Source organism: Glycine max, chromosome 12 (assembly GCF_000004515.6).
Source record: "Glycine max cultivar Williams 82 chromosome 12, Glycine_max_v4.0, whole genome shotgun sequence".
In the NCBI taxonomy this organism is placed as follows: domain Eukaryota; kingdom Viridiplantae; phylum Streptophyta; class Magnoliopsida; order Fabales; family Fabaceae; genus Glycine; species Glycine max.
This window is the reverse complement of record NC_038248.2, coordinates 7,211,114-7,283,202: the sequence shown is the minus strand read 5'-3', so window position 1 is coordinate 7,283,202 and position 72,089 is coordinate 7,211,114. Positions and strand designations below refer to the sequence as shown.

The window sequence follows — 72,089 nt, the reverse complement described above, 5'->3', positions numbered from 1 at the left end:
GAAAGGAATTGGAGTACATATTCATTCATCCATTCTTTAAAGAGAAACAAGATGGCACCACATAGAGCTGAAGATTTAGTATTTGTTCATAGCAACCTACGCTTCTCTCAAGGAATACTCCACAATATCATCAAGAGGAAACTAAAATGTGGGATGTAGCCGGAGATGATTTTGGATCACTTGATGATTGTGGTATTCTTGAAATTGCTAGTTTATCTTTAGATGAACCAGAGTTAGAAAGTGTCTTTTTCAATGATGATTGCTAGTTTGTGAAATTCTTGAAGACTTGAAGTTGCTAATTCATCATCTTGCTTTATAATATTTTTTTTGTAAAGAAACAAAGCGTACAAATTGTATAATGAGGTCTCTTAGTATTTTTTTGTGACTCATTATCATAGGAAAAGTTCTTTTTAGATGATGATGAATATATAAATCTTGATTTTTAATTTAGATCTTTTATGCATATCACTCATATTTAATTTTATGTAATTTTATTTTATATATATATATATATATATATATATATATATATATATAGTCGTGTTCGTGTCCTACATTTTGGACATTACAGGTGCCCACGTGTCCGTGTCGTGTCCGGTGTCGGTGCTTCATAGACAGTAACAAAACCAAACACAAAATGCCTTCATGTAGTCACAAATCCAAAAAAAAAGAGTATTATCTAGATCTCAAAAATCACCAACCTAAATTTTAAATTTTTTACACTAATTCATAAAACCAAATGCATAAGGATGCCTTCATCATTGTCGTTAGCGGCCCCAATGACGTTGGCAAGGACACCCTCATCGTGAGCCTCCGCGATAGCTGCCACAGACTCCATTTGCATCCTCCTTAGTCGCGCGCCTCATCGTGGCTAGACTAGCGAGGTAGAGGATGGTGGCTTGCCTTCCTGGGTTGACGAAAATATTTTGTACTTTCATCGAAGAGGTCAAGGTGGCGCTATCCTCGTTGTCGTTGTGTTCATCCTTGCCTCCTCCCCAACTATCTTTCTCCATCTAGCATTTAGGATTAGGTTGGTGTTGTAGAAAGAGGGGTATACATGGAAAGATGGGAGAGAAAGACAAAATAAAAATAAATAAATAAATTATGATGCTTGATTTAAAATGGAAAAGACTAGGGTAAAAAAAAATTAAATTTGACAAAATAGTCCATTCAAATTTTCATGACAAATTAATTTTGCCAAATCATCATTTTATTTCACAATCTTTTCTGGTGACATTTTAATCTTCACATGTCACGTCAATGAAAATGTTAAATTTGATGGACAAAAGTATTGACTTTACTAAAATGTGGGCATTTTTACACATTGGGACAAAATAATTTTTTATTATTTAAAGATTCATTTGTCAATGAATTAAACTTTTAAGGATTAAGTTAAGTATTTTCTATATTTATTTTGAAATTTCAGCTCATTGATGGAAAAGATGTGGTAAGGAATATAAAAAACTTCAAAAGATAGTAACGAGATTTTTGACTTTTGAGTCTCACTTAAGTGTTTGATTGAGGTGAAAAATGTAAGAAATGAAAAATAAGATTATTCATTAGAGATGAAAAGAGAAGAAATATTTGAATTAAAGTGATTTAGTAGATAATAAAAAATTAAAATTAAATATTTTTACAAATCCTATTCTACCCATGTTATTTCGTATGATATTAATTATTGTTTCCTGTTGGAACAATAGTTTATGGCAAACCAAAAAAATTACTGGCTGAGTCACGGACAATGTCGCTTTCTTTAAGACGTTTCGTGGCACTGCCAAACAAACATTGTGCAAGCAGACTATCAACCACGACGTCCCCAGGATAAAACAGCCCAGATCACTGTATAAGATTCGCACTGCACTGAGGGAACCTTTTCTAGAATTACACCCTCTTGTATGACTTGAAAAGTCACTCTAAAGCCACTCGAAAATATGACTTGAAAAGTCACTCTAATAGCCAACCGAAAATATGACTTGAAAAGTCACTCTAATAGCCAACCGAAAAATATGACTTGAAAAGTCACTATTATAGCCAACCGAAAATATGACTAGAAAAGTCACTCTAATAGCCAATAAAAAAATATGACTTGAAAAGTCACTCTTATAGCCAACCGAAAATATGACTTAAAAAGTCACTATTATAGCCAACCGTAATTTTAGAGCGACAGAAAGAAAGAGGGAGAAGTTTGCCAGAAATGCATCGGCTGAAATATGGGAGGGAGAAAGAAAAGTTGAGGAAATGTTTTTCAACTGGGACAAGAAAAAATGAAGAAATGAATTCTCTATATATAGGGAGTGAAACACTATTCAAATGTTTATCCTGAGCGATGCGAGACTTGAAGCCTTTTTTTCTTCTTTTTTTCAAACTTTCATCCACATTCTCCTTTGTTCTAACAATCCCCCACTTGAAATTTGAAAAGAACATTTTCGAGGATTTCATAAAATTGTGCATAAACAAAGGTGTCATACAACTTGAACCTTTGCATAGTGAGTAAGATTCAGATTTTACTAGAGTGACTTGAAGTCTTGAACTCTATCTCCGACATCAAACCACACACAACCTTTTCATAGGTGTATTCTATAAAGCCTGTGCGTTAAAGGCCATGCACGTCTATCCCAGTATAGTGAATGCACTAGAAATTTTTGCCCAAAATTTCATATGAAGCGGCCCCCACTTCAACATTCACATAGGTGAGTCTATCAAGAGTACTCCTGTAGCCTAGGTACTCCACTCAACATAGAGTATAGATCTCATTAAGAATTACGATTTTTTTTTTCATAACTCATCCTCTTGTTACTTCAGGAATCATGCTGCTTTCACTTATAACAGCATGTTCATCTCATATCACTTCATAACTTGTTATTACCCATTGAACCTAGTTCTTGGGATCTCCAGTCATTTAGGTCGGGTTACCATCATGAATGATCATCGCAGTAAGGGCAATAGTCCCATTTTTTTATAAGTGTTATGGACTTTCTCTCTAGCTAATCCTTTCGTCAAAGGATCTGCTAAATTATCATCAGTGCGTACGTGATCCACTCTAACAGTTCCTGTTGAGAGTAATTCTCTAACAGTGCTGTGCTTACGACGTATCTGTTGTTTCTTACCATTGTAATAACGGTTCTCAATTTTTTTTAATAGCCACAGTACTATCACAATGGATCAACACAGCTGATATCGATCTTTCCCATAACGGAATCTCTGCAAGTAAGCTTCTCAGCCAACTTGTTTCCTCACTAGCAGTTGCTAGTGCTATCATCTCAAATTTCATAGTGGACTGAGCTAAGATAGTCTGTTTCTTTGACTTCCAAGAAACAGCCCCACCAGTTATGCTAAATATATAGCTGTTGGTTGCTTTGGAATCATATGAAAGAGTGTTCCAATTTGCATCGTTGTATCCTTCAAGTACAGCGGGAAACCTTTTATAATGTAATCCAAGGTTTATGGTTCTTTTAAGGTACCTTATTACCCTTTCAATAGCGTGCTAGTGCTCCATACTAGGTCTATTGGTAAACCTGCATAATAATCCCACAACATAGGCTATGTCGGGTCTAGTACAATCAGTGGCATACCTAAGGCTGCCAATGATACTTGCGTACTCAGTTTGTCGTATACCTTCACCAGTGTTCTTAAACAGTTTTACACTTGGATCATATGGTGTACTAGCGGGTTTACAGTCAAAGTAGTCATATTTCTTTAAGATCTTCTCAATGTAGTGAGATTGATCCAGAGAAATTCCCTCTTTTGACCTAGTAATCTTAATACTAAGGATTACATTTGCTTCTCCGAGGTCTTCTCATATCAAAGTTGTTACACAACAATGATTTCACATCTAATTGGTTTGCAGCCAGGAGGCAAGTCTACTAAATGTCATGTTTTGTTAGATTCTAAAGAATCCATCTTATTATTAATGGCTTCTTGCCACAAGTCAGCATCCAAAGAAGACAAAGCTTCTTGGAGGTTTGATGGATCCTCCTCTAATGTATAAGCCATATAATCGGGCCCATAATCTTTAGCAATTCTTGCTCTCTTACCTCTTCGAGGCTCTATATCTGATTCTGGTTGTGCAAGATTTTCACTACTAATAGCAGGAAGATGACTAGATGAAGTACCCCCACTATTCCTTAATTTAAAAGAAAACCAGAAACCAGATTCTTTCTCATCTCTGGAGTATGCATCACATCTTTGAGAATCAAAGTCTTTCCAGAGGTAAACTTCAGTTCAACATCTCCAGTTCCAGCAACAGTAGTGGTGTGAGAATCTCCCAGCAACACTTTCTTATTTTCAACATTCGTGTATGTTTTAATCATAGCACGATCATAATAGACATGGCGAGAGGCGCATTGTCTACCCACCATCCATTTGATCCTCCAATCATATTAATCTTAGTTATCACAGCTATGTATGACTCTTGAGCAATTTTCTATATCTCATGGGATTGAGACTCTACTGATTTATCATTAGTCATTTGATACTTGAGGTAGCGGCTAACAACATACTTTTTAGTCCCAGCTTCCTCAGTATCATACTTCTCTTCCAAAGCCAGCCAAACTAATTTGGCAGACTTATATAGGCTATAATAATCATAGAGATCATCAGCTAACCCATTCAGAATGAAATTATTGCATAGGTAATCATTTTCATTCCAAAGAGCTAATTCTATAGTCATTTTATCCTTCACTTCCTTCTCAGCATCTTTAGACATCACTGGAATATCAATGTTCAAAACATAGGCAACTTTTTTCATAGAAAACATCATCTTTTGTTTCCAACGTTTGAAATGATACCCTTCAAACCTAAAAGGTTTGTTGAGGTCATTGATGTTCGAGCCAGTAATATCTACGGTAGCCATAGCAGAACCAAAACGTCTTAAAATTGTTGGAACAATAGTTTATGGCAAACCGAAAAAATTACTGGCTGAGTCACGGACAATGTCGCTTTCTTTAAGACGTTTCGTGGCACTGCCAAACATTGTGCAAGCAGACTATCAACCACGACGTCCCCAGGATAAAACAGCTCAGATCACTGTATAAGATTCCCACTGAGGGAACCTTTTCTAGAATTACACCCTCTTGTATGACTTGAAAAGTCACTACTGTAGCCAACCGAAAATATGACTAGAAAAGTCACTCTAATAGCCATGACTTGAAAAGTCACTCTTATAACCAACCAAAAATATGACTTAAAAAGTCACTATTATAGCCAACCGTAATTTTAGAGCGACAGAAAGAAAGAGGGAGAAGTTTGCCGAAAATGCATCGGCTGAAATATGGGAGGGAGAAAGAAAAGTTGAGGAAATGCTTCTCAACTAGGGCAAGAAAAAATGAAGAAATGAGCTCTCTATATATAGGGAGTAAAACACTATTTAAGTGTTTATCCTGAGCGATGTGAGACTTGAAGCCTTTTTTTCTTCTTTTTTTTCCTTTCTTTTTTTCAAACTTTCATCCACATTCTCGTTTGTTGTAACATTTCCTTTAAAAAAAATATAATATTAAATGACATTTTATTTTGTTATATATATAAAATGTATTTTCCTATGCTTAAATCCAATCCTGTTGGTATTGAAATATTCGATTCTCAGTTCCATATTCAAATATGGCTGCATCTTTTTCGAATTTGATAGAAACAATGTATTCTTTCCTCGTATTTCTTCTCATTCTCAGGTTTGAGAAGAAATCTGCAAGCATGGACCCCACTTATTTCGTACGGACTTTAGCGCTACTTTCATCTCAACTGAACGCACGAAATGCTTTCTTTCTTTCCTTTTCATCCATGTTTACACACTTTCAACGCTTTTCTTTAGTTAGAAACGAACATAGCTGTAGTGTTACGGGATACAAAAGAAATTGGAGCATCAAGTCCATACTAAGCGAAGAAACTAAGTATAAAACTTAGAATACTACCTTCATATGTTTTCATCCACGTGTGGTCACATATCATATTTCATATAGGATTCAATTTCATCATTATTATTTTGCATTTAGAAAATATTATCAAAATCTTTATATATTTATACATAAGAAAAAAACATTAAGAATGCGAGATATCAACCTAATAATATTAAAAAAAACATTGAATCACGTCAATGGAATGAATGGTCCTAAATTACCCAATCAAATCTTTAGCAGAAAAAGTTCATCCTCTTGAATCCTAAATTTTCTTGTTTTTTTAAAAAAAAATATTTATCTCAGTGTGTTATATTTTACGTGTCTAATTTGATAAGTTAAGTCTAAACTTTTCTCTATACTTTCATGAAAAATAATCATCCCATTTGTTACATTTTTTCATACTTTCTATATTTGTAAATTAAAACATTAATAATTTATTTAAGTCAAGAAAGAGACAACCATAAATAAAAAAACTTTTAAATTAAAATTATTATGATAAAAAAATATAATTTCCCCATGATTTGACCTATTTTCTGAAAACTCAGTTCTTATAAGGAATCATACTAAAAAAATGAGAAAATATTAAACCTTATTACAATGAACTCTTTTTTTTGGACAGATCATTACAATTGACAAACTTCAGTAGAAAAGTAACACCCAAAAAAGAAAAGTTACTCAAACAACCTGTGGACTTGGGACTTGGGACCTGTTTGAGTTACATTAGAAATCAATTATTCACATTATACACACATTTTAATGTAAAATTGGTGGCTGGAATTATTTTTGGCACATTTTAATTATATTTAAGGATTTAAAATCAACTCTAATAAACTTCAAAACAAAAATAGACACTTAATCCTTCTTAGAAATGTCATTCCACTCATCTCTTTTCCCAGGGTAAAACGTGCCACCACAGGAAGCCTCTTCCAAAATGTGCAGTCATGGAGTTGAGAAAAGTAAAATAAAGGATACATTGTCTGCACAAATGTCCTTTAACTAAAAAAATTCAAGGGATACCGTTACATCATACTGTGTACACTAGACTTTCCAAAGGGTAGTCCATAACTCAAGGAAGGGATACCCTTGCATTATAACCAATATTGCTTTTGCTTCTGAGATAGGTAACTCACTCTCTTTTAACATCGTGGTATATATGGCGAACAAATAGCAATGAAACTCGGAAACTAATGGCACCAAATATTAGGAAGAAAGCATAGCATAGGCATGCATTATAGCCAATAAAGAAGGATAGCTGCAAGAATCCACTCATATTTGATCTCACATAGAAGTAGACGCAATACCCAAACATGAAAATGGCTGTTGAGCCACCACACAGCACTGATCTGCACCCACAAAAAATAAATACATTAGTGATAAAGCCTCGTACTAAAGGGTGCCTAATGTTTATAGATTTTTTTTCCCTCCCAAATTTCTTATGGAAACATCATATAACATGTGAACATTATAAAATATTTGTACTCTTTCACAATTTTAATATGAATCAAACCATTTGAAAAAAAAATTCAATAAAAGAATATGCGTTATTAAAAAGGAGAGAAAAAAGTACAGTGGGGGTGAGGGTAAGGTACCCTTAAGACTTGAAAGGAAGAACTAAATCAAAACAACAATAGATAAGGAAAGTTGGAATGTAACAAGGCAGCCAGCCTTATTCCTTTTTTCTTTATAAACCTTTGAAACAATTAAATGTATTTGAATTGATCATAACATAAACATTTTCTGATGGTGTTTTCCACAGTAGTAATGGCTGTCTAATATGACCATTTCCTCTAATCCTCTCATCTCCTATGTACAAGCTTTGATATTAAAAAAAAAAATACCTTATATCTTTATCTTTCATTTTGTAAGAGGGATAAGAGTTGTGATATCAGAGTGAATCTTAAACAATGCGAGGATCAATTATAGATTTCAGTTATCAGTTAGGATGTCAGGGTTATCAAGGATCAAATATTACCCCAGGCACACAAACAAGCGAGGGAGGAGAATAGGGGAGAAGAAAAACATTAAACGGAAGCAAGCTGCAAGCATCAGCAACAAAACATACCTCCACCACCATTCATGGTCTTCCGCAGATAGTTGAATGTATGTCAAGCCAATACTGACAAGTGCAATGATCAAAATGACAGGAATGAATGTGGCAAATAAAATGCTAGGAAGAGTGTATATTTTGTAGCCCCACATACTAGCATATGCCTGGTGTAGTTGCAGGACTATTGCACTAAAAGGCACAAGACCCCCAATAAACATTAGAAATGGTGTTCTCCTGTACCAAGCAAGCTGTTGAATATCTCTCGGATGTCTCTTTGTGGCAGAGGAGCTTTGAAATTTAGATCTAAAACGGTATCCAATCACTCCACCAAATGCAAGCAATGGGATGGCGAGAAATGTTAATAAAACAAGAATCACAATAATAGAGCCGAATGGGAGTCCAATTGTAGCCCTGTAAGATATTGCGACAATGTTGAGGATAGAGGCTACAACAAACACTGGTCCAGTGTAAAGAATTGCTGCTAGACTAGCACTCCTTTCCTGGAATTATAGCCAAATCACATATATTTATAGGTAGTTAAAAATAACATTAAAAGTGTAACATTTTTGTCTTTCTTGTGGAATTATGTAAAGAATTACCCATCCATTCTCAGCAAACAGGCCATGGAAGGATGCTGCAGTGTACCCAGCAAAAACAGATGAAAGAGCATACAGCAAGACAAGCCAATTTAACAGTCCTCCACGATTGTAGGGATAGAGGGTGCCAATAAGTGCTAGAAACAGCAAGACACAAAGCCTGAAAGAAAAAGGGCATGTCATTTTATTTCAAAGGAGGAACAAAGTTATAAGCCAACTAGTTGTAATTATTTTTTTCCAACATTACACGAATGAACAGTGATAAATGATTAATGAGTTGGCTGTATGATAAGCTAGACATCTAAACCACACTGACTGCTATTTCAGGAAGTCAGGAACTAATTTTAACATGCATTCTATATGGGCAGAGATCTCAAGTGGGAATAGAATAGATACTGCCTACTCACAATAGAAAAATGACTTTGAATTTTGGTTGAATCCTGATGTACAATTATTAAAAACAAACTATGTCCATTGTTAAGATGTATTTAGTTAGAAGATAGGTGGCAAGAGGTAGAAAAAGAAAACTATATATGAAAGGTTGCATAAGTAAAGCTGGCTGATAACCTCCACAGGAGAATTATAAACAAAGTCTGCCCCAGTTTAGTTTAAAGATTATTAGGCAAAGAATCAGAAGGAAGAGCGATCCACATCATAAACATAACCATACATGTGAGGTCAAACCGAGAAAAACATAAATCAACTGTAAAGAGAATGCTTTTGGCCTTTGCTATCACTTGATAGTCTAGATTCAGATTGCTAAAGGATTTGAATAAAACCTAGGTGGGTTGGTGCATAGATGAAGCTATACATCACACGCATTGATATATTATAGTCATGACATTGCCATGTAAAGACTGGAGGTTTGGTACATGGCTTTTGGGGAGAGGATCGGGGAATATGTATTTTTACCACAAAAGTAGCTTACAAGATTAGCAATTGGGTACCAGTTCCCACAACAGCAAAAAGTAAGGATGAGTTTGGAGGAGGTCTGAATACATCGCCATGTTGGAGGGACTTCCAACCAACCTCATTATCTTCTTCATTTGCATTAGAATACCTAAATTGTAAATGAAAAACTGTTAGGCTAACAAATAAAGACAGCCTGATTATATTCAGCTCTTATAGAATTATGAATAAAGAAGAAAGTTACTTTTTCAAATCACTCCTCAGATGCCGCATATAAAGCAGGGCAAGCAAACCAATCAAAAGCAAAATGATGACAATTGAGTTAACAAACGAGAACCAATGAACTTGCTGGTGGACAGGCATCAACGAAGCTCTCAAGTATCTGTCCATCCTGTTCTCAAAACGTACTTTAGTGGCATTCCAGATAACAGAATAAGTGAACTTAACATCAACACCAACATCTTTAGTAATATCTGCAGCGCGATTTGGATCACCAAATGCATTGACTTGTATGATCCGGTTCCCATTGTAAAGAACATCAAATTGAACATGTGTAAAAAGGTAATAGTTAGGTCCTCCTCCACCAGGTGTCCACCCATCCTCTTCAAGTTTACCAATGAACCCCCATAGTGGAAGATCGTCCAGATAAAACTGGAAGTAAAAGTCGCGGTTTATAGCTCGTTTAAAGGTTGCAATTTGATCAATTGTAAGATTCTTTTGGCACAAGGTCTCATCAATCTTGTCCACCCGGAACTTAAACTCATACAAAGCATTGCTCAAACGGTCACCATTGAGAACTTCCCCAAGGGACTCTTTCTTTCTGACAATTGGGTCTGTGAAAAACACAACCTTTTTCACAATCCAAGTGGTTCCAAATTCCAATTCAATTTGATCTCATTTTTCAACACCACGAGATTAAGCCTTAAACCTAAGACCAAGAGTGACTACTAACCTGGGGTGCAGAAAGGCAAATCATAGTACTCATATGTCTCACTGCAACAGAGAAATTGTGTAAATAGAAATTCAATGAACATAAACATGAGGAAAAGCAATGAGAAAATTATGGAACCTGGGGTTGTTGAAGGGTCCCACTTTGTTGACAAACAATGGGACAAGTTCTCCAACATTGTAGAGGTGATCGGAGGGTGAAGATGAAGAAAACTCAAGAGTGGCGCAGAGAAGAAGAAGAAGGAGAAAGAGATGGTGGGGTTTAGCCATAGATGCAGGTAGTGAAGCCAGATGCAGCGATCTCGCAGAGTCAAATGCTTACATTACAGCCACCCTAGTCATGACAATTTTTTTTTCTTGTCAAAGAAAATATCTGAACTTATAAAAATTCATATTTTTTTTTTTCGATCAATTCTATAAAAAAAATTGTACGATCAAAGGAATAGCTATTGCCCTCTAGAATTTTTTTAAGAAAAATTATATATAATCCCTTTTAAGAAGGGTGTTCAGTACAAACAATTATCTGTTCAAATTTAAAAAAAAAATAATTTTATGCTATGATTGGTTTAAAATTTATTATTTTTAAATTTTAACGATTGAGAAAAAATGTTAAAACATGTTTTTGATACTTTCGTTTAAAAAAATGACATAATTACTAGTATAATCTTTAAATATATGTTTTAATTTGATATTTGAAAATTTAAATAATTTGTTTATAACATGATTTATTTGAATTTCATTTATATTTAAAATATTTTTAATTTTTTACTCAATATTCTTATTTATTTTTAATCTTTAATCCTATTTTTTCTTAAATGAGAATCGTATAAATTGATGATTAGAGATTTATAAATTTATGATATCTATAAAAATAAAAAATATATATTAATCATCTATATAAAAAACATCATTTTTAAAAATGTTAGTTTTTTAATTAATTTTAAAGTCTCATAATTTTTTATTCTAAATTATTTCCATTTCATTTTTTAGTTTCAATTGTTACATTTTTTATATTAAATATTGTACTATTAATTTTATACTATTTTAAAAAATATTTTAATCAAGTTTAAAGTAAAATTAAAAAATACAATTAAATAGACATTATACTTTTATTATTTTAATGAACATAATAGTTAAAATAAACCATCTAATATAAAATGATTCAAGAACTATATTTTATTTAAAAAATAATAAAGTTAATAAATATCTTAAGGATAAAAAGATAATAAAATATAAAAAGAACTATAAGTTAATGCTTTAATAGTGAAGGTATTTCAAAAGGCCCACACACATCAGAATGTACTAAATGAAGTAATCCTAATGCCCTTCCTGGCAAATGTGCATTAAAAATATGCCTAGGTTGTTTACTAGCAAAGCATCTTTCATAAATTTTTTCAGACACACATATTTTTGGTAATCCTATCACCATCTCATTAGAATGTAACTGGCTTAAGCTTCTAAAGTTTAAATGTCCAAACCTTAGATGCCATAACCAGTTCTCTTGATCAGTTACTGTGGTTGAGAGGCACTATACTTAAGTGGTTTTGATATTGCCTTGAAATGTTCTATTCTTTGAAATAGGTGATCTCAACACCAATCTCTGCCTTGGATCAAACAGCTCCAGTTTTTCATTCTTCATAACTATTAAGAAACCCATTTTCAATCAGTTGCCTAACACTCATCCGATTAAACTTCATTCCTGACACAAATAATACATTTTCTATAATAGCTATTTTGCCATCATTACTTTTCACCACAATATTCCTTACACCTTCAGCAACCAAAGTTCTGCTGTCAGCCAGCTTGATCTTGGTCTTTCTGCTAGTGTCAAGATCAACTAGGAAATCTTTGCGACATGTCATGTGATTTGAACACCCAGTGTCCAAATACATGGCCTCTACAGGTGAGTTTCCTTCAACAGTAGTTACCATCAGTAAAACAGGATTTGAATCTAAATCATCATCATGTGCCACATGTGCCTCTTGATCATCATTTTTATGTTTTCCTTTGCCTTTTCCTTTACCATGCTAGCATTCAACTTCATAGTGGCCCCATTTTGCACAGATGAAGTGTTGTATTTTCCTTCTATCTTTTTTCTTTTTGTATCCTTGATTTGAGGGACCAACTTCTCCCTTATGAGAGGATTCTGGTTTTTCTTCAACCTTTGGCTTGCCTTGGTTGTGATTCCAACCCCTTTTGACAAACTTCCCTTTGTCTTTCTTTCCTTTCCACCTCTTTGATCCTCTATTCACTTGGGCTTGCTAAGCTTGATCAACCGCTTTTGCTTGATTCCTTTGAATCAATTTCAATTCATGTGCCTCCAAAAAACCTTGAAGCTCCTCAATCTTCATATTTTATACTTCTTTGGATTCTTCAATGGCTACAACGATGTGATCAAAGCTTTGATTCACCGTGCACATGATTTTTTTCATGATCATCACGTCTGTGATTTGTTCATTGCATCCTCTCATCTGATTGACAAGATTTAACACCCTGCTCAAATAATCTACTACTCGATGTCTTTCTTCCATCTGAAGCAGCTCGTATTGCTTCCGCAACAATTGAAGCCGCACCTTTCGAATCTTGTCTCCACCAATGAAACATCTTTCCAATATAACACATGCTTCCTTGGTTGTAGATGCCTTCAATATCTTATAAAAAATACTCGCATCCACGCTCTGATGAATCAAGAACTAGGCTTAGCTATCGTATTTTACTACATCTTTGTACGTGACTTTTTGTGCGTCTGTAGGATTGTCTCCTAATTCTGGGTAGCCCACTTGAACAATCTTAAGAACATCTTGAAATCGAAACAAAACCTTCATTTGAACATTCCATCATCCAAATTCTTGCCATCAAGTATTGGTAAATTGCTTAGAAAACCCAAATTCCCAACCATGGTTGCAGCAACGATGATCAACAACAACAACAAACATTTCTCTCAGTTTCAGCGGAAGCTCCCTTGATTGCACAAGGCTTTGATACCAAATCTGTTGGAGCAAAGGTGATTCACACGCACAATTTCTGTTTAGAGAGGAATTAAGAGAGTGAGAAAGTAAATGAAATTGGGAATGCAACTTGCATTATTGATCTCTACAAAATGATTTACAATGAATAGTTTTTATACATGGAAGGAGTTTACATCATGAGACTCAATTAGTTGTAACTACCTAACTATCTAAGTGCCTTTCCCTCCTATGCTAACTACCATAAACTAACTCATGCAAGCTTTTGAATTAGTCTATTTCATCATATTGGACCCATTTGAATCCTATTGTATTTTTTCCCTAACATAATTGCTCTCTTACACATCTGTATTTTGTTTATACTTGGAGCTCGATGTTACATATTTAATTTTGTCTTTTTTATATTTAGAATGCTTAATTAAGTCTTTTTATTTTTGAAATTTTCACTTAGTTCCTTTGTTTTTTTAAATGCTCTAAGATAGTCCTTTATTTTCTTAAAAATATCTTAATGTGATCTTTTTTCATCCAATTGAGGCGGGTGATGTTAAGTTATAAATTATAGCAAAAAGGATCAAATTGAGACATTTATAAACTAATAAAATAAAAGATTACATTGAGACATTAAAGGACCATGAAGCATTTTAAAAAACAAAGAACTTGATAACATAAAAAAAATAAAAAATAAAAACTTGATTGAAACTTTCAAAAATAGAAGAATCTAATTAAATATTTTAAATAAATAAAAAGATTAAATTAATAATTAAGCCAGTAAAGCAATGACAAAAAATATTATAATTTTTATGAATACTTGAAAGGTAAAGTTATAAAATAGTTCAGGTATTGGTCCCACTTAAAATCAACATCTAACATTGACCGGTCATATACTTAAATGCGCATGATTAATTCTGTTTTTCACGTGATTAACTATTATTAAACATTTAAATAAATTAATGGTTAATCACTCATGAGATAAAATTATCCACTAATAAACATTTCAATAATATTGTGATACTACTAGCCCCACAACGATAATCAATACAACCAAATTTATTTATTTATAATCACGTATGAGATAAAATTAACCTATATATATATTTATTATTTAATTTCATAACACTATTAAACATTTTGGATATAAACTTAATCATATTTACACATGAATCATAATTTTATGATACCATTAATCATATATATTAATAATTATATGTAATTATATTAATTTATTTTAATTTTAAATGAAATAAAATTAATCATGCTTATATACATAACTAATTTTTTTATTCATACGATTATCAAATATTTACATTTAGATAGTAGATATATGTGTATAACTATCGTAGAAGAAATTGGAGAATCTTTTTCCCCAATACAAATCTAGTAAGCTGACATGATTGAATAATCCAATATGCAAGCCTCATCCATTGGATATCACAATTTTCACTACTAAGAACAGTACCACTGATTTTTAAAAATGCATCAAAATTCAAAAGTAAATAAGACAAAAAACAAAAAACATAGCTGCTTGGAAGTGGGAACCATTGAACCTAGGCTAGCATATGATGTCGTATTGAACACTGACGGAGCCGGTATCTTGCATTGGATTTATCTTGAATTCAAATAATACCAAAAAAAGAAAGAAAGAAAGAGAGGTTCCTTTCAAAATATATTTACACTTTTTTTTAAATAAAACATAAAGTAAAAATTATCAATTAAAAGATAATAAAATAAATTCAAATAGTTTAAAAAACGTTTCCAATACATTTTTTTATTACTCTTATTCCTATTATAAATTGTTGTCTTCAGTTACTTTAGACAGACCAATAAAACTTAACAAATAGATAGAAAAATAATTTTATAAAATTAATCTTTTAATTATTAATTTATTTTTAGTTTTTTTATTTATATCATTAATATTATAAGAAAAATAAGTAAAAAAATATAATTAATATTATATTAAAAAATTAAAATAATAATTCTTACACGACGATTATTAGAAATGGAGTATGAGTTAAATTACACCTAATTTATTCAACAATAAACAACATTAAATGTAATATTTCAGTCAAAAAAAGCATTAAATATAATATTAAAAACTGTATTAGTAGCATTTAATTTTTCAACTTTATGATTAATATAATAATAAATTAATAGTATTTTAATTGATAAGTATAATTAATATTTTATCCATCCAAAGAATTAAAAGGATACAATTGCCAGAACTCTAGCCAGAGACAGAGTGTATCTGTAACTGAAACGCGCTGGAATCAAATCTTAGCAAATCCTAAATCAAACTCAAAGGATCGAACTTTGGTTTGAGATTTCATCACTGATTGTGATTCTCTTCTCCTACAAAACTTGGCACCCGATCTCTCTCTATAATCAAATATCATTCAACAATAATCCTCATTTGTTATTCCCTATTTTCTAGGTAAATATACAAACCACTTTCTCTATCTCATACTACCATTTTCTATTGTTTTCTAATCATTTGTTATTGTTATTGTTGTTGTTAATTTCAATTTTGATCCTAAATAAAGTCTAATTCCCCAAATCCCTCTTCTACCTGCTTGATTAAATCTTAAATCTTGATTACTTACTTTCCTAATTTTCGTGATTCCTGTTGCAAATTGATCCAGTGAGAAGAGATATTCATGAGAGATGTTGAGCATTTGCATCTGGTGAAATCCATTTGAAGATTCTGGCGTGATTTTTTAGGGTACTTCCGAAATCGCTCTTCGAATTGAATCGGAGGATTTAAAAGAAGTGTTTTTTTTTTGTTTGCTTTTATTTTCTTCCTTTTGTTGTTGTTTGTTTGTTGTCAACACAACATACAAGAGAAAGTTGTTGATAGATATAGCTTTGTGAGGGGTTTGCAAGTTGGAAATTGCAGCATCATGGACCAGCTTCCTGTTGAAGTGATTGGGAACATTCTGTCACACTTGAGGGCTGCAAGAGATGTGGTGATAGCTTCCGCATCATGCAGGAAATGGCGACTAGCGTGCTGCAAGCACCTTCATACACTCTCCTTCAACTCCAAAGATTGGCCCATTTACCGGGATTTGACAACTACCCGCCTTGAGATTTTGATCACACAAACCATTTTCCAGACCTCAGGGTTGCAGTCCCTCTCCATTTTGATGGAAGATGTGGATGAATTCTCGGCTTCCACTGTTACTGCTTGGCTCTTGTACACCAGGGAAACTCTCAGGCAATTGCATTATAATGTCAAGACTACGCCTAATGTTAACATTCTTGAAATATGTGGCAGGCATAAGCTGGAAATACTGGATCTGGCTCATAATTCCATTGTGGGGGTTGAGCCTAATTATCAGCGGTTCCCTTGTTTGAAATCTCTTTCCTTGAGTTATGTTAGTATATCTGCATTGGATCTAAATCTTTTGGTGTCTGCATGTCCGAAGATTGAAACTTTTGAACTTGTCAATCCAGAGATTGCAATGTCTGATGCACAGGTGACCGTTGAATTGAGTAGCTCAACGCTGAAGAGTGTGTATGTAGAAGCAATTAGTTTGGACAAGTTTTTATTGGAGGCTGATGGGCTTGAGTGCTTGCACTTGAAAGATTGTGCACTCGAGTTTTTTGAACTCATTGGCAAGGGGACCTTGAAGCATTTTAAGATTGATGATGTTAGTGTTATACATCTTGATATTGGTGAGACAGTTGAGAATCTTGAGACTGTGGATATCAGCAACTTCCCAATTATATGGCCAAAGTTTTACCAGATGATTTCAAGATCGTCGAATTTGAAGAGGCTTCGGCTTTGGGATGTAATGTTTGATGATGAGGATGAGGTTGTGGATTTGGAAACAATCGCGACTTGCTTTCCCTACCTGAGCCATTTATCTCTGAGTTATGATGTGAGGGATGGAGTGCTTTACTATGGTTTACAAGGCTCTTCCTATCTGGAGAGTGTTGTTGTCTTGGAGCTTGGCTGGACTGTGATCAATGATCTTTTCTCCCACTGGGTTGAGGGTCTGCTCAAGCGTTGCCCCAATCTGAAGAAGTTGGTCATTCATGGGATTGTTTCTGAGGCTAAGTCTCATGAAGAATGCCAGATGTTAGCCAATTTCACTACATCCATGGTTGAGCTGATGAGGAGATACACACATGTAGATCCATATTTTAAGTATGAATAAGATTTTGTTAAATACCTTGTTATAGCTCGTGCTTTCTTTTTAAGTCTAATTGTGTAGGCATATTGGCGGGTAACTTATTGAATTCAAGAGTTATGCATAACTTTTAACTTATTGTTTGGAATCTTCATCTAGAATCTGTGACTGACCAACGATGATAGCTCATGGCAGACATTTAGAACTTTGATCCCTTCTCAGTAAACAGAATAGTCATGAGTTCTGGTAATTTTAATATTATAATTAAGGCCATAAATGTAAAATATGAAGCCACTGCAATGGATTCAATTTTGAGGGAAGAGAGTTATGATGAGTGGCGGCATTCCAGTGGCCTTCCAAGGTATACCATTAAAAATATTTTGCTCAGGAGTTTCATATTTATTTGTTTCCCTTCTATTTAAATCTATTTTAAGATGTGAATTGATCAAACTATGCATATTTGGATAACCCATCATGGCACAAACTTACTTTTGGCTTCTCAAAATATATAGCGGCATTGGCTGACTATTGAAAGTATCCACTCATGCTCAAGCCTTGACCTGTGTTTTGACACATAGATGACCATTTTTACTTCACATTTTATTGTTCTTTATCTCTCTCCCTCTCTGAGCAGGGGAGGTAATGGATTTAGGCTCTTCACTCTTGAGGAGTGCAAGTTTACCCCTTTATTTGCTGGACATGTTATGGCTATCTTTCCTTCTCTTGTGTGCCTTGTGCTTTTCTCTGCAGCCTCTTGTGTGGCCATTATTTTAGCTTGAGTATGTGGAGGAGGCCATGGTAGCAAAGCCCTTGACATGGTGATAAATTTGTGATGCAGTTGAAGTGTTGAACTTTAGATTTCTGTCATTTTTTTTTTCGAAGAATGGACTATTGATTGCGAAGCTGATACTTTAACTGGTTTTTCAGTAGTGTTATCTATGTCGCATATGGAAAGCAATTTTTCTTTCTCAGATGTATATGCTGCAATTGGGAACAAGTTTATTACTGTGACGTATTCTTTGTGTCTATGCTATTGTTCTTCCATTTTGGTTTGTTTATGCACGCTTGTGTCTGCACTTTCTGAGATAGCGACTATAATCATTCATACGTTGCAAAACTTGCTAGTCTTTGTTTGGCATGATTTACAATGATTGGAGAGATGGATAACTCTTTACTGAGATGAATATTGTTGGCTAATGTAAGATGATGAAGTGGCGTCAAATAGAGCTCAAGTGATGATAACATGAAACTATAAAATCTTCTTTCAGTACGCTATCTGCTACTATGAAGAGGAACATAAAAACATGTTTTTGTGCAGATTTTCAGAGTAACAAGTGTTGCTCCTTTTCAAATACTCCCTGGATTAAAATATCAGAAAGCTTACAGTTTAACAAAAGCGTCAACTTAAATCCGAAGGTCATATAGCATCAGAAGAATCGCATTTGGAGGTGCTATATTTTTTGCACTAGGGTGTTTTCAAAATAGATTTTTCGTTAACTTTTGATCCATCCTTCAGTGATCTTAAGGACATATTCATATCAGTTTGGTGCATGTAAATAAATTAAGCCAGCTCTAAGTTTGAACCTGAAGTAGTTAAGTAAAAGCAGAAAATACTCTTTTTCAATCCATTGTATTGAAGAATTGTTCAATTACATAATATCAATAAGAAGAATGTTATCAACATAAAACACTCCCTTTTAAACATTCTATTTGAGGCTCTTTAATAATGGTCTCACTTTTTAGAAATTCTATTTTTTTTTAAATTATTGATGTGGGGCGTAATTTAGTAAAAAAATAAAATTAAGAAAATGTTTAAAATTGTGCGAGTAATATTTTTCATATCATTGTATGCATCACAAAAATCATTTTTAATCGTTATTTTTTGTGGGTTTGATATATTGGTGTGATTGTAATGGGTAGGGGATGTTTTTATGGGTTTTGATTCCCATAGGTAAGCACTTTCTTTGTTTTCTCCCTATATCACTCTAAACATATATTATGTTTAGTTTGATTTTTAATGAAATTCAGTTTGACTTAAATAAAATATGTAAGTTTTTTGACGGTTAGATTATATTTGGTTGAATGGAGAAAAGAAAAAATGAAGGGATTTTAATGGAGAGGGAAAGGAAGGAATTTTAACGGAGGAGAGAGGAAATGGAGATACTTTTTTTTTTTTTTTTTTTATGGAACAAATGGAGATACTTAAAATTTAGTTTTATTCTTATTACATCATTTGAATCCTTATTACATAGCAATGGTTGACACCATGTAGCAAATAATTCAATACAACTTTAAAATAGATGCGCAACAATGGCAAACATCATGTAACAAAGTATAGAAATTTACCTGAATGCAAAAACAAATGGATGGAGAATAACTGGAGATAGATGGCGGGTGGAGATAGAGGATGACTTCAGCAACAATAGGGACGTTTGGAAGCTTTGACAAGTTGGGAACGACATGGAAGGATCATGCAAATGGAAAAATGGTAGCAAAAGAATAAATTAATCATATACCTAAAATGCAATGAGGGAAATTTTGTATTTCAAAATAACAGTAAGGATGTTTTAGTTACTTAATTTTTTTTAGATTCACATTTCCTTTGCTCCAAATCCTTCCAATATTGGAGGCTAAAATTGGAAGAGAATAGATTTTGCTTCCCTCCATTCTCCTTCAACCTTTTCTAAAGATTGAACTAAACAAGAAAAGTTTTAATAAAATCTCGCTTTCATTTTCTCAACCGAACATTATCTTAGACTTTGCAAGTGATTGCAAATAGTGTATTTCTTTTTATATCCCCCATTTTCTCTTTGCACCACTTACATGTTTTTATGTTTTTTTTTATACAAGTACCCTTTTGGGAAACTAATTTTTAGAAGGTAATTTCGAGGAAATTTTAGATTTCCTAGAAATTAATTTCCTGAATGTATCAAATACTTTTTGAAAATTTATTTCCTGAAGGTATTAAATACCTTCTTGGTGATTCAACTGGAACTAGTTTCTGTTGTTTATGAATACACGACGCCAACTAGTTTCCATTTTGTACAAAAAAAGTAATATAATGAAAAATTGTTTTTGTGGTATTTTTTTAAAAATTAACAAAACAAAAACTTGTTTTTTTTTGCATTAAGTATTTTTTTAAAAAATTAACAAAAGAAAAACTTGTTTTTTTTTAAAGGTATTTTTATTAAAAAAGGTGTGATGTGGGAATAGGAAAAGGGGGAGTTAGAATAACATGTGCCAATATAGATGTAGTGAACTTGGGTAAGTAGCCTCTTTGCTGGCCCATGTATTCGCCTATTTGCAAAGCAAAATGAAATTCCATGACACGGACTCTTCTTCATAAATATTTGTTCTTGGAACTTTCCTCTCGTGCATAAATGGATGATTAAAATATTGATAACCTAAGAACAAAAATAATAATAACAGGGTCCCCCCTCTCCTATGTACAATAACTCCATTTATATGCGTTACTTTCTATGCTTTTTATTATTGGATATAAGCTATCTAGGTTCATCTTGAATTTGATCGGGTCAAACTATTTGGGAAGATAACAAACCAAAACAAAATAAAAAGGAATGGGTAAAAAAAAATTGAAATTTAGAACAACTAACAAGCTTTTATGGATTGCATGAATATTTTTATTTAATTAAAATTTATCAATAAAAGTAAATCAAAAATAGGAAAATGTTTTCGGTATTAATAATGAATATTTCGCTATATAAAATAAAAATAAACTAAAGTGATAAGAATTTTAAAATCAAATAAGAAATTATAAAAATAAATTATTCAAATCAAAACATATAATCTTTATTGATATGGTGCATCAAAATTCAAAATTAAATTACCTTACTGAAAAGGAATAAAAATATAAAAAAAATTAAATTAAATATTTGATGTAAGAAAAATCATGTAAAAGGAGTCTAACTCAATTAGTTGAGTTTGAATATGTAAACTGTTGTAAACTCTCTGATTTTGTCTTCAATCCTTACTAATAAAAAATGTCATTACTAAATGAAAAAAAATCTAAAAAATATTATTATTTGACAAGTAAGACTTAAATTTGTAATATAAGGATAAAATGATAATTTAATTTAAATTAAAACATATCATAAACTTAATTTATTTTTGTGGGTCACTGTGATATTTAACAAAGAAGACTTAAAATTATAATAATATAAGAACAAGAGGGTACACTAATTTAAATTAAAACCTACCACAAACTTAATTTATTTTAAATCAACCACAAATATACTTTTTTTTTTCCTTTACATATTTCTGAATTTAAAGGAGACATGTAGTATTGGTGTTGGGGTCAGTTCAAGATTCTCATTTCCGGAGGGGTCCATTTTATGACTGCTAATTCCCACACACGGCATCTCTGCTTGATCCAGCAAACGGTCACACAAACCTGCTCAATGTCAGTGTCAATGCAATTGGTCTAGCAAAGGGGCCATAAGAAAAAGAAGAATAAGAGAAAAGTTATAAAGAAAACAATGTTCTTTTAGTTACTTGCTTAGACGACAAGTAAATGACATAACATAATATAATGGTTTGAACATAATCAACCAATGAATAATTAATTAATTCTAGAATTAAGAACAATTACCTCTCTCTGGAGACAGGAAACTGTGGATCTCAAAGAATTACGGCTCAAGGTAATGCCATATTCGTGGAATAATCTGCGGTCAAGAACCTTCACACAAAAACACTTCCATGTGAAGAACACAGCTTGTAAGGTATATTGGGAACAAAGGTACATACATACTTAAAATACATATTGACCTAATCCTTTAGGAGTTTAGAGAATTTATATTTTTGAGCCAAACCACCTTTTTAATGACCAATCATTGACACCATAAAGGAATAATTGGTAGGAAGCTATAGAAAGGTATTAGATGAGCATAAGATTTAATATTTGATTTTACCTCTTTATAGGGTAGATCGGGTATATTGCCTAAATGTCTCCCTCGTCCCTCTTTTTCTCTGTCTGTTCCTACTATATTTTCATAATATATTAAAGTTAAAGTTTTATGTAGTATCAGTTTATAAAATTTTATATTATCAATCGAATAATCAAGATTTAAACTTGATTTTTTAGATTATTATAAAAATTAATAAATTTATCGGAGATGTTAGTTATAGTTAAATAATTGTGTATTATATATTTATTTCTTAAAAATGTTTATCTTTTTTTTCCATATAAATGTTAATTTTTTAGTTTTTGTTAAAAATATGAATATAAGAAATTTGAATTTGCGACTTCTTCTTCCGTTTCTTCCTTCACCCTTAAGTTTCCCTTTTCCAATCATAAAAAAAAATGTTGATCTTAATTGGAATTATATTTACAAAATTGAAATTGATGAAATAGAATTAAGACACTGTTTGAGAACTAGAAGACAAAACATAAACTATATATAATGATGGATTTATGATACTAAAAAAAATGAAAATAAGTTGCAAGTAGTTTGATGATTGTCCTGTGTACCATATTGCTCTGCAGACATATATATGTCTGAGTGGAAAAGAATCTTAAGATGGCATGGTTTTAGGTGATGACAGGGAATGGATGTTGACTTATCAACGAAGGGGAAAATACCAAACAAATCCATCTCATAGCAGGGATTAAATACACAAAGTGGGTGTGCTTGTGGAATATTATTCTAATGTTTTGGTTGAAATGGCATGAGCACAAGTTTAGGGTATGATGTGTAAAATAACTCACTTTGTTATGGCTCTTAGTTGTAAAAAATAAAAAAAAGAGTGAAATCCATCACCCCCTAGGTATAAAAGGATAAAAAAAAATCACCTTTAAGAGCTTTCTCTTTTCGTCCTCTTTTGCCATCTTTAACGAGAAAGGAAAAGGAAAAAAAAAAGCAAGAAAAACAAACTTGTCTCATCTTGATCTTGTAGTACTGAATATACTGTGTTCCTACATAAATGAATACATGACTTTTTCTTATTAAGTACATGCAGCCTGTTGAAGCCCCCACGAGAGAACCAATAAGAAAACACAGGCGGTTAGAGGAGAGAGAGAGAGGAGTAGGAGGAGGAGTAGTGATTGCAGTGGTTTTTTGCAGAGGACCCCACCCCTTTTAGTTAATTTGATTTGTTTTTGTTCAATATGAATGAGTATTTTACTACACAATTTATGTGGAGTTGTTTTTTTAGTGTTTTTGGTGTACATTATAAAAGGATGAATGAAGTGGTATAGACTAAGAAGAGGTGTGTTCGAAAATCAGTTAGGATGACATTAAATATGGAAGAATTGTACTTTTCAATTCATTGGCAAAGAAGAAATGTGAGTGCTGAATTGAGATGAAAATGGCTTCTGTTGGATGAAACTGAAATTCAAACACACGAATTCTTTCCATTTAACATGTAGTCTTAAATTTAAATCTTTTGGTAACATTAAATTAAACGCATGTTTGAAACAGTAGTGCGTTCAAACAGAAATTGTGTTCATTCATGCGTTAAAAGCAAAGCAATACATAATTGATGAAAAGGTAGTTGTTGGAAGCTAAAAAATTAGTAGGTAAATAAAAGTTGAAAAATTATCTTATTTAATTATAAATGTTTAGTAAAATTATGTTGAAAATTATAAAATTATATAAATATAAAAATAATAAAATTTTACATTAAGTAGAAAATATTAAAAAAATTAATAAATATTTAACGACAAAAAGAAAATAAAAAGTTAATTTTTTAAAAAATACTACTTTAAATAATATTTTAAAAAATATTAGAAACTACCAAGTAAAACTCATTTCTCAAATAGTCAAACAAAATTTTCAATAATTAGGAAAAAAAAGATAGAAACTAGCTAAATGCTTAAAAAAACACTTTTTTTTATGGTGATACATGATTTTAGCAAAAGGAATTAATATGAATGTTTTTTTAATAAAAACTTTATCGTTTATAATAAGTATTTTTTGTGTTAATTTACAACCCAAATTAAAATTTCACTTTCCTAATATATACTAATTTTTAATACAATTTTTTCTTACATGAATTATGGAGGTGAAACACCAATTTAATTAAAGAGCAATACTAATTTCTATACTTTATTTTATGACATTTTCAAACCCCACAAGCTTAGAGAGACTGACACAAGGTTGCTAAAATGCTAGGAAAAGATTTGGGGGTACCACACTTGACACTACCACATAATGAGTTACTAAATCTGAAGTATTCACAACTAGGGGCAGTGATAAATTAAAGCAAGCCAAACACACTTATCAATCAGGTTTCTTCCTAGAGAAGGAGAAAAGAAAGATAGGGACACCCCATGAAAGATAAAATGTTGCAAAGAGATACATGAGAAAAAGACCGGACCCTCTTCTTGTGGCAACTTATATATTACTTTGACAAGAAAGCTTTGATCTTTCGCTACTGTGTGAACTTGTCCATATAGTATTCTTTTTGTCCATAGAATCCCAATTAGAAAACAGAGGTAATTAAAAGTCATATATGACTTCCTGGTTTTCATACTCAGAATTTCTCTCTATTTATATGGACACATGCACACACTTCAATTTTTATATTCTTCTACTTTGGTAATCAAGTTTTGTTCTTGTGATGAAATTGAGTTTCTTCAACTTAGTTAGAACCTTTTAGTTTCAGCTTCAGAGAAGGTGAGAATGGTCTAAGAAGCCTTGCATGGCGAGCCAAAGAATTGGAGAAACGGGTTTGTCTGAGTCGGGACCTTCAAGTCACCATGTTCCTTATGGAGTTCTTCATGGGATTAGTACTTCATCAGGCCTAATGTATTCTTCAATGTTTTCTCTATCTCAGGGCTATCAACACTTAGAAAAACTGAGTTCCTTACAAGGAATTTTTATTGTATAGTGTTTCTTCATTTTTATGAATTAGCCTTGTTTTAATTTTCATTTTTTTTACGCTTTGTTTCTTAGCAATCAAGGGTCTGCTTTTGATTTTGGGGAGTTGGAAGAGGCAATTGTTCTGCAAGGAATTAAGATAAGAAATGATGAAGCCAAAGCATGTATGTTTCATTGTTTCCCTTTCCATGGTTCTCCTTTTGATGACGTTAGAAAAGCATAATAGGCAACTCTTTCTCCAAAAGCATAGAGAAGAAAGAAGTGGGAAGAAGGAGGTTTGAACATGCCTAAAGTGCTGAGTGTGGGGGGAGTTACCATTTCCCATACTATAATGATAATAAACTTGGAGGATGGCATAGTCATAGAAACTTGCATGATTTTCTGACTCCATGAGTCATGAGTATTGAAAAGGAGGATAAGGTTCCTCCACCTTTTCATATGATTGATGTTCATAAAGCCTTTATTTTTGGTGATCCTCTGAGATTTTCCTTTTGTGATTGTAGCAGCTTTATTCACAGGCAGGCCTTCGGCCACACTGGAAATGTTCCCCTCATGGCCAATGAGATTCCAGCAAACCTCAAGAGTACTACTCTGTCTCTCTCTCTCTCACTTCTCCATCTTTGACCAATCCATATCCATAGATGCTTAAAACTAGCGCAACTTCAATAATATCCCAATCTTTTCAATTTTTTTTTTTAATTTGATAAGTATATGGTTAAATTCAAATCTTCATTTTCAAAAGTCTAATATTCTTTCACAATTGGCTTTATTAAGTACTAACAAAGAAATGAAATATTTTTGGTCGATTCACAAACATAGGGAGGTTCAAAGTCAGGAGGGGAAAGCACTGATTCAGGATCAGGAGTGAACACTCTTTCAACCAAAAATGAGCTAAGATTTGAAACAGAATCTCCAATAAGCATAAAAGCATCTCCTTCAGATCATCATCAGGCTTTTGATCAGCACCTTCAACAGCAGCAGCAACAACAACAACAACAACAGGAGACAGCAACAGCAGGCACATCATCACAGAATCAATCAGCAGCCAAATCACCTCAAGAAAAGGTTCTTAATTAATAACAACTATTGTTTCCACTGTTAATCTTATAGTTTTCTCTCTTTCCATGTCCCCAAAACACTGGGAAAGTTGACCTCTTTTATGCAATTATTATTACTGTGTTGTGTTGGTTGGTTGGTCTTTCTCTCTCTCTCTCCCTCTTTGTGCAAATCTTCACAACACAGATCCCAACAGCCCTCAGAAAATCAAAGGGACACAGAGTTTCTCTGATTCCTGAACGATTTTCTGATGAATGTCCGACATGAAAATGAGAGAGAGAGGGGGGGAGAGAGAGAGAGAGGGGGAGGGAGTGTTAAACGTGACAAACAAAAAAACAAAGTGAGAATCTTTTCAGTACTTATCAATCAATGTTTCTCTTTTTAATAGTGACCCACTCCCACTTCACTTGTCCTCCTCCTTAGACAAAACTTGTGTGCTTTCTCCAAGTTAATTGTGGAGGAGTTACAAATCTATTTCTAAACCACAGTGTATACACCAAAACAATGGCAGATAAAGATGCTTTTTGCTACCCTTATCATGTTGATGATTGCACATCACCACAAGAGAATTTGCCTAATAAAGGGCCTTCTCATTCAGAAATGCTTCCCAAAAATTCTGTGAGCAAATCACATTCTTTTATGTTATCTTTCACTTTTCGTTTCAAAGCATGGTATCTCTATGAATTTTGCTTTAACCAACCTCGAAGCTAGGATGGATTTTAGTAATGTTGAGCAACTTTCTTCTTTTCCGTCACTGGTTTTTATTTAGTAGCTAGAAATCTACAAATTTTCTGATTTTTAAGTTCCTCAAATTTGAGTGCTTTAATTTAACATTTGAGTTTACCTTTCTATATTTTTCCTGACCCTTTCCAAGTCTCTTTTAATTCTTTATTTTTTGGGGTTCTTTTTATTCAGAGGAAAGGAGCTGGTTCCACATCAGAGAAGCCACTTGATGCAAAGGTGTTGAATGACACACACAAACACATTTATGTATAAATTCATAATATTAATATTATATTCCAAGGTATGTTTTTGTTTTTGAATTTTTTTTACGTGGGAGGTAAGTCAAGATATTCTTGTTTGGTTTGGATTCAGACACTGAGACGTTTAGCTCAAAACAGAGAAGCTGCAAGGAAAAGCCGTCTCAGGAAAAAGGTGTGTCCCATCATTTGATTAGAATAGAAAAATATCATATATTATAATGACAAATGTAACATTGTGGAAATGTGTTGTTCCATTGCAATAGGCTTATGTGCAGCAACTAGAGTCAAGTAGATTAAAGCTCACCCACCTTGAACAAGACCTTCAAAGAGCTCGCTCTCAGGTTCTTTTCTCTCTCATTACACACACAAAATACTGCTAATATTTTTTAAAAATTATTTATTTGACTTGTTCTTATGATTTGTGTTGTTTAATTTATTAGGGTGTGTTTATGGGATGTGGTGGTGCTGGTGGCAGTTTAAGTTCTGGTGAGTTTAATTAACTGTTTCTCTTGTTGGTTTTTCAAATTCAATTTCATTTTCTAATACTGCCTCAAATTGGAACAAAGATAGAAGAGGGTGATTATGTCATATTTTTCTGGCACATGATATGATTACGGAGCATGGAGAAACTTGGTACAGTGAGTACATGAGAGATTTTGTTGGCGTGATCTTTTGACTCCTTTACTTTGGAACATGAGACATGGAATTTAAGAGACTCCGTAGGGAGCGAGCAGCAATTATTGTTATATACACGTAACTTCTTTTTATGTCCTTTGAATCTTTTATAGAGCCAAAAATAAAATAAAAAGAAGTTAAATTTAAGATTTTGAAATGGACTTTCAAAATCTAGAATCAGGTGGAGAAAATCTTGGAATTTGACCAAAATCTGTCGCCTAATTCATGTTTGAATTCACATTATTAAATAGGAAAAAAGTAAATAAATAATTAAACCAACAAACAGTGGACCATTATTCTAAAAAGATCTTGATATAACTTACTAAAAAGTGATGAAGATAGAAAAATTGTGCGACCCTTTCTAAACACGTATATAAAGGCTAGTTTAACTTTTCAGCGAATTATTGATCCATGATAACTGGTTTTTCCCTTTTTAGTAAAAGAACATGATGTACGTTAAGATTGAAAGAAAAGGTTTTGAGCATAGAATAATAATATCCCCCTAGATAATGCACTTAAGGATGATAATCCGTTGATTTTTTTTATTTATTGATAAGATGAATTAAATAAAAATGTGGTAGGTCTGTTTCATTACACGACCATATTTGCACAGGTCATCAAACAACCTACATTTTTAATTTTAATACAAAAATTATCACGTCACACATTATATATATTCACCCAACACATGGCACCAATAATTAAAAAAAAAAACTTTATACTATACCAAAATGTCACATAGTAGCAAATGCAATGTTATTATTATGGTAACTAGTGGAGCATTAATTTGTGGTACGGTGTTGTAGGAGCTGCAATGTTTGACATGGAGTATGCAAGATGGTTGGAGGATGATCAGCGGCACATGATGGAGCTCCGTTCGGGGCTGCAGGTGCCGCTGCCGGACGGCGAACTAAGAGTGATTGTGGATGGATATCTGTCTCATTATGATGAGGTTTTCAGGCTGAAAGGGGTGGCTGTTAAAACAGATGTGTTTCATCTTATTAATGGCATGTGGACTTCACCAGCTGAGAGATGCTTCCTCTGGATAGGTGGTTTTAAACCATCAGAGCTCATCACAGTATGTTTTATCTATATATGCATTTTTTTTGTCCCTTAAGATCACACTTCATCTTGCTCAATCAAATGTTATAATAAATATATATAATAGACTAATAAGGATGCATGCGTCAATACTTATATAATTTAATTTAATAAATATATATAATAGTCTTAACATAGAGTGAACTCGTTTTAGAGAATTTATTAAATAATAATGATGATGTTGTACTTAAATATCCATTAATTATTTAACAAGAACGAAAAAATTAGTTGTGTTAAGAAAAATATTAAAAACATATTTGAGGAGAGAAGAAATGTTTCTTATTAGACAAAGCTTGTTTTTCTCTTTTTCTCTTTTCTCTAATGCCTTCACGAAATAAATGCCTCTAAAGAGTATCAGAAAAAAAAAACTCCTCTAAAGAGTAATGTGTTGCATAATTAATATGACAAACGAATTAACACCTGAAAATATAAATAAACATATAGCAAATAAACCTTAAAATAAAAATAGGAGTCATTTTAGAGGTGAGACATCCAATTTTCTTAGTAAGAGATTTTTAACTTTGACTACTTATGTATATAATTTATTATTTGTTAGTGACTTTTTTTTTGGTACGTAAAAAAGTAAAATCAAACACAAGTTATTGAAGTGTGTTTATGATTGTGTCCGCGGATAACGGTTTTACAGAAAACCCAGGCAGTAATTAACAGTAAGATTAGTAATTTCAACTACTTAGATTAAAAAATAAAAACAAGAAAATTTTAATTAATTTTTTATTATTATATATTAAGTCATTAATAGCATTAAAAAACATTTAATATATCCACTTAACATATTATTTACATAGTGCATGTTATAAAAAATAGATATTCATGAATTTATGCATGTATTTATTATTTTGGTCAGATGTTGATACCACAGTTGGAGCCCCTAGTGGAGCAGCAAATTATGGGCATACATGGACTCCGGCATTCGTTAGTACAAGCAGAAGAAGCTCTCACTCAAGGTCTTGAACAGCTTCAGCAGTCTCTTGTTGACACCATCGCCGGCAGTCCCGTCGCCGACGGTGTTCAACAGATGGTGGCAGCCATGGGTAAGCTTGGCAACCTTGAAGGATTTGTTAGTCAGGTAAATTAATTAAACTAGTTATAAAATTCTCTGTACAAATATATAATTATGTGCCATAAATATAATGTAGCATATTTTAATTAATTAGATATAGAAACAAACACAAAAGGGGGAGGGGGTCATAACTTTTTAAGCCAAAATGTCATACTATTGAATTGATTGATCGATCACATTATCTTATAGCTAGGGCTACATATATTTTTCTTATGTCTTAGTGTTAAAGTAATATACTTTAATTTTTGTTCACTCAATTTGGTGAGGAGGTTGACGTAAAGCCTCAGGTGACATCTGCGTCAAAATTATTTGTATAGCACAATTTCTATTTGACTGACGATAGGAGAGAGAGAGTCTTTATACATTCATGTCAAAGTTAAATTTGAATTTATACATGACTTATCCATCCCTGGATTTCTAGCTTTCAAAGTACAGCAATTGGTTTAAGAATTAAACTTGTCGTGTTTGAAATTTGGATCGGAAGAGAAGCCATTCAATTCTCGCTGGTTTAGAATTCTATGGTTTTATTGTTTTTGACTTGAAACATTTTTAAGGATCACCCCATTAATTAATGACACGTACTAATTTCAAAATCTAAATAGGGATAATGATGTATACGAAGTGCTACTAGTAATAGCTGATGAAATGTTACTTTCTAGTCTATTCTGTTTCTTTTGTTCATTCATCCGCTCTTTGCATGTTTTGCGCCGCAATTCTGCCTTGTCTTATACAAGAAAATTGAGTATATATGATCCTTAGTTTACATCTCCTTATCACTTAATTCAGCTTGATTAATTGTAACATGTCCATAATTTACTCTTTTTTTCGTATAGGGCTAAAATATACAAAAAGCCAAAGCTTGAAATATACTCTTTTTTATGATTAATCCTTACACACTTGTCATCTGATAGACATTACTTTAATTCTTAGATAAGCATCATGGCCTGGTAGAGTCTAATATTGTCTCAAGCTACAACCCTACTTCAACTTCTTTCAATATGATTAAATAACTTAATAATTTCACGTAAATAATTGGGTTGACTTAGATCACCTACTACATGTTGGACACGTATTTATCAGTATATATCATTATATTTTTTCTGGGTACTTTAAATTAATTACTTGGCGAGCTTTCTACTAATATTTAAGCTACATGCATGTTCATCTAAATGTTTGATGTAGTTTTTTCATCTCAAAATGTTCCAATCAGAAGTTGGTCGAAGACAGTGACGGGGGGATGTTTATGCATAAACCCTAGGTAGACTTACAATCATCAATATTTTAAAAACCAAATTGACAAGTGATTCCTAATTGATTAAATTCCAGTGTCATTAAATAAAAAGAAAATATAGTACTTTATACGTGTATTAGAATCAGTCTAATTAGTTTATAGATAAGACAAGTTCATATATCAGTATTATCAACCCTTCGAAAGCATAGTGCTCTTGTCCATATTTGCCACTGGATTAGCTGTAGGGACCCATCTCATGCGGTAGTTGAGGTTTGATTAGTACTAGTACTTGATAAATTATTATATCTATAATTAATGAATGAACTAAATACCGTAGTTTCTTCTGACTTAATTGTTTCAGTTCTCACCCAATTAATTAATCAATTTGTGTTTCTGAATTGAAGGCTGATAATTTGAGGCAAATAACCCTTCACCAATTATGTCGATTGCTGACAGTCCGTCAAGCAGCACGGTGTTTTCTTGTGATTGGAGAGTATTATGGCCGTCTTAGAGCCCTTAGTTCTCTTTGGGCATCAAGACCACGAGAGTAAGATTCACACACCATATCTTAATCACTTTTAACTTTATATATATATATATATATATATATATATATATTAGTTTTTCCTCTTTTTTTAATAATTTAGACTTTCAAAATAGTTCTTTTTTAATTGAATTCTTTTAAAAAGTATTGTTCTTATTTTCTTAAATCTAAAATACTCATTTTCTATTTATTTAAATTTGTTATGTATATTTTCTTATAATTTAATTTTTTATTTGTATTTTTAAAATTTACTTAACTTCAAATTTTCTTATTATATGAAAGATAATTGATAATTCTATATATTTTATAAGAAATAAATTAGACTTAATTATACTTTTGATTCATCTATAATTTTTCAATTTTACAAATTTTATCCCTCAATCTTTTTTGTAAATTGATTATCCACTATTTTAATTATACAATTTCAATTTACCTATTAACTAAATGAACATCCAATATTTAATGAAAATATTGATGCGACTTTCTTTTTTATGCATAAATGTGACATTCTAGTGCATTGTTATGTTAGCATATATGATACTTTATTGTACTCCCACATAAACATTTCTATTAAATATTAATTTGATAAATAAATTAAAATTACACAATTAAAATAGTAGAAAATTAAATTCATGAAGAAAAAAAATGAAAGGATGAAATTTGTAAAATTAAAAAAAAATAGGAGGATAAAAATGTAATCTAGCAAATAAATCATTTTTAATTTTAATATCTTTTAAAATGTATAACGCTTGGATTAGTCAAAAGAAACTTGCATGGATGGTGTTGATTTCATTTCCTTTCAAGTTTCAACACTTACATATATTTGCAACTAATTCCAAACATGTTAGCTCCATTTAAATTATTGATTAAAAGATCACAAAAAAAAAAAAAAAACCATACTGACACCCTTTTCCTTTGGTTCAACAGGACATTGATAAGTGATGATAACTCATGCCAAACAACCACGGAATTGCAAATGGTTCAATCTTCTCAAAATCATTTCTCAAGTTTCTGAAATACATATATATATATTGTGTAGTAATTGAAACCCGGTGCAAGTGGATTTCTTTGGGCTGCTTTAGAAGGAATGGAAAGAGTGTCAGCGTCATCAAAGAATTAATATCTTTTTTTTTTTCCTTTCAATCTTCTGCTCTTGTGTCTCTTATGTTTTGTTATAATTAAATGGAATCCGAGTTTTATGTGAATGACGAGGAAGCTTCTACTTTAGCTAAAAGGAGTAGAGAAATTTAATGTTAAAGGAACAAATATGACATGCGAGATGTAGATATATATGTAAACATAAAATTGATGCTAGTCTTCTATATAGTATATTACATATAGCTAGCTAGTTGCTTCTTTTAATTGTCTTTTACACACACCATATATATTTTAAATTAATTAATTGTATATGATGGCTTTAGAAGTATGAGGTGGCACAAATTGGGAAGAGAGTTGCATTTATAGTAGTGGTTTTGGTTGAAAGTGGAGTATTCTATATATATAATGAAGAGGACGATGAATGGAAATTAACAAAAAGGATTTATATTTATATATAAATTAAGAACGTTGTCTGGTTTTGGTGGTTATAGCACAATTTGCGTAGAACTGTAGCTGAAAAGAAGAGATTGTGTCTCTTCGTTTATTTGAAGTGGTTTGGTTACATATATATACAACGATAAGATTGATTAATTTATTCGAAAAAGAAAAAAAGAAGCGAACGAGGGAATTGCGCGTTTGTGTCTTTGCAGGCACATGTGCCTCCATTTGTGTGCGTTGAAAATGAGAGTGTGGTCCATTTTTGTTTGCATGTAAAATCGACAAGTGTATATATATATATGTATGTTTCAGTCTCATAATTCATTGCATGCGATTGACACACCATCAATGAGTTCCACCTAAAATATTTTCTTTACAAAACAGAGGAATCAATCAGTATAAAATTATTTTAATTTAATTTATAATATCAAATAAGAGTAGTAGTAAGTGTATAGTTGTGTTCAATATTTAGAAAGAATTTTGATATTCTTAATTATTCTATTTAATCCAATAAAAAATTGTTGGTGGTAGAAGACATTTGTGGTCTCGTATAAATTGTTCTTAATTAAACACATAAAATAGTTAATTAAAAAATAAAAGAAAAATAAATCACATGAATTGTTATTATTATTATTAACTTTTTCATACATAATAAATCCTTCCTTATATAATTACATTTAATTATTATTAATTGTTAGTTTTTTTTAGAATGTCACGGGAGAAATTTGGATTTACAAACTCTTTTTCTCATCTTTTCAATCATATTTTTTCGACTATCAAATTAATCTTGTAATTCTATATGAATATGCTGTTGAGTATTTATGAATCAAGCTATAAGACCTATTTTAGTGAATCTAATGCATGGGATGAGGATAACGTGAGATGGGACACTTTATTTATGAGAGGGAAGATAGACTAGTAAGAGTTAAGAGTTAGATAAAAAGAAAGGTGTAGTGTTAAATTATATATCTTGTAGTGCTGACAGATATGGCACCTTCGTACATATATACATGCATACGTACCATGCATTGTAGGCATAGCCTGTTAATTAGCCTGTCACTTTTTGTTCCCATTCTTTGAGTCTGAAAATTAATAATTAGCAGCTGGAAGTAAATGCTTTCGCTATTCTTCGTTCATGTTTCCACATGCATGCATTTTACACCTTTTAATTAATCCTCAAAGGTTGAGTGTGCGATGAATGGTGATGTACGTACGTGTGAGTGGAAAGGGACTATACATAATAACACAATTATTACATGCATGCTGAGTACTTGAATCACTACTGTGTGCGCACATGCATGTGAGAACACATTTAGTTCCAAGTGAAATTCATGTGTATGTGTTGACCAGAACTCGTGAATTATTTAAACAACAAACAATTGCAATGTTACTGTGACATTTTTATAATCTTCTCTCTCTCTCTTTTTTAATCATCTAAAAAAATGCATTCATTAGAAATATAGCTACCTGTGATACCAATATAAGATACAAGCAAGTCTGTTTCAAACATATCTGTTACAAAACAATCAACTTAATTAAACCTTAATGCACTAAATGCTTAGGGGACATTAAATATAAAGGTATTAAATATTCTAATTCCTTTAGGGGGAAAAAAGTAAGTCTTCAATAAATAATTTTTTTCTTGACAACAAGGTATTTCCACATCAAAAGTTATATAAAATTAATCTCTCGAAAGAGTAGAGTATTAGTTAAGAAAAAAATTATCTCTCCACATATACTACTCTATTCACACATGCAGGAATTAAACTCATGCATATGCTTAAAGAATCTAAACTATATGTTACTTGTGTCCTTGTGGGTAAATGATTTTCAATATGTAGTAAATGTTTTTTAATATTCCCTTAGCACCTGAAAAATAGTAAGAAAACTTAAATATATTCTCTGATTAATTGCTTCAAATTAAAATAATTTAGAAAGCATATATTAAATGGTTTTTATATTTGTAATATAATAAATATTTTTTGTGTTTCACAAGTCTAAAGAGGAGCAATCACGTACTCCTGACCTTTGGGAAATATGTTGATCCTTCAACACTCAATACTCTACAATGGTGACCTGCAAAACCAACACTCAAGTTAGAATGCATACCTTGAGGTGGCTTGATTTAGGGTTTTTATAATTTCTGTCTTTAGTCACCGGTGTAGACAATTCATTAGGCCATTATTGGGCTGAACCGTAATCTTTAGTGTAGAACACTCTTAGGGTTTTCATATCCAGTGTGATAAAGACGTTGCTTATTTTCTTTTTAGCTCTGATTTCCTTCTATTACGGTATTAATTAGCAGTTTATTCATATAACACTTTATTATATTTTATTTTTTATAAGCCATATCGTATTGAATTAGCATTTAGCAGCCTCTCATATTCGATCGTTAAGAATTTCAAGCAACCTCCAATTGGATGTAGGAATAGAAATTAGTTGACATGCTCTAGAATAATATTGGTTGAACTAATATTTTACTCGGAATGCTGGATCCTTCATGATAATTTTTTATTTTATTTTTATAGTTCTATTAGTTTACCCTGGGGATTTGTCTACTACTTTTGAATCAATTATGAGCTATTTGGATTAAATTATTAGGAAGGATAGCAATATGGGTCATTATCAGCGTGCATATATATTAACCGTCCAATCTTGATGAGATTTTAGAGGACAACTTTATTTTGTATCTGTTTGTTTAATGCATACGTCTCTTTAGATTAGGTACCATATTATAATTATAATTTATAACAAAGTAATGTTGCTTTTGTCATTACTTGTAATGCATGAGATTGAGAGAGTGGGACCTGTATTAAAGTATTGAAATGAAATTAAATAGTTAACTATATGAATGAAAGAAAATATTTGTGTTTTAAGTCCTAAAATGGCCATACTTTATGTTACCAAGGTTATCTGATGCTTGTTGCCGTGAAAACTACCACTGAAGATTAAATTATTAGTGAATCATCTTGTTTCTGCCCACAATGATACGATATACTCATATAATGAACTTCTCGTAGGTTTATATTGTATTGCAAACTGGGGAATCAATTTGGTTAACTGTAAGTTTTGTTGAATGCTAGATATAACTTATAAGTAGGTAATTGAAGACATGAGCCGCAAACTATTGTTTTCGGCTTGTAGATACATATGTAGGTATAAATGAATGAGATAGTAAAAAAGGAAATACTCACTTTAATATAATGCACTTTGATTTTATTATATATATATATATATATATATATATATATATATATATATATTTGAATTATGCCTACTCTTATCCCCTTCTCGTAGGCAACACGAGAAAAAACAGAAGAAAAAACAAATCATTTACGTGCATATATGTTATATCTTTTTTTTTTATCCATTAGAATCAAAATCAAGTATCAAATGATTTATAACAACTCACACATATTTGTTACATATGATAACAATTATAATGAACTAGAGTAAAAATTATTACATACACCGATACCCTCGTTAAATATTATGAATATAACAACAAATAATTCATAAGTAATAAAGTGATAATGCATATACTTCCAACAAGAAACATATCTGTTATGACTAGTATTCTGAAGGAGATTGGGCAAGAATCGCTTTCAAAGAGAGCCCAATCTACGGTAGTAAAATTCTTGAGTGGTAACTGATTTATTCAATATTTGTTTAACAATATTGTAATTTGTACTAAGTGATACAGTCAATCCATAGTTAATAAGTCGGTAACAAAAAAGTCAGAATTTGGCTAGTATCATGGCATTTTGTAATGAGAAGCTTTCGGAAGTGTATTATAAATATGTAAAAGACCAACCCTTTTTAAATTAAATTTTCAATATCATTTGTATGAATTAGCATATATATATTAACGTAAATAACATAAAAAGTAATTTCATGTTTGCCTTTCATGATTGAGCTCGTTCTATTACTATATCGTAACAAAACAATCTGATAAAACAAAGAAAATAGGAAGTTGAAAATAAATCCAATCAAAAAATGAAAAACTAATCTTCAAAAATAAAATCAGGATGGCCACACAGTACAAATGACTATAAAATTGAGTAAAGGTGACTTATTCTCGCAAGCATTATTTGTTTGCGTTTTACAAAGTTTACATGATTGAATGCAAGCCAAATTAAGAGAGAAGCAACAGAAAATAGGGAGACCCAAAAACTACAGTCAAGACAAATCATTTTTCTGTTCAGTTATATAACGTAAGCGAGTAAGTTGTCAATGGCGAGTCTTAGGTTTCTATAGAAGGGATTAATTACTAATTTTAATCCTAGAAAAACTTAATTAAAAACTCATTCTCCATTATTCAGGAGAAAACAATCAACATTGTGCGAGTTTCGGTCTACAAGAACAATAAACATTTTACATAGTATGGTAGCTGAAGTCACAGCTTCAGAAATGAAACCACTCTCAGGCTATAGCACTTTAATTAATCTAATCTCCTATAGAAAAGCCATTTCTGAGATCATGACTTTAACACAGCAAAACTAGTTTGATTCATGGGAGAAGGGAGATATCTGACAGCAATTTCATGAAATCCATGATTGTAGCTTCCTCTATACAACGTCCACAAAAATATCAAATTGCAATTTTAAGTCACTCCCCATCTCCCGTTCACCCTATAAATGTGTCAAAATTCATAATTCCAATCACAAAAATTTCCCCTCCAGAGAAACCCAAGTATACCATCAAGATCTTGACGCCCCACAAGGTTCACTGAGTACATACAAACTCTCCTTCAGATATAACACGTGTACATCCCTTCACATAAGCATATTTAAATCCGATAGGTCATCCATTGGAATATCAAGGCCAATAGAATCATGGTCTGGCAAACCATCTTCTTCAAAGTTCAACCATGAACTAAGATCTTGCGCACCACCAAATTCTTCTATTGAACTTAAGTCAGGTAGCGGCAAATTCCCAAAGTCATTGGATTCCTTTATTTGAGAAGTGTCCTGGTTACCAGATAACGTAGCCCCATCTTTGCTATCATTATTGATTGTATCATGAATTGGTAAACGAGCAGATTCCTTTGCTTCCATAAACCTATCATGTCCACTAGCAGTACTCTTTTGCTTCTTAGCTTTTGGTTTGTTCTCATTTTGGCTACTGTCCAGTGACATGCGTCCAGCTCTGCCAATAGAATTTTGTCTGCTCTGATCCCGGCTTTGATTCCTCTCCCTCTCGCTTCTCTTTCCCTTCACTCCACCATGAACAGCACCATCAAGATTTGATGCTCTTGAGGAAGAACCACTGACACCACCATTGACCAACATTTCCCTCTTCTTTTCCTTGATAAACATGGACCCATTCTTGGATGATGCTTGCTCTGATGACTGAATTGAACCTTGAAAAGAATCAACCATTCCCCTGTCTGCATAGTCTCTATGGCAATCATATTTCTCAGAAGCACTAGAAACTGCACCTGTAGCAGTAGATACAAAAACAATAAATTAAGGGGGCGATAATCCAGATAACCAACCAACACAGACAAATCTCTTACATGTTAGCAAAGATACAGTCAATGAAACAGTACTTGCAAACAGGGTGATTACTTATTAATGATTTCTAAGACCTAATATGTTATAAGAGTAACAACACACAACTGACATCAAATACAAAAGTAAACAACAGCAGAACTCTGAAATACCTGATTTTCTGGCTTCAATTTGAACTGAAGCTTTGTTACATGTATTGCTGGCTGTCCCAGAGACCATGCAATCTGCAGGTTGTGCATCCTTCTCACATGAAGGTGGGGTAAACATGATATTTTGTAGGGTAGGTTCACTGAAGCAGTTAACGCCAGCTTCTTCATATCTTTTACATCTTCCAAGAGTACGTTTGAGAAAAGCCGAAGCAACTTGTTTAGACACCTTGTGAACTGCACCTTTTGAATTTTTGCTTCCACGGCATGCCTGCAAATATTATAAATTGATAAAGAACTCACTATTACAGCTGATGAGATGAGTTGACTCATTCATTAAAATAATATTACCAATTGCCAGTGACCTTAGGTTTGTAACCTACATTACCCACAATTCATCTAAACTGATTATCCAGAAAAGGCTACATTAAATGTGGATAAATTGTCTATCTGTGAGCACTAGGTTGTCACACAGAAGACAGCAGGTCATCACCAATATCATTGAAACTAGCAAGAATTTGTGGGGAAACTAGGCAGAAATGGAACAGGAAAGGGAGGATTGGGTGGAATGCTATGCATTTCAAATCAAACATGAAAATAAGATAAAGAAAATAATTCAAATAACTACAGAAGTTACTTACAAACTTGTGGACCACTTGCATGTATGACTAAGAAAAGATAACCAACAACACAAATTAAAGGACAGAAACCCAATTTCTCAACAGAACAAGCAAGAAAATTATATGGTTTAGTAACATCACTAACATGTAATTATACACAATTGAATTACTAAAAGAAAGGATAGGACTAAGACTAAACAACATAAAACTTCAAATAATCTTCAACGCTATTTCCAGCTATCATAGTGGTGACTAGGTTAATTCCAAAGTACACAGTATTCAGCCCATTGATGATTGATCAATAAATAGCCAACACATATTATACTACTGAATAATGTCAACCAAAAAAAAAAAAACAAAGAGGCCCCGAAAGCCAACACCATCTGAAATGCAATCTTTCGAAATCTACAGTTCGTTCTAAATCTACAGTATCTACAGAATACAAAGCAACCAAATATTTGTACAGAAGGTCTAAAAAGTGTAATCAAGTATTAAAAAGCACGACATTTGATAACTAGAGGAATGTTTATTATTACCAATCTTGTAAATCTTAATAAAATCAAGTATCAAAATGGTAAGGAAATTTGTAAATCTTAGTAAAATAAATAAAAGGTTGATAGAGGAATGTTTATTACCAATCTCTTTCTGTAAGCCATTTCAATAAGATGGTCAAATGCAGCTTGCTCAATCTTCCTGCACAATAACAACAGCAATCATAATAAGCATCAATAATATCTTAAGCACAAATTCAAGAAATGGAAAGTGACAAACTACAACAAAAATGAAAATGAAGATACAAAGAGGGATCAGAGGCAAAACATGCAAAGTATGATTAGCACTTACTGCCTTTCCACATCCCTCCCTTCTTGAACAGCTCTATCAATCTTGTCCAAGTTATTCTTCTTACTCCCATTCTATTAGTCAATCAAAATAAGGGATAATGATATAAGAATGGACCAAATTTGAGGTCAATTAGATAGACATGGTCAAAACTATCAGGGAAAATTCTTTCAATACGCACCTGTTCGTACAGTGCTTTCTCAAGTTTCACAATATCTTGATTTATAGCTTCATCTTCCTCGGCTAAATCAGGCTGCACCAAGCAAAGTAAATTTAAGGAGTATGGCCATGAATCTAGTAAGCTCCAAATAACTGTGATAATTGCAATTTCATATATGAAATAAAAGCCTACCAATATTTCAGGATATAAGCCAATGCTCTGCAACTCAAGCAGCAGTCTGTCATCCAGTGGCATCAGCTGATACTGGCCATCAGAAGAAGGAAAGCTAGGAACAGTTAATTCAGCAGGCTGCAGTTGATCAAGATCATTTGAACATATTTCACTGGTGAGTGTGATATCTGAAAGAGAAAATTCTTCATCTCCCTGCCAAACTCCAGTGCTTTGTAAAGAACTGGATGTGTTTGGGTATCTAAATGTGTTGGACGTGGTGCTCTTATCACAAGATAGTCTATCCAACATGCAGTTCTTCTGAACTTGAAGATCCACCTCTGATTCAACTTCAGAATCCATTCTATCCCGATCTTTGGGTTCAAAATCAATTTGATTACAAGAACCACAGTGAGAATCATCACTAGCACATTGTCGAGATATATTCTTTGCATCACTTTGGTGATATGATTCTTCACTTTCATCTTCTTCGATTAGAGCACAAAGAAGTCTTTGGAATACTGGGGTAACCTTGTCCAGTCTTTCCATGTCCTTCTTTACACCTAAAGCATCAAACTTAGTTGATTCTTCATCACAGTGACTTCTCTTTCTTTCCTCTGAACCTTGAGTGGGCTTGTTATTTATAACAACACTCTGAGGAAACACAAATTTACAGGTTACCACATTCCTCCAGATGAAAATTGTGGTGTAATTGTGAAGATCTTAAATTTACTGATGGAGATCTACACAGTAGTTCTTTATTATTGATAAGGGGAAAGATATAGGATAGTTTATGTATAATGCCAAACACTTACCAACAAATCATGATCAATGCCAAACATATTAGATAAACTTTTATCAAATTCCTCAGAAATATTGAGCTGATTCAGCAACCAAAAAACAAAAAAAAAAAAATCAGTAAGTTAGAATATATTCAACATATTGAGAGTCAAATGGTAACTTCACATTTCCAAAAAGACATGACATGTTCAAGACCCAGTTGCTACCTGTTGCTTCAAGTAAGATGCATCATCCAAGCTGATAGAAGCAAAAATAGACTCCATTTTCTTCCAAAATGGACCCGAACAAGCAAGGTCTACATAAAATAAGCCACCAAACTAGTGAAATCTAAAACTGAATATAAAAAAGAAAAACATTTTGGAGAAGGTAAAATGGTTCAAGAGGCATACTGCTAGCATTATGAGCAGCATTTGCAGCTTTATATAATTCTTCGTGATCATCATCAGGTTCACCTGGACAGTCACATTTCAATATAGTGTGAGAAAACATAATCAAAAGCAAATATAGATAAAAATATTTAACAGACTACATGTTAACCTCGAAATAAAATTATACCACAAATAAAGAAAAATAAACTTAATGATAGAACAAGTAATATGTAGAATAATGAAAATATAACTACTGAAAATTATTTGATATGCTAGCCTCTACATGACTGAACAGTTCAAAGTGCTACAACACAATAACTTGCGAAAATATTCCAGTTGGGTAAAACCTAACACACTAATATCACTACCATATGTAAGCGAATTTAGCCACCACTACCCTAAAACTAAAGTTCCCTAATAAACAAAGCTTAGCTTATAAATATCAACAGTACCTCCAAAATCAGGAGAACTAATGTTCAGTTGCTTCCCTACACGAGTCAAAATTTTGCGCTCTTTCTGCTTTTTTGAAGGAGGGCGCCCATATTTGCTGCATTGAACAAAAGGGTATGAGGACAGTTTTGGAAAATAGAAGTAGAAAGGATGAACTAGATCTAAAAATAAAATCAACTTACGTTCTACTCTTATCATTAGGCTTCATGTCCTGTACTGGCTTCATTGTTGGTACATTCTCTGACTTCTCCCTCCCACAAGGGAGGCCAGGCCTTACTAATGATAAATTCCTTCCACTTCTTCCTTGTCTCTGCACACTATCTCCAGATTCATCTGTTGATATCTTATTCTTCTTCATTTGAAACACAGAAGCCCCAGCCTTATCTGCGGCCATAGCAAAGTCACTTCCATTCACAGCTTTCTCTTTTATTTTGTTTTCCCCCGCTCCAGATTCTTCACTTTCAGATAATCCAAAGGGAGATGAAATATCATCAGGCGGTCTTTTATATTTTGGAGTACTGTTGTCTACACTGCTAGCAAGTTGAAATCCATTGTTGCCATCAGAAGAAGCTTTTACATTGAAGTCAGAAGTTAGACAGCCTTCGGATGAGACCTGAACTTCAAGATTGCGTGAGGCAGGAGAAACTACTTTCACTCTTCGTGAGCGTGAATTTTTAGGTGGCCTCTGACCAACCCACTGGGTCATTGGATGAATAGAAGAACCTATGGATGTAAAAGCTCTTAATTATTTGCCATACTAACCACTGACACTTTATATTAAAATTTGAAGGCAGTTACCAACCTGGAAATGTTGTAGATGAAGGTTGAATGTTAGATGATTCTAGTGCACTAACTGAACCTGTTCTTGGTGCCCGAGATACCTTGTTTTTTATTAGCGTGTTAGGGCTGCTTGCTGGGTCCTCCTGAGTGTTTCCCCTATTTATAGAAACATAAAAATTAATGAATTTGTAAATAGTTATCAACACATATAAATGTAGACAAGGACCAGTCTAAAACTTTGTTGTGTTAAATCTTAGCATAGAATCTCACGAAATTGACTGATAAAACAACTAGTCTGTAAAAATATATTAAGACCATGGTGATGTCAAGATATGTTCAAACCTATTGCTTCCTTTTGCAAGAACTCTCTGCTCAGCTATGTGTTCCCTGTGAAGAGAAATGCCTTGCTCACTTGTAAGCATCACGCGAACACTTGTATTAGTAAGCTCTGAAGAGCCCTCAGACTTCATTCCACCAGGTCCAGACTTCAATCTGCACCACAAAAACCTTATTAATACAAAAAAATTATGTTTTGCTTTTCTGTTCTCCAATAGCAAAAGTTGCATCAAACCATTTGACAATGATGTGACTACCTAAGATTTGAAGAGTCACCCAAGTAAAGTAAACAACATTCCAAAGAGGAAAATTGCTGGAGGAACAGATTAGCAGGAGAAAAAGCCCAAGCAATTAATGTAGATGAACATATATCTAATGCTGGTTGCGATAGGTTAGTCAATTGCAGAATATAAACAAATAATAAACATGAAATTCATACCTAAAAGAATGGAATTTTCCAAATGAGTCTAGCATATAGTAGTGAAGCTAATTCAACATAATTAACCTTGATGCATTCATCATTTATGAACGTAATATACAGAGAGGCAAATAATTCATTTATCTATGGCTAACAAGCTCACGCTTGGATGTATTCCTGCAATCCATCATAACATAATTTCACTACAAATCACACCAAGCAAGACATTTAGTCTTCCAGGTATTCCAAGGATTAAAAAAAGACTTTTATACAAGTAATTATTCAGAGAATGGCAAAGTTTAGTATAAGTACTTTTTTAACCAAATCTCTCTTTGAATAGAAATGGTGATTATCAGACACGTCTGCATTAAATATCAATTACTTTTTCAACTACAAAATAATTACAACGTGGAAAAAACAGCATGTCCAAGGGATCATTCAAATCATAAATATTACATGTGACTCTGAACAATCACCCAACAGGAAAAAAAAAAGTGTACAGAAACAACGGTTGTGCATCAGAGCTTTATCTTCCAGACCCCCAAAATGATAGTTCTACTTTTACCAAACAAAACAAAAAATGCTGCAGAGGCCTACACTCCACTTCTGTTTAATGGCCAATGAAGAGAATGCAAGTTGGAAAGTGTTTTCCCCCTTCTAAACAAGTAAACAAAAGGAATGCTTTGAAAAAGGAGCAAGAGCAACAGATTACTGAGCGAACCAGATAAGTAAACTGATCACTGATGATATTAACAGTACAACTATTGTTATTCTGAGACATAATGGGTTCCTTTGGAATGCTGCACTTCACACTTAACCGAGATAAAGTGAAATAATCTTCATATATGATATACAGAAACACCTTAAAAGCCTCCAACACACTCTCCAACTACAATTAACATTACATTTGAAAAATATATATTGCAATTTAAAAGAAAGAGAAAAATAAAAATTAAATAACTACCTGAAACCCTGAGCATCATAAAGTCGCATTTTCAAATCAGCATTTGCCTTTGGAAGAACAGTTCGTTTTACATCCCTTTCACCAGTTATAACTCTGTTTCCTACAGTTCCAACAGACCTCCTCTTCTTTATTTTTTGATCCAACCCTTCACCTCCAGCAAGTAATCTGCGAGTTTTCTCTTCATTTCGAACAGAGCTCCCACAAAGTGTCTGAACCGGATTTCCATCCTTCTCTGTGACAATCCGTGGCCTTCCGATAGCAGCAGACCTACTTTCCTCCTGGGAGAATTGCAGAGTGAGCAAAGTCATGAAGAAAGATGAAAGTAAACACAAACAGATTATTATCATAAATTAATAAATCTAAAACAACAAAACAGCATAAAATTTGTCCATTTTTAAAATCTGACATTAGTATTATTGTTTATCAATGCTTTACTTGGAGATTGACATGATAGATGATTCAAATTATTCCATCCTAAAATGTTTAAACTAGGCTTGAAGCAACTTGAATCCTTTCTTTTGGGATTAAAAAGGAGCTTGAAAATTTAAATGAGCAAATCAATGTGTATATAATGCATTCCTATTTGGCCCTCAAAAATATTAAAAGTCCATATAGTTAAAAAGGATTTAACAACATATATGACAGGTCTGCAATAAAGTATTTTAATAAAGGCAAATTATACAGATAAAGAATTAAAACACAGAAGAAACAATAGTGCAACACATACGCACCCGCACATCTGCCACTGATGTACGAATTCGCTTGTTCAGCATTGAATTTGAGGCCCTTGCTTCTGATCTCTGAGTTAGATTATCATTAGGGGTTTTGTGAATCTGGTTACCCATCTTTGTCAAGTTTACTCCACCTCCCCTATCACTTGATAAATCAGTCCTTTGTCGCTTCTTTATGTTCAATGCCTCGTACTTTTCCAATTTAGACAAAGATTCCCCAAACATTTTTGATCTATCCCTGGTCAACATTATACACTTATCTTAGGACATCAATATGAATATACTGTGTCATAAAGTAATAGGTAAACACACATAAAAAAAATAATAGGTAAACAATTTACATTTGAAACTAACACTTCTACAGTAGAGAAAACATAATCGCAAGTATTTTACAGATCTTAAGGTTGTATACAATAAAAAAGGGCCAAGCATATTGATATTGTCACCAATTACACCCTCATAAAAATTATACCAACTGTAAGAGAATGAGAGCATTCATTTCACAGCTGACCAAACCATACTAAATGTGTTTATCACTCAGCCTTACAAATAGAACTTTTCAGCTCTGAAGAGTAATGTTACAGGAAATTGGGTAGAATAACAAGTATATACCTTGCCTTTCTGGAGGCATCTTGTACACTTTCTTTGAAGTGCTTTAATTCCCCTGAGGCTCCAGGAGCCATGGGTTTAGGATGTGGACCTCCAAAAGAATGGTCTTCAGATGTGTTTCCAGCAGAAACACCAAGAACCCTCCTTAGCTCTCCTGTATATTTTCTATTGCCTACTGTAATTGAATCTAGTGGCAAACACTGGGGCAAGGGTGGCATATCTGAAGAAGTTATCCCACTGTTGCTGCTGCTACTGTTCAAGTTATTCCCAGAACTCAACATTAAGGCGTCAACCTTACTAAAGCTTAGAAGGCAGGTCAAAAGAAAGCCCCAAGATCAAACTGAATCTCTGAATTCCCTCCAGAAACCTAATAATGCAGAACAGAAGTATTCATTAATAACAGCAACAATAGCTAGATAAAGGTCCTGTTTGAATAAACTTCTCCATAAGCACTTGTAGGATATGAAAATAAGATGTTAAAACGAATTGAGCTTCTCTCATAAGTTAAAATCAGCTTGCACTTAACTTTTATAAAAGTTCTCTCATCTTCTCTAAAACAGAGATGCATAAGTTGATTTTAACTTGCCAGAGAAACTCAATTCATTCTACCTTCTTATTTAATTCTTCTGTAAGCACTTAAAAAAAAGTTTTTCCAAACAGTGCTTAAGGACATAATATTACAGAGAAATTAATAACCAGTCCATGTAAATCTCTGCATAGATTACTCGGTATACCACAAGATCACAACAGTTGAAACTAACTGCCTAATAAAACACCTTCACTGGATGATGCTCAATAGAGAAATGCACAAGTTTCCAGTAACATTGATGAAAGTTGACGCTCCCTAACGTACATTACCAATTCCACTAAATCCAAAATACCGAATTCCACAAAACGAATAAAACTAAATGCAGAACATCGCATAATAGCTCAGACAAGACAAGTAGAACCGCAAAACGAATTTCCCCTACTCGATCAAAAAAATAAAATAAAACGAAATTGAAGCCAAATTTTGCAGTAAAACCGAAACGGCAACGAATAAAGAGAAAACTAACTCGATACTAGCAACCGTAGGGTGTAGGAAGTTGTCCGGAAGATCGGAATTAGGGAAACGAGAGAGAATCAATTGGTTCGAAAAAAAAACCTAGGTTCAATTGGGGGAATTGGGGCTTGGAGGTGAATTGATGAAAACGGGAAACAATGATTGAGAAGAAGGGTACCTCCTGGAAGTGGAATTGAACAAAAAGGGCAGATCAAAGTCGCAGAGTGAGTCACAAAAAGGTAAAGATATATACATATTATAATATATAGTATTTTTATATTATATAGACAAAAAAATGAAGTAGTACAGTAATAAGAACCAAAATAAAATAAAGTACATGAAAGAACCAAAATAACGCGGGAGGGTTCTGACTTGGAATGTACATTCTACTCCGCCTATACGGTACGGTATCCGTATGTGTTGGTGTATCTTTGTGAATTCAATGTAAATAGTAATACAACTAATTCCATTAAATATTACATCCTCCATTCCTATTTATAAAACACAAATTTATAATACTCTTGTTAGATTGTCCTTCCTCTCTTAATGAGTTCATACCGATAAGCTTATGTGATGTGACTTTGAACATTATTTCTAAAGTGTTGGTTAATAGTATCCAATTCTCTTAGATAATCCGATAGGCCCTTTACAAAACAATTTTATTCCAAATAGAGGGACTTCTGATAATGTAATTATAGCTCAAGAGATTACTCATCATATGCACAAGACGAAAGAAAAGTCTAATTTTTTTTATACTAAGTATTGATTTCGAAAAAGCTTATGATGGAGTGGATTGGGATTTCTTGAATTTAACTCTCAATGAGTTTGGATTCCCTCAGGCTGTCATTAACTTGATCATGAATTGTACTATGGGTATTTCTTTATCTCTTAAGTGAAATAATGAGATTTCTGAAAGTTTTAGACCAACTTGAGGGTTGAGAATAGGAGATCATTTATCTCCCTATCTTTTCCTATTGTGTATGGAGAAACTTGTTCTGTTGATTCAAGAAAAAGTTCAGAATAATAGTTGGAAGCTGACAACCAATACCAGGAATGACCCTAAGGTATCCCACCTTTCTTTGTTGATGATTTCCTTTTATTTGTGAAGGCAACATCATTTCAAGCTAGACTTCTGAAGAAGATTTTAGATGGATTTTGTCTTACCGCTGGTTTCAAGGTGAATATCCAAAAATCTAGATTTTTGCCATAAAAAAAATTGTCAAGGACAAAGGTCAAGATAAATATGCATAATCAATGTAAAAAAGTATTGCCAAAGGTTCAAATTTACCTCTGAGATCAAAAGTAACACATTTTAATTTTGTGAGAATAAAAATCATATTTTAGTCTACTTAGACTTAAATAAATTTTAACTACATGTAAAATAGATCATTTTGATTTTACTACTTAAACTATGATTTTTTAGTAGCCACATTTTTTATGTTTGATAGTATCCATCTTCATTGAGAATTCATTATGTGATATGTAACTAGTGGTATAACACTTTATTAATTTTTCATGTCATTATTAAATGATTTGTAATTGATGATGTAATATTATGTTAACTTATCATATTATTACTAAATGGATCTCGCAAATTCTTGGTATCATGACGAACATTGTTAAGTAATTCTAATTCAATTTTAAAGATAACTACAAATTTTAAAAAAATGTGAATTAATATGAAGTAACAAATTTAGTTGATCTTAAATGAACCTAATAAGTGGAATGGAGAAGTACTTGCAGACTACTTTATCCTAGATGGCCGGAAATCATTCTATTAAACTTTGTTAATACATGACGAACCTTTTAATATTTCTCATGAAGTTTTTAGAAAAAAAATATATACATAAATTTTATTGGCAACAAAATGATGTTTTTGTACTGTTCTAAAATTTTAGAAGAGGATGAATTAAAAAAATTGTATTAATCTTGTAAAATTATTAAGATTTAGTAAATATTTCAACATTGACCATATTCATTTGTTTTCAGAATTGAAAATATTGAGAAAAGTGTTAAAATAAAAAAATTATTATTACAATAGAAAAATATAAAATATATTAAAAGATTTTTTTTTCAAATGTATGCTTTGCTTATAAAATGAATATTAAAATATTACCATACCTTCAACAGTTTGTTATAAAAAAATATTTCAAAATAAAAATAATTAAATTTTATTTAAGATAAACAATGTCTTAACATAAATTGAATAAAATAGCCACAGTGGAATGTTAGAACTATTTGATTATAAAGCATTTATAAATGCTTTGTATCTTAAAAAGCTTAAAGACTAATATAAAATTGGTTAACTAATATTACATTGAGTTTTTTTTTAAAAAAAAAAATTGCCTTAGGCCGGCAAATTTCTAGTTACAGCCATATTTTTTCTCTATCTGTTTTTTTTTTATTGCAATATATTATCTATCGTGAGGTGTCCATGAAACACTTTTCTTAGAATTATGCAAATTGGTTTAGTTTGGCGCTTTGTACTTCGAGACACATTATTAATCTTCCCTCATTATGTGCAGTTTTGATGACTTGTACAAAGGCAATAAACTATTTAAGACTAGATTCATAAGATATATTAAAGCATAATTGAATCATTCCAAGTGTTTAATTATTGTTCAAATTTTGTCCTTTCACAGTTTCACTTGATCATTCTGTATTCCATTTCTTCAGATATCCTGAAGTACATTTAAACTTCAACAAGCTGGTAACTGAAACAAAGTGGAAGTTATTTCAAAATTTGCATTTCAAGTTCAAAAATAAATGATCTACTGAGGCTCCAACTTTGTGTTCCAGTTGCAGTGAATTACATGAACACCTATTGGATAGAGTAGTGAAAGTAGAAGAAATTATTTTCTTAGGATCCGTTTCGGTTTGTGAGGAAAGAAAGAGAAATGAGTGGAAAGTTTCAACAATTTGATGAGTCCCACACTTTCATATACTACTTTAATTTAAATATTTATTTTACTTTAATTTAAATATTTCTTTTCAATTCTATTTTTTTCCATTTCTTTCCACTATACCAAACTGTACCTTAGGATTATGACTCATGACATTAATCTGGGTATCTCCTTTTCACCCTCTTTCAGTTTCAGGTTCAAGTAAATTTTGATGTATGCTACCTATAACTAATGAATTTGCTATATTTTCAGCCAACAAAAATGTCAGAAATCTGAGTTAGATTTCACCTTAGTAAAGATAATGTTGAAAAGAGAGTAAAAAAAAAAAAAACATGTAAGCATTTCTAGAGAAAAAAAAAAGCAATTTACATCTATGGCATTTTCCTCCTTTCAATCAACGAATGTGATTTACATTTGACATTCTCCAAAGGAAAAAAAATAATCAACAATAAAGATATTGTATTAAGAGATCATGGTAAATCAAGATACAAATACTTCTGGTCTAGGTCTATATGAAAGATTTTCCTCTCCAAGTAAAAGTGCCTTCAGAATGGCCTCACATAAGCCACTATAGTGCACAATCAAATGGCCACCATCTGGAACTTCATGATATTGTATCCAAGGCAGCTTCTGTGTAACAAACCTTTGGATTTGAGAGGGCACTACCTTATCTTCATAGCCCTGCCAAATGTGAGCTGAACTTCTATTATCAGGGAATGGATTACTTAGCTTCAGAGGGTCAAATTCCCAGTTGCCAAAGGCCACCATCCAGTCACCCCTTAGAGTGTCAAAAACAACTTGTTCCCTTAATTTGTTCTGTAAGTGGGAACATACCATCATCACAATTACCTCAGAGGTTTTACCATGGTTCTGTTTAGATAAATTTCTCAATAAATAGTACTTGTTACAGAATTAAATAAAAAGAAAAATAAAATAAGTTTGTCTCACAAGTTAAAATTAGAATAAACTAATTTGTCTAAACCCTCTCAGAGTCTCATTTAGATTATCTAAAGGCTGATTTAAACTTATGCTTATGCACAAGCTTAGTTTATGCTTATGAGAGAAATTTAATTAATTTTACCTTCTTAATTTTCTTTTCCTACATGTACTTATTGAAAAATTTGTCCAAAAAGTGCCTATGTATATTCACATAATAGAACTAGTGAAAGAAACATGTAACTTGCCTTGGTAAGCATTGGGAAGCCAGGAATTGTCTCTAAAATATCTATATCTCTTTTGTTGAAGAAAGCTGGGTTTTTTTCTATGACAGAATTTGAAGGGAGCCACTTTTGAGTCACCCACCAGTACAACAATCTAGGAAAATAGTTTGCAAACCACATGGACCACTTGATAAGTTTCCTCCTATAGTCCTCTTTTATCAGACTCTCAGGGAAGGAAGGCCATAGATAATTTATCACTGGAGCTATCATAGCCACACCTGCTAGCCTGCACAAATTTTGACCTTGTGGTGAAATTAACAATCCATTTTCAACATAAAAAGGGAGAATTTTGACCAGTTTGGCTTGAGAAAATGTTATTTTCACAAATAGTTACAGAAAATGACTTTGTGCTTTTATTTTTACTTTCTTTCTGAAACCAAACATTGTTTAGAAATGTAATGTCGTTTTTATAATTATTTGTGAAAATAAAAAATGAAAATTAACATTTTCTGAAACCAAACATATGTTTAGAAATGTATATTTTGAGGCTTGTAATTTGCCTGTTGGGGATGTAGTTCAAACAACTCCATGTAGCATATGATCCCATTGAGACACCAATCAAATAAAATTTTGACCCTATCTGTAACAGATCAGCAAGCTCTTCAATGTCAAGTGCTTCACTTTTCAGTGAGCGTTTGGGGTTTGGATCACTCTCTCCATACCCAGCTCGATCATATTGCAGAATATATATACCCAATTCATCTATTAGTTCCTGTAGAATCAATGTCAATGTTATCTTAGTGGGGAAAAAAAAAGAAAAACAAAAAGGTTTAAATATTAATAAACATTAAACACCTTCTTTGTATCCAAGTATCTAATCAGAACTTCAATGTCTAATGGTTTCTGCATAATTTTTTTTTTCAATCAAACATGTCTAATTAGATCTAATTTTACTAATCCAATATAACATGTCTACTATTTTCAAATCAGCAGATGCAAGTTTTGTAAAGAGATATTGAGATTAGTATATATATACTTGGGGTGCCAGAAAATTCATATCTTTGGAGCTTCCAAAGCCATGTACAATGATGATGCTGTGTTTTGCTTGGTCCTTGGGGACACCCTTTTCTCTATAAGCCAAGTACCTCCCATCTCTGAGTCTGACTCTTGGTGGTGAAACTGGAACACCATCATCTGATGAATCACTGTTGTTTGGAGGGGGGAGTTGAGTGCCCTGGTAAAACATTCCCACAAGACCTATGAGTAACACTATTGCTGCTCTTGAAACCATCAATGAATGAAGGAATAGAGGGTAGATCTAGGATACATTTTTTTAGTACAACAATGATCACATAGATGTGCTGGAACAAAGGAAAAAAGGTGAGAATATATATGCTTACCTGTCACAAACTGCAGATGTTCTCTGTAAGAAGTTGGGGGATTTTCAATCAATGGTTTATAGATAGGTGTTTGTGTAACTGTGTTAGTTTTTCCTCTGCTTTTGACTTATAGATCTTGGGGAGCCTTCATGATGCATTAGAGATGAACGAATTTGACTGCTTAAAATGGAATTTTGTGCAATTTGACTTTCTTTAGCCTTAATCGGCTGTTGAATGTGGAAACTTAAGATTTTAAGAATTTGAAATATCAGAAAATATATTGTTGCATGTATTTTCTTTTATTTTTCTCATTTAATTATATCATAAAAAAATAGATTGCACAATTTTTAATGAATAAATTATATACATACCAAAAATTTACATTGTTTTATAATCACGTCATTTAAGTTTATTAATTTTTATAATTATCTCAAAAAAGTGATACCGATGATTATTTTTAATTTATTGATATTATAAAATATTTTATACTAATTATTTATAAAAGTTAAACTCATTTCTAGTACATTATTGTAAATAAATTATTTATTATTAGATGGAATTTTTCATTTGATAAGCTTCACCGATAATTTTATTAGTTTTACTAAATTTCAGTGAATAATAAAATCTGCAATTAAAATAATGTGATGGTTGTAATAAAAAAAAATGTGCTGGTTCTTAAGTTTTTACTATAGTGAATATACCCTACCAAGGTTCCATTAGACACCATCATTTTTGTTGCCCTATATGTTGTTAACATCGTATTGTGGTTCAAACATTTCATGTTGGCTTTGCAGACTGGGCCACAGGGGTCTAGTCTATTCGGCTTTACCTAGAGGATTGTCAGATTTTTCTGCATGTTAATTTCTCTCACGTAATAAACTCATCTTTATTCCTTTTCTTTTTACATTTTCTCCTTTTAAAGAATTTGCTTTATAAATCAGAATCAGTGATGTTTTTGGAAAGATGTGTTACGATTAAGAATTTTGTATATGTGGGAAATTTTCTTCATGTAGTAGCAGCCAACTACCATTATATATATATATATAAAAGCAGCCACCCACCATGATCCTGTTGAAATAAATAATTTATTTGATCAAATAATTTATTTCTTTTACGGCTATACCTTTTAAAATATTTTTTTGTCACAAATAAGAAAATTGTCAACTAGGAATCTCAAATTGCTAGACTAGATCAAATCAATTCATGATTCATGTATGGATCAAATATCTTCTTTTCCTTTAACATGATTAAAAATAATTTTAAATTGTTTTAATCAATAGTCTGAATATCTTTTTAATTACTAAATAAAAAGGTAATTCATTTTATTTAACTTCAAGTATTACAATCATTAAGATTTTTAGAAAATATAATTAAGATGTGTTTACATAATTTTTTTCAAAGAAGAGACATTTATGATGTAACTTTTTTTAACTTTTGAAAAATTTATATACTTTATTTTATAATTCGACACATAGTTATTATTTAAAAAATATCTCAATATTACTGGCCTTATCAAAGCTCAAATAATAATGACTATTGACTAATTAAGTTCGGTAGGCCACATAAAATATCACGAATGTATCTATGGCCATCATTGCTCCTACATTGACATCATAGATTTTGGGTTTATACCAAAATATTAAGAATATTCTTTCAAAGCTTATAGGATAAATTCATCGGAAGCAATTTCATTGGAACATCTTTGTTTGCTTAAGTTCAAATTCTATGGCTCTTTGTTGTTGTTGGCATCTTGTGTGCTGAACTTCACATCCTTCCAAGTTTCAACCCTATCCCTGTTGCCAAACTCCAAAGTCCTAACTCACCTTTTGCCTGACTTGCTTATTTTGGAAAAGTTATTTCAGTATCACGAGAATACAATTTGTATTTTCCCTTTGTATAAGTTTGGCTCTAAAATCTGCCCCTAGATGTTGCACTATGGAAACATTTGGAAGTTTTCTTTTTTCAGAAAAATATTTTATTTTTTAATTTATTTTAACAAGTTTGATGACTGCATTTGTGGTATAGATTTTTTTTACAAAAACATGTTTTTTCCTTCTCACAACATTGAAAATGAATATTTTTCATCATTGTAAAAAATTTAATATATTTTTTTATTCTCATCAAATTAAAATGTATCATTGTTTATAAGGAATAAATTTCAGTTGTATCTAAACTTATTATTATGGTTTTTTATATCAATAATCTAACTGATGTAAATAAATATTTTTTTATATTGATTATTATATATAACTGATATTAAAAAGTTTTACAAATAATTTCAAAGATATGAATCTTGTTTCAGATTAAAAAATGATATATTTTAATTTTACTATAATAAAAAAATGTATTACAAATTTTACAACAATAATTTTTTATTTTATTTTTATAAGATTTAAATCTAAATTTTTACTTAATAATAATTTATTTAAGTGTGTAAATAAATACATCCCGTATGTCATAATCAATCATTTAAGGTTGTAAGAGGAAGTCTTTCTTTCTCTAAAATCTATTAACCATAGATGACTGCCGACGGAACTAGGGTCTTATTCTTAGGTAAGTAGGACCAAATTCTTATTTTAGTAGTATTAATTATTATTTATTAAAAAATATAACTGAGTCTAACTTTATTGATTTGAAAATCATAAAATATAAAATATAAAAAAAAACTACAACATAATTGCTTATATTTTTTTAAGTAAAGATGTAAATTTGCATACTCTTAATTATATGAGTGTAAATTAGTCTAACCAAATTAAACACTAAAAATTTAAATATAAATTGTGAAAAAAATAAATGACTTAAGTTTAATTTATTTATTTAAACGAATCTAATTAAAAGATTGGATTTACTTCTTTTGAAAAAAATTAAATCATGATTTTGGCTTGTTTAACTTATTTATAATAAATTATTTTTTAATCTTTGAATTTTTTTCTAAATTTTTTTTAACTTTATCAATTTAATATTTTAAAAGAACTTTTTTAGAAGATTTTAATTTTTTTAAAATAATTAATACTATATTATAATTTACAGATAAAAATCATTCAGCCAAAAAAAATTACAGATAAAAACATATGCTAAATATGTTATATTATATTGTAGAATTTATATTTTACTATGTGATATAGATATAAATATGTAAAAGAACTATTAACATGAAATTTGTAAAGCTTGTACTTAACTTGTTAAAATAATCCGAGTTCAATTTCATATTTGAGTTTGTTTATTTAATTAAATATATAAATTTGATCGAATATTTTATATTTAACCCGATTCATTTACATCGCTATTCAATTATATGTAAATCTATCTCTTAGATTTTTATCACGTTAATATTAAAAGAATTATTATTACTATAAAATTTTAAAAAATATTAAAAGGGAGTACAATTATATAAAGTGTTTATCAGATCAAATTAATTCGATAAATCTGATAATTCAAATCAAACTAATTAAATTAGTTTGGGTTGATTGGTTAATTGGTTCGTTTTACTTTAATTATGAACCAAACTGATTATAATTGTGCTCAGTTCTCAAATAAATATTTTTTTAAATTGAACTAAGCTGGTGACTTGATCTATTGTTTTGTAACTTTAGATTAATACATATTTAGACTTTGGTACGTATTTTTTTCTCTGTCTACTACTTTTTTATTGTTCATTCAGATTAATATTATTTAGTATTATTAAGTGTTTGAATTTGTTTTCACAAAAAAGAGTCTTAATTTGGTTATATTTATTATGCATTTTTTTTTTCATAATTCGAGTAAAGAAGTTGATGGGATATATAAAGTGGTAATTATAGAAAAAAAATAAATACTTATTAGTCATGAAAATACATTTTGTCTTACCTTGCATTAATATAAAATAATAAAAAAATATACAAGACAGATAACAATTAGAAATAAAATTTTGAAAAATATAATAATTTATTTATTAGTATCATAATTGTTGATATGAACCAAACCAACTTAATATTAATTGGATTAGTTAAATTTGACCAAAAATATTTTAAAACTCTGAAGAAAAAAACCAAACCAATTAAATATGATCGGTTCGTATTTGATTTTATTCTAAATCCAAATCAATTTTACTTGTAAATATCCTACTTCTATAAACGTAAGAATGAGCTAGACTATCTTCATTAAATTAAATGATTTTTAATAACCTTCTTGCATGCTAGGGATGACAGGGATATTTAGTGCTCTCTTCATGTAGTTGGATATGAAAAAGAGTCATCAAATAGATAGTATTTGCTTGCCTTATATTCATCTTTATGTTTGGTGCTAAAAGTTTATAGATAGTATTTGCTTTCCTTATTAGAAGAGTCATCAATAGATATAATAATACTTAATGTCATTTTTAGTCTATTAAGTTTTGTTGTTATTTTATTTTGATACATTAAATTTTAAAAGTTTCACTTCGGTCCTTTAAGTTTTAAAAGTGCATCATTTTGGTCCTTTTGATGGTTTAACATTAACGGACGTTAGTAGATGCTCATGTGTCCATTAAGTTGCCTTGTTGGCCTGTGCACCATGTACACGTGTTTTGCTGATGAGGAAATTAATATAATTAATTTTTTTTAATAAATTGAAACATTGCCTTTTTATCGTTGTAGGTGGTAGCGTTAGGTGTCTTCTTCAAATGGGTTATGGTTCTTCTTTTTCTTCCAATGGATTATTCCTCTTCCTTTTCAAATTAAAGGGTACTTTCTTTAGCCCCAAATTGGAGTTTAGGGTTTTTGTTGTAGCTTCAAGTTGCTACAACTAAATGATTCTTGTTGTCCACATTCTTTGATTTAAGGTTTTATGTTGAGAGGTATTTGGGTTTGGGGTGAAATTGGTGCAATTATTAAAGGGATCCAAGGTCCATTATGAAGTTCCAACTATGGAATCACATAATTTTTGTTTAAGGAACAAAGGGAACTCATCGAATTTTGAAGGATTGTCATGGAATTTTAGAAGATTCAGGGTTGTTTTCTGTGAATATGAAGAGTATGATGTTTTGTGTGCTACTAGAACAACTGACCACTTTGGGAGGAGATTTTGGGGCTGCCCTAACTATGTAGTAAGGATTTCTTTTTATTTCCATATTTGAAGCCTTATGTTGGATGTTTTGATTTTAATGAGTTTATTCTACTATTTTATTGTCATGTTAGAAATGGCAGCTTGTGGTTTTTTTTTATTGGCATAACCAAGAAGCTTTGGACAACAAAGATCTAATTATTATGAGGTAGAGGAGAAGAATTGTGATCCTCCAGAATAGTTTAACTTTTAGTAGGTAATGGTTGAACATGGTTGTCATTGGGTGTGTTGCCATGTTAGAGATAATCGTGACTCTTATGTTTATGTTGTTCCATTTACCAATGACATACAACAAGTACTTGAAGTAGAATTTGAGCTCTATATTTGCAATGTATTTTGACAATGTTTTATCCTAATTAAAGTGACTTTTGGTTAGATTTACAATGTATTGGTTTACAATTTGGCAATGTTCTGGTTTATAATTCTATAATGTTCTGAATATAAATTGATAGTACTATTTAAAATGAGTTTATGGATTTACAATGAGTTCTTTATTTTTTAAAACTTAATAGACCAAATTATAACAAAAAATAAAACTTAATGGAGTAGATTGTTACAATTTTAAAACATAATGGACCAAATTGAAACTATTTACAAACGTAAAGAATGCCAATGAAGGTTTTTAGAACATCACAAAACATCAACAACCAACATTTAAATGAGTCATCTATAATTCCATAAACTCACAAGTTCGAAATCCAAAACATGACAATATCTCCAATTCCATAATATAATTACTGATAACAATAAGTCATAATAACACATCATAAGTCATAACAGTGAAATACCAAGTCATAAAGCCTTTTACATAAGCTTAACCAAGGAGTGTTAAGTCAATGCACTTTACAAAAGGAAAGTTAAGTCATTTCACTTTACAAAATAAAAGCTAAGTCATTTCATTTTACATAAGTGATAAAAAAACGTGTTTGCAGAGCTTCTACTTGGGTCCAAAAAGCATAGTCTTCATGCATCATTTTCCTTATATGTAAGCATCATTCAACTAAGGTCACATTCATCCTCTTTGTCTGGAGTTTAGGCCTTATTGTTTTCTTGGCTGGTGCAGACTATTGGGTTTCTGATTGTGATGGTACAACTTGTTGGGTTTGGGATTGGGTTGGTGCAGGTGGTTGGAATTAGGTTGATCCAAGTGTATGGGGCTGGTTTGGTGCAAATGTTTGGATTTAGGTTGATGCAAGACTATCTTTACAAACCTTTTTGTTGTGGCTTGTTTTTCTACACTGTGAACATTTTTATGTCATTCCTCTTCTAGACACTCTATTTGTTATGGATGTAGATTCTCCAGTCTACTTCCTCCTATTTTTCTTGGGTCTGCCAAGTATTTACTTCACTATAGGTGTTTGCACATCTATGTATGGAGTTTTCTTCCATTATTTTTTACCTAATGGTGAGTAGATTATTGGCTGGTATACTGCTTCATAGTGCTGTATTCTAAATAATCTACAATGAACTCTTCAAGGTTGATATTCATGTGTTTCATGCATGTAATGACATGTACACATGGAATGCTTGGAAGCATCCATTTCATACAGGCACACTTTTTTGATGCAAGGTTAACAGTGAATTTGTCATCCAACTGGCTTATGTGTCTGGAGCAGTCATCATGCATATAAATTAATAATAAACAGAATGTTAAGTATACATACTTTAAACTAGATATAAAAAAAAAAAGCCAAACATATAATACAAAATTGACACAATGTACCTGCATAACCAGTTTTGTGTGTTAATAGACTCAAGATCCAACCACTTCTTTATCTTAGGTAACACACTTCCTTCCCATACAAGCACCTTCATTATATTTAAAGCCCATCGTTCCATTAAACATATCCTTATATCATTACACACGGTTACAATTGGTTTGTGTCTGGCCTCCACAATTACACTCTTAAATGCCTCAGACATGTTATTGAGTAACATGTTTGTCTTTGCATCTTGTGTAAACCGAGACTTACTCCAATGTCTTGGGGGAATCTTCATCAAGTACCTACAACAACAAATCATAATTGATATCATTTAGAATATTATGAAACAGATAATGCAAAAATAATATGATTAAGTTATTTCATCATTGCCTTATAAGCTTATTTATTTTCCTTTCTCATTTCCTTTTCCCATGCCTTAGGATATGTAGTTTTGGCACACTTCCACAACATCAACTTCAACTCTAATCCATGAAATTGCTTCCTAAAATTATTGTGAAGGCGTCTAAGGAAAAATATTTATGTCATCCTTAGTAGTTTTTTCTCAATAAGATTACATAGGCCCTATAAGAATAAAACACGTGTCAGAATAAAACTTAATGGACCAAAATGGAATGATTAATAAAATCTCCTTTTGCAAATATAGAAACTCAAACACATGTAAATACAATTGTGTATGAAAAAAAATAGAGTAAAACTAGGCATACCTTTTGTTGATATGAAATTATGGTGTAAGTCTTCTTAAAATGGCCTTTTTCACCAAGATCATTAAATAGTAAGTCTAGAAACCACCACCATGATTATGTATTTTCTCCATCAACCACAACAAATGCAATAGGCAACATTTGGTCATTAAGGCATCTGCCAACAACTACCAAAATCTGCCCCATATAATAACCCTTAAGGAAACAACCATCAACACCAATTATGGGTCTGCACATCTTGAAGTTGTCCAAGCAAGCCTTGAAGCATATGTACATTCTATGAAAATTGGGATGCTAGGTCTTTCAATGTCCTCCTAGTTGTCTTGCACTTCAATAGCATAAGTCTCTGTGGTTAATATGATTGCGGAGCTTTCATTAGACCTTAATAGTTCATGGAAGTAGTCATGTAACCTTGTAAATTATTCTTTGAAAGAGCCATGAACCAAATCTTTGTAATTGCCCTAGCCCTAAATGCTTTGGTTCTACTAATGCTAGTATTCTGTTGTTCATGAACCCTGTTTCTAATATCTTGCAGACTCATTTTAGGATTCTCCCTTTCTCCTTGGAACAATTTTTTGCTTAACCAACTTGTCTCAAGGAACTTAATATTATATTCCTTATAACAAGTATGTTCATCAAATCATGTCCTTACCTACCTTTGCACAGTAAACATACTAGAGACAGTCAGACTTATTGATGACCTTCACTCTTGTCTTATCATTTCTATCAATCTTCAAATCTTTCAAAGAGTGAATTGCATATGCTATGATTGCATCTTTGAAATGATACACCAACATTTCATTTGTAGTCAGACATGCTAGATTGAGGAACAATTGGAGGGAAAATTTCTTTCAAAATTGCATTATCTTCCCCATCTGACTTTGCCCACTATCCAATTTTCCAGATTGATAATCAACATCATTGTCATCATTGTTTTCAACACTGCTAGTTGCACCACCATCAAATTGTCTCCCTCTTTTCTTTCTTACACGACTTCTTATATTTATTTCTTCAAGATTTACAAATTCCCCATCAAATTCCTCTGTATCATTGGTTTCTTCCTTTAGATCATTAAAAACAATGTTGCTAAAGTCATCTAAATTTTCTTCATTTGGATGATCAATATTTGAAGTCAAATTTTCTTTCGTATAACGCACATAAGACCTACACACATTCTTCTGACTTAGCCTGACTCCAAAAGTTTGCTTCACCTTCTGAAATATTGGATTTGTTGGAGAAGTCTTTGGATGACCCATTTTCTCCTTTGGTCCATAAGTTGACAATTTTTCTTTGGAAGGTTTTTTAGCTTGTGAACTTATTGGTCTAGGCTCAGCATTTCTTAAAGGAAGTTCTTGACTTGGTATATCAAATGTTGAACTTCTTATTTCAGTTTGTCCAGGTTATGGAGTTGCTATTGTAGGCTCTAGAATTGACATTTAAGATTTTTCCATTGGTACTTCAAATTCAGAAATTGAAACTTCAGGTGTAGAACTTTGTTCAATTTGTTAGTGCACTTCTACACTATGTTTTGTACTACCATGGTTACCTTCATTGTGGTCACTTGCAATGTGATCACCAACTGGATCATGAACATCTGCAAAACAAGTATCATAACCCAACCAAAGAAAACAACAACCACGATTAAAACCAATTACAAACAAGTATAATTAAAACAAACAAAATAAATATATTGACAACAATTTATAGAACTATAAAAGAATGATTGCCACTAGCTTCAACTTGTACATCATCACGAAAATAGCTTGGAACACAATGGATAATTTCAGCCTCTACCACTAGATACTCAACATAAAGGTGGAAAATTCTCTGCTTATCCACAATGTTCATCTCTAAAGCACCTTGATCATCAATAAACTCTTTCAAACAAACATTCTAGTCCTCCCTACCATAGTGACACCATAACACGACTCCTTTGGGATAATTCAGTTCCTTTAACATCTACAAAATCTCAAAATATGACCACTTATCCTCAATGCAATCCCAAAGAGAGTTAGACCCCTTATACTCCAAATGATCATTATTTCTAATGAATTTACTCCCATGGTGTACCATACATTTGAAATAGCCATCCACCATGATGACCACTATATTCAAACTACAATAACTTGCATCATTAATACATAATACTAGTTAGGGAGCACAACACACTTATTACACAAACCACACACACCACTACTAACCTAACCAACACTTATTAACAGAAAACAAACTAACCCATACATGAAACAAAAACCCTAAAACAAAAAACTTAGACAACAAGCATAACACAACACAATCAAATACCTCAATCCCCAACACCCCCTTTAATAGACGATATAGTAAACACACACAATACCAAACCCCCCCTTTAATAGGCGATACATTAAACACGCAATACCAAACCCCAAAACAAAAAATTCAACAACCACCATCAATTACCACAAAAAAACATGCACAATCGCAGACCAAAACCCAACGGTGTACCTCCGTAAAAACAAAAATAAGAAAGAAAAAATCCAACAACATGAACGACAAACTTGTTAACAATGAAGGCACCGCCGCCGACAGAAGAAGGCAATGATCACGACAACAATGACGATCACGTCCCCTAGGTTTTTCTCATATGCAACCTTCACTTCCCTCCACTTCTCCCTCAAGTTAGAATGCCACTTTTGCTTCCAATGGGTTTCTTACTTTGCAAACTAAGAGACACCTTTCAAAATGATGTCATTTTGAAAGTCACGCCGCATCAGCATCTTACTCAACAACTAATGGACACGTCACACGACTCAATTATTTTTTTTTTAACGTTTCTCATCAAAGGACCAAAATGATGCACTTTTAAAATTTAAAGGGCTAGAGTGAAATTTTTTAAACTTAATGTACCATAATGAAACAATTGTGAAGCTTAATGGACTAAAAGTGACATTAAGGCATATAATAATAAGGGTGTTTAGAGTTTGGGTCAACCTATGACCCAACCCGATTCAATTATATTGGATTGTGTTTCTAAATTGTTTAAGTCGAATTCGACCTATCTCAATTAAGACCCGATCATGAATAGGGTAACATGTTTTATTTTTTGAACCCGACCCGACCCGACACATACCATATAATTTAATTTATTATATATATAAATTAATTATTAAATACAAAACACATTAGTAATTTTTAGTTCACATAGTTTATTAAATTATTAATTTAAACAAAACATGATTTTTTTATTTATTTTTTAAGTTATTTTTATCTCTGTCTTGATTTTGTTTATATTTTCACATGCTAATATCATACTTTATTTCTATCTAAAATAAAAATATCGTATTAGTATTTAAATTATTAATTTTATTAGTCTAATATTTTCATAATTTGATCTCTTTTGAGTGCATTTTGTCATTATATACTTAAAAAATTGTAGGCAAAAACATATTATTGTTCTAAAAAATTATTTTATGAAAAATAAAAAAATATTTTTTAAATATTCAGACCCAATTATCTCAACTTGTTTATGTTTGGGTTGAGTCTAAAAAAAAATACACAAACTTGAACCAATCCAACTGGTAGATTTTTGATTGGGTTGGGTGATGAAATTTAGTCAAACCCAACTTGTGAACATTTGTATATAATAATGCTGTTGTGGTGCAATCTTGATTAGGCTGCTGCTTCCTACACCTCCTTTATGGATTTTTCAATGGTCAATCCAGAATGTAAATTTACATTCTGGAATACACCCCTTTTTTGAATTCCAGAATTACCAATCTGAAATGTAAAAAATAAAATCCAGAAAGGATGCAAGAAGCAACTTGGAGGTGCAGGAAGCAACATCCTCTTTGATTATTTGCTTCGTGTTATATATGATGCATATTACCCAGGCCCAATGTTATAAAAAAATTATCAAGGCCCAAAACACATTGAATGACAACAAATTGTCTCAAAAGTCACGCGACGAATGTTGGACTCATTGTATATTTGTAATTCTATTTTTCGATAAGTGCAATATTTAGTGTAGAGCCTATAAAAGCAATTCCAATATTTACACTAAAAGTTAATAATATGGTCACTTGAACATGGATGAGACTTTCGTTCAGATTTATCAAATTTTATAAAATAAAAAAAAATACTTGTAATAGGGAATTTGTGTTCCGAACATGATAACACTCAATTACAAGCGCACCTAATAATATATATCAAATTTTAATAAATAAAAAACTGATATAATTAGGATTACATATAATAAGATCAATTATGCAGAAAAAATGCTGTCGCTTTAATTATCGTGGCCTATTTCCATCTCAATATTCAATTGCACACACAATGAAGTTCAATTGGTGGCCTCATTGGGTGCCAGTTTAGTATGTTCCAGATTATCTGAATTGCAAACACAATAAAGTAAGCAATGTTATGATACCAATGAAGGAAAAGGGGGTGAATTAGACATCTAAATGATCTGAATTATTTAAGTTTGATTATTAAATATTCAATGAAGCTTGTTTACTTATAAATAAGTTTAAAATTTAAATGAATTAATTTCAAATATAAATTTGACATTCATAGCTCCCAAATAGCTTGTTTTATTGTACATGTATTTATTATCTGCATAATTATAATCCATTATTATATTTACTCGTAATTTTAGCAGTTGTTATATATTTTTCTAATAACATTCTTCTTATCTACTACGGAAGGTACGGATACATAATGCAGTCCATATGTGTTTGTTAATTTCCTTAATGTATAATTCTGTATTTTGATTATCTAGTAAACATTTTCAAAACCATTTGACACTTTCCAGTTTCTCCTTGATGATTGCAAGCTTACAGTCATGTGCTTGGTGTCAGTGAACTTTATCTACCTGCAAATAACTTGATAGTTGCTCGGTTCAGCACTCCATTAACCAAAGGAAAAAAAAAATTCCAAACAAACTCAACAATTTGGAATGTGACATAAAATTCGTGACCAAAATGTGACATAAAATTACGAAAAAAAATAATTAAAAGGAGTTCCTTTCTTTTTCATTTAAGAATTCCACAAACCTCCATCATTTTAAAATTATCATGATAAAAATTCAATGTGTTCGAGACAGGACTATTGACTTTGACCGAACTTTAAGTAATTCTGATCAAAATGTAATCCTTGTGGGTTGAAATCTGATGTGTGTTGATAATAATATTGTTCTTTGACAGGGCTTGAGATGCCGCGGACAAGGGGTGAATGCTTGTAAAAGATACTCTACCATTGAAGTTAGTAGTAATTTTACTAAGGTGACAATGTATAATAAATGCTTGGGTACCTATTATATGGATGTTAATTGTATTTATAAAGATTTGAGGTGGGTTGGATTTTTCATGACTCGAGGCCCAAGACTTATCAGTGATAATATTATCATATTTTATTCTAGTGTATTAACAAGATAAGTTTAGTTCACAATAGCATAATAAGAATTTTGTGCTTGAGCAAGGGTGTTGCCCTCATTCAACATTTAAGAAATTAGACTAGTACACAACAATGGGCCAAGATCGCTTGCAAAACGTATTGACCTTCTTAGCTTAATTCCAAACAAGATTTCATATAAATCATTCACATATGCTTCTATTTAAATATAAAAATATGAGGGCACCTGCTATTTACACCTCTTTTTTTAGTACACCCAACCCCCTTTTTACATCTCTATTATATCCTTTTTACTTAAAGGAGTATACCCTTGGGAACCCATTTTCCTTTTCAAAAGTGTCTTTCCAGAATATCATATATCTATTCTAGAAATATATTTTTGAAATTATATAAAATAGTTTAAAAAATACATTTCTAGAATAGGTATATGTTATTCTAGAAAGACATTTACGATATTAATAAATATAAGATCATTGCAGTTGTAAATGCTTATCTTACACCCTAATATTTATTAGTCTTATTTTCATCCTATAATTAATGTTCTTTAAATCTTATCTAAAATTTTATTTTTATTCTATCTTTATTATTCTTTAACCCTAATTATGAACTTCATCTTCACCTTATGGTATAGAAAAAAAAATGATTTTGGCAATGTTATGCCAAAAGTTATACCTAACTTCGTCAAAAGTGCTGAAATCTTTGGAGATGAAGTGTCAGGATCCATTAAGAAACTTGTTCTTGTTGATAATAAATTAAGTTTAACTTTAAAATTTAATTTATAGTATGTTTTTTTTATATTCTTGTTATCGTGCTTTTAAATTAAATAAGATTTTAATTATAATATATATTGACAATATGTATTTTTTTATACTACAATCCAATAGTAAATTATTATATAACTGGAAATGATTAACTTTTGTAATAATTATTTTAAGAGTTGCATTTAAATGATATATATATATAAAAGAGAGAGAGAGATTCACATCATAAATTTTTTGCTAGCAACTAGTATATTAAAATTAAAGTTTATGTAACAATTATATAACACATGAAAATCTTTTTTTAAAAAAAAAAGTACAATTTGTTCTTGGTATCTTTTTGATAATTCATTGTATATATCTACCTTTTATGAATCATTGAATTGGAATATGATATGTGAATGGTTAACCAAAAGGTAGATGTGGTGGACAAAAAAAATTACTGTGTACCAATACATAATAGATGAAGGAAATGTATTGTTGGAGACATTGGAAAAAGTGTTTTATAAATACAAATTGGTGGCAAACCTTGATGGAGGATGCATAATCAAGTCCACTGTCAAATACTACACCAAAGGAGGTGCACAACTAACAAAAGAGTTTATGAAGGATAACTAAAATTACATAATAAAGATGAGGTTCAAAATTAGTGTTGAAATATAAGGTAGAATAAAAATAAGATTTTAGATATAGTTTAAAGAACACTAATAATAAAATAAAAATAAAACTAACAAACATGGGGTGTAAGATAAGTTTTTACAACATCAACATCTTAAGTTTATTACTACTATAAATGTTTTTTTTAGAATAACATATACCTATTTTAGAAATGTATTTCTAGAACTATAATATATAATTTTGAAAAAAAAATATTTCTAGAATGATGATATTCTGGAAAGAAAAATGGATACCCAGGGGTGTATTGCTTTAAGTAAAAAAAAAAGATATAATGAGTAATTAAGATGTAAAAAGAGGAATTATGGATATACTTAGTAAAAATGGATGTAAATAGCAAGTGCCAAATATGAGTAGTCAATAAATCACTTGGCACATCTCGACAGCCACTAACCGAGTGTCCACACTTTGGCTCAAGGATGAGTGCATATCCTCTAAAGAATAATAAAGCATGTGATAAAATTTTTGTAATAGAGTTTATTAGTAAGATTAAGTTTCTTATGTATAGACAAGTGCACCTGTTACATTTGTTTTAACATCTTGATATAAACCTTCTTGTATCAGGAAGACTTTTGATTTTCTCTAACCGCGGAGTATGTCTCGTTTATTGTTGTATCATTTTGAATTTAATATAATTTACATTTTTCTCAAAATAAAATAAAATAAAGCATGTGATAAAGAATAACATAAGACTCTTCTCGTTCCTTATAAAAACATTTCCTGTGCGGTCAACAAATCTATATATAAAGACATCGATGCAAGGGTTTTGATATCAAAGCTGTATAAAGACAGACGTAGTTGATACATGATATTTATGTATGTGTGCGTGTTGATTAGTAGTTGGGTGAAGTATAATATTAAAATAGATCTAGTGTGGTCAGATCCATTGTAAGAATCTTGTTTTAACAAATAGTTTTGTTACTTCATCATATATTTTACCATTTTACTTTAGAGGATCTGTATCCGTTTAAGAAATTCAAGTTTTCCAACCAACCTTAGAAGCAGTTTATTTTCGACCCAACATAAGTCTTTCATCATTTCATGTGTTGCTCCCTCCCTTTTTTTAGTGGAAAAAAAATTCTTATAATTTTTCAGTGTCAATAACCAAAAAGAATTTAAGTCGTTTAAGCTAATTTACGAATTCTCAGCCAAGTCTATTGGTCAAGCTCTCCGAGGGTTTGGTCACATACCATTTGAAAAACTACTACGTACCCCCATTTTTGTTTTGACCATTATACAAGTTGAATCACGAACATCCAAAATTTTGAAAAGGAGAGGCAAAAAATAAAATAAATAAATAAACCTATTTTTTTAACACGTTCTTGACTAATCTCAGTGTATGTGAACAAATATAATTTTTTTTCTTTCAATAAACTGAAGTTATTCGATTTCCTGATATGAAAATTATTAATTTCCCTTAAATCCAATTGAGAAATTAAAATAGACTAGCCAAGTATATGTAAATTTTAGACAAAAATTGACTATAATGCTAATTTTAAAAATCCTATATGTTTGCAAAAAGGATAAACTAGAAACAAAATATGATCAATTACAGTTGTGCCTATTTTTTAATTTTTTTTAAGAAAAGATTGTTAAATTAAAACCGAATTGTTGGGTGTTTTGTGCATTACCATATTGTTGGGTGTTCTTGACTTGGAAGATTTCCTCGTAAAGACCAGCTCATTGGGTTGGTGACGCAGTTCAAAGACAGTTCCCAATTCACACTAACTTAAGTATAAATCACTTCCTCTTTTTTTTTTTTTTTTTTCTTTCTCCCAAGCCGGTTGTTACTCGAAAGGTTCATCGCAATGATGAAGGCTTTGAAGTCATGAGGTTTTGTAATTTGGAAATAGACCAAAACATGGAATCAATTTTCAATGGAGTGCCAGCATAAGTCTAGACACTTATACCCAATTAATCTCTTTAATTTCTAAAGCTTTGTGTGTCTCCCCATTGAAATTACTTGTTCTCTGGTTGGTATTCTCCCATTAACTATCCCAACGCCTCAAAACTGCCATATATTGAGATGATAAATTGATAATGAGAGTTGAGTCAAGGTCAGTAACGTACAAATTGCTTCCATTATGTGAATAAAATTAAGTTAAACCTTTTGATCTTAATATAATTTTGGAATGTGATAGAAGTATGCCACTAATTAATTTAAGTCCCTGACCTACCACCATGATGTAAGGCTATGATGTCAACTTCCACTACCATCCAACATTTGAACTTTTGCCATTAATAACCTTAGATTGAAAACGGAGAAATTTTTACACAGAAATTAACCATAGATATGTATATGGGATTTTCAACAAAACTGAAAAAACTTGTACACATATCTAAATATCAATTGAATAAATAATTCTTTCCGTCCTAAACTATGAGACATAGTTAATTAATTTATATTTATTAAAAAATTAGTTAATTTAGTTATTAATATTAAATTATTCTATAATTATAATATTTTTTTTTCAAAATTTTAATACCTAAGTACTGATGGTGTAATTTTTTTTAGAGAAAAAAGTTATACACTAAGAATATAAAAAGTTAAGGTTAAAAAATTATTTTATATTACTAATGCATAATTTTTTTCTCTTTATTCAATTTTAACCTTAATTTTATTGAAACCTTATCCATCTTTTTCAATCTTCATAGGAGAGAAAAAAAAACAATTTAAGATATTTGAGTAAAAAATAATTAATACACAAGAAAATTGAAATGAAGTTTTATAAAAAAAAAGGACTTTTTTTTTCCTTCAAATCTGTGTGTTATAAATGGATGGAGGGAGTACATGCTTAGAGAAAAAATTCTAAGAAGCTAGAGTAAAAGAGACTCGAGAGATCTTAGCGAACCTTATTATACATGGCCTAAGCATTAATGAGAGATTGCATCTATTTATATCGTGCGTCCTTTAACAATTTTCATAACCATTTTATGCTATTTGTTAAAAGGATGTTGCATATTGCATTACTTTCACAGTTCACAAACGTGTGGAGCGGTGCTTATTGCACCTTACACATGTGTTATAAGGCTCTGAAACCCAATGTTAAGCCTGAATCATTAATATTTGTGGGCATTGCTAGCCCACTAAAACAATTCAGGTACAGTCTAATGGTCAAGTTTCATTCTATTATCTTTAAAGACTCAGTCACCTTTAAGGTTATAAAATTTGAAAATTTATGTAAATTTGTGAGAGTTCTATAAACTTGATTCGTACACTCAATTCGTAAGAATTTACTTCATATAAAAATAATAACAAAATATTTATAAATAACATACTAATTAAATATTTCAACAATATAATAAAACAAAACAATAGATCATAAAGTTTAGAATATTAGACAAGTGGTCTTAATAACTTAAGAGAGGGGGTGAATTAAGTTTCAAAATTTTCCCACTAACAAATTTTAATCCTATTTTAAATGATATATGATAGACTCTAAATACAAAAAAAGAAGGATCAATCAATTTAATAATATTCTTTTAACTGCGCAAGATAAAGTAAATTGCAATAAAATAACTGAGATAAGAGAAGAGAGAAATACAAACTCAATTTATACTGGTTCGGTCACTTTCTGTGCCTACGTCTAGTCCTCAAACAACCTACTTGAAATTTTCTACTATCTCTATAAATCATTTACAGTCTTTGAACACACCTTGGGATCCCTCACCCTTATGTTCAAGATTCTTGTTCGAGCCCTGCATAACCCCGAACTTTATCGGAAAGTGTACCAAGTCGTTAAAGTAATAATAAAACGGTAAGAAACCGAGTATCGAACTCTGGGAACTTGTTTCATTTGGTGAAGTTTCATTCAGCAAGCAGACATTGATATAAAGTCATGTAAACATAATTAAACCAAAGATGTATATGATGTAAATCTAAAATAACTACAAATGCGCTTATCAAAACGGGAGAGAAAACAAATGATTAAAACGTTGGGTCCTTCTACTGAACGCTTGATGTAATTAAAATATTTTTTCTCTATTTAATGTTATTTCTGTGTTCTATGTTGAGGACTAAAATATCAAACACCGATTCCTCGCGTGAATGAACTAATTCTAATTAAATCTCATTCTCGGATGTCTCGTCGAACTTAGCCTAACTAAACAACATTACAATCATAGCATATCAAAAACTAAAACCTTCCACTCTATGTCTAGCAATGCAGTTATCTAGCCCTGCTCTATCCAGTTCTAAGGATTAATACATTTTCCAATGCTAAAAATCCTAACTTTACACACCAATGGATGATCAGACCAAAAGCATGCAATAATTAAGTGCAGATAGAAGCAATGAACACATAAAACAACTTTAAATAGATAGTTAAGAATTTACATCAAGTTTCAACAGAATTTCCCAACAGAGATACTTAGCCTTTCATCGCAAGACAACACCTTTCAGCTACAAGATGAGGATTTAAGAAGAAAATAACAGATTACACAGTGGTGAGGATGTCTCCTTCACCTTTAGGAACCTATAAATTACTCCTAAACCTAAGATCCTCTTGAAAGCTGAGGTTTTTGGCTTCCTTGCTCTGTTTTTGTGCCTTTGTTCTGCTCTCTACGTTCCAATTCACGCTCTCTCTTAGCCTTTATGCTTTGATTTTTCCAACTTCAGCCTTAAAAAGGGCTTTCTGTCCTTGAAGGCTCTCTTAGCTCCATTTTCGCGCTTAGCGCGAGTTAGTGAATATCCCCTGAGCGAGCTGGGTACGCTTAGTGCGGGAAGAGACAAACGCCTTGCTAAGTGAGCTGATGACGCGCTGAGCGCGCAGATGTTTCTCAGATTCTCTTCCTGATTCTCTCAACTCGCTAAGCGGGCTGAGTGCCTCGCTTAACGCATGATTCTAGCT

General features: G+C 31.7%; 5 protein-coding genes across 21 annotated transcripts; 2 read left to right on the top strand and 3 right to left on the bottom strand.

Annotated features, from left to right (window-relative positions):
- Positions 1 to 6,747: 6,747 nt before the first annotated feature.
- LOC100818419 (transmembrane 9 superfamily member 5) lies at positions 6,748 to 10,749 on the bottom strand. The gene is made up of 7 exons (XM_003540749.4): positions 10,510 to 10,749; positions 10,393 to 10,433; positions 9,685 to 10,273; positions 9,460 to 9,591; positions 8,535 to 8,691; positions 7,951 to 8,435; positions 6,748 to 7,231 (listed from the first exon to the last, which is right to left on the bottom strand). Exons 1-7 carry the CDS (start codon positions 10,656 to 10,658, stop codon positions 7,015 to 7,017), a joined length of 1,770 nt encoding a protein of 589 aa, XP_003540797.1. The 5' UTR covers positions 10,659 to 10,749; the 3' UTR covers positions 6,748 to 7,014.
- A 4,810-nt stretch (positions 10,750 to 15,559) lies between these two features.
- Positions 15,560 to 17,520, top strand: LOC100804357 (F-box/LRR-repeat protein At1g67190). Its single transcript, XM_003539780.5, has 2 exons — positions 15,560 to 15,782; positions 15,991 to 17,520. The coding sequence occupies exon 2, from the start codon at positions 16,249 to 16,251 to the stop codon at positions 17,506 to 17,508; it is 1,260 nt and encodes a 419-aa protein (XP_003539828.1). The 5' UTR covers positions 15,560 to 15,782; positions 15,991 to 16,248; the 3' UTR covers positions 17,509 to 17,520.
- Positions 17,521 to 24,625: 7,105 nt separating this feature from the next.
- BZIP42 (bZIP transcription factor) lies at positions 24,626 to 33,330 on the top strand. Of its 12 annotated transcripts, none has more exons than XM_041007455.1 (13): positions 24,626 to 24,934; positions 25,105 to 25,247; positions 25,395 to 25,483; positions 25,823 to 25,902; positions 26,139 to 26,384; positions 27,291 to 27,335; positions 27,471 to 27,530; positions 27,622 to 27,699; positions 27,799 to 27,844; positions 28,840 to 29,111; positions 30,000 to 30,221; positions 31,851 to 31,993; positions 32,918 to 33,330. In XM_041007455.1, the coding sequence occupies exons 2-13, from the start codon at positions 25,141 to 25,143 to the stop codon at positions 33,003 to 33,005; spliced, it is 1,476 nt and encodes a 491-aa protein (XP_040863389.1). In that variant the 5' UTR covers positions 24,626 to 24,934; positions 25,105 to 25,140; the 3' UTR covers positions 33,006 to 33,330. The 12 variants fall into 12 exon arrangements, with proteins under 12 accessions (XP_040863389.1, XP_040863388.1, XP_040863387.1 ...); XM_041007454.1 differs by having other exon boundaries at positions 24,685 to 24,934; positions 25,099 to 25,247; positions 25,826 to 25,902; positions 27,291 to 27,365; XM_041007453.1 differs by having other exon boundaries at positions 24,686 to 24,934; positions 25,826 to 25,902; positions 27,291 to 27,365.
- A 4,488-nt stretch (positions 33,331 to 37,818) lies between these two features.
- Positions 37,819 to 47,778, bottom strand: LOC100817881 (uncharacterized). Of its 3 annotated transcripts, none has more exons than XM_003540748.5 (17): positions 47,651 to 47,778; positions 46,434 to 46,797; positions 45,822 to 46,059; positions 45,091 to 45,368; positions 43,715 to 43,864; positions 43,395 to 43,528; positions 42,775 to 43,315; positions 42,595 to 42,689; positions 42,164 to 42,226; positions 41,981 to 42,069; positions 41,789 to 41,854; positions 40,998 to 41,627; positions 40,827 to 40,898; positions 40,649 to 40,719; positions 40,441 to 40,498; positions 39,192 to 39,456; positions 37,819 to 38,966 (listed from the first exon to the last, which is right to left on the bottom strand). In XM_003540748.5, the coding sequence occupies exons 2-17, from the start codon at positions 46,709 to 46,711 to the stop codon at positions 38,302 to 38,304; spliced, it is 3,693 nt and encodes a 1,230-aa protein (XP_003540796.1). In that variant the 5' UTR covers positions 46,712 to 46,797; positions 47,651 to 47,778; the 3' UTR covers positions 37,819 to 38,301. The 3 variants fall into 3 exon arrangements, with proteins under 3 accessions (XP_003540796.1, XP_006592321.1, XP_006592322.1); XM_006592258.4 differs by having other exon boundaries at positions 47,486 to 47,712; XM_006592259.4 differs by lacking the exon at positions 47,651 to 47,778 and adding an exon at positions 47,127 to 47,412.
- Positions 47,779 to 50,739: 2,961 nt separating this feature from the next.
- Positions 50,740 to 53,140, bottom strand: LOC100803294 (uncharacterized). Of its 4 annotated transcripts, none has more exons than XM_041007451.1 (5): positions 52,936 to 53,140; positions 52,572 to 52,792; positions 52,096 to 52,307; positions 51,560 to 51,821; positions 50,740 to 51,191 (listed from the first exon to the last, which is right to left on the bottom strand). In XM_041007451.1, the coding sequence occupies exons 2-5, from the start codon at positions 52,779 to 52,781 to the stop codon at positions 50,856 to 50,858; spliced, it is 1,020 nt and encodes a 339-aa protein (XP_040863385.1). In that variant the 5' UTR covers positions 52,782 to 52,792; positions 52,936 to 53,140; the 3' UTR covers positions 50,740 to 50,855. The 4 variants fall into 4 exon arrangements, with proteins under 4 accessions (XP_040863385.1, XP_006592320.1, XP_003539826.1 ...); XM_006592257.4 differs by having other exon boundaries at positions 52,572 to 52,769; positions 52,936 to 53,138; XM_003539778.5 differs by lacking the exon at positions 52,936 to 53,140 and having other exon boundaries at positions 52,572 to 52,907.
- Between the last annotated feature and the right edge of the window lie 18,949 nt (positions 53,141 to 72,089).

What these genes read in the sequence shown, in the direction of transcription:
- LOC100818419 (XM_003540749.4), bottom strand. Translation starts at nt 10,658, where the DNA reads ATGGCTAAACCCCACCATCTCTTTCTCCTTCTTCTTCTTCTCTGCGCC. An exon ending in GGACCCTTCAACAACCCCAG is followed by an intron (nt 10,434 to 10,509) that starts GTTCCATAATTT and finishes TCTCTGTTGCAG; the next exon opens with TGAGACATATGAGTACTATG. An exon ending in CTGAGGAGTGATTTGAAAAA is followed by an intron (nt 9,592 to 9,684) that starts GTAACTTTCTTC and finishes TTTACAATTTAG; the next exon opens with GTATTCTAATGCAAATGAAG.
- LOC100804357 (XM_003539780.5), top strand. Translation starts at nt 16,249, where the DNA reads ATGGACCAGCTTCCTGTTGAAGTGATTGGGAACATTCTGTCACACTTG.
- BZIP42 (XM_014764618.3), top strand. Translation starts at nt 25,141, where the DNA reads ATGGCGAGCCAAAGAATTGGAGAAACGGGTTTGTCTGAGTCGGGACCT. An exon ending in GATTCCAGCAAACCTCAAGA is followed by an intron (nt 25,903 to 26,138) that starts GTACTACTCTGT and finishes TCACAAACATAG; the next exon opens with GGAGGTTCAAAGTCAGGAGG. An exon ending in AAAGCCGTCTCAGGAAAAAG is followed by an intron (nt 27,531 to 27,621) that starts GTGTGTCCCATC and finishes CCATTGCAATAG; the next exon opens with GCTTATGTGCAGCAACTAGA.
- LOC100817881 (XM_003540748.5), bottom strand. Translation starts at nt 46,711, where the DNA reads ATGTTGAGTTCTGGGAATAACTTGAACAGTAGCAGCAGCAACAGTGGG. An exon ending in GATGCCTCCAGAAAGGCAAG is followed by an intron (nt 46,060 to 46,433) that starts GTATATACTTGT and finishes AATGTTGACCAG; the next exon opens with GGATAGATCAAAAATGTTTG. An exon ending in GGGAGGGATGTGGAAAGGCA is followed by an intron (nt 40,499 to 40,648) that starts GTAAGTGCTAAT and finishes GTTATTGTGCAG; the next exon opens with GAAGATTGAGCAAGCTGCAT.
- LOC100803294 (XM_003539778.5), bottom strand. Translation starts at nt 52,826, where the DNA reads ATGGTTTCAAGAGCAGCAATAGTGTTACTCATAGGTCTTGTGGGAATG. An exon ending in TGAATTTTCTGGCACCCCAA is followed by an intron (nt 52,308 to 52,571) that starts GTATATATATAC and finishes TTGATTCTACAG; the next exon opens with GAACTAATAGATGAATTGGG. An exon ending in GCTTCCCAATGCTTACCAAG is followed by an intron (nt 51,192 to 51,559) that starts GCAAGTTACATG and finishes TCCCACTTACAG; the next exon opens with AACAAATTAAGGGAACAAGT.